Here is a 72,089-nt window from a genome sequence, read left to right on the forward strand (position 1 = left end):
TGAATGTTATTTGACACTTGTCTGCCCAAGCTTGGGTATTGTCCAGGTCTTGCTGTATTGTTGGTAGTGAAACATCTGCATGAATTTCCAAATGTGTAGATGAAATACTCTTCCAGTGGTGTGAAGTCAGAAAGTTGCTTTCTAATATCTCCAAACTGAAAGGCAAGGAGCAGTCATTGATTTCCTTGCAACCTTTATTGTCACTGTCCTTCCACAATCTAAAAGCTTTATAAAACCAACATTGGTGTCATCTAGCTGTTATCTCTTGATTTTTATTCTTCTCTGATCCTTTTCAGAGTTTATAATGTCCTTCACTGTAAGCCTTCTCTCTTATCTCAATTTTTCAGTAAACAGCAAAGAGAATTAAAGAATAAAAATAATATTATTCAGCTGGATGCAATACATTTTACTCAGCAGGCGTTTAATGCCACAAACAAAAGGACTGCTTTTGCCACTTATTTGCACATGTGGATCGGGGTCATATTTAGGACAAACCAACAGTTCTTGTTCTATACAATAGATGAAGAGGAGCCCTACACTTGACCTCTGGAACCCAAATTTGGAATTGAAATCTGGAAGCCAAATTTCTGCAGCTAGACACTCCCCCAGCTACTATTATGAAAGCCAACTATTTGTCAAGTGACTTAGTTATAAATATCCTATTACAGTGCAAGATCCCAACCCACCAATAATGATCTCTGCACACTAGAACCTCTGATTTAGGGAATATCTAAAATTAATAATGGAGATACAGCCAAATAATTTCCCTTTATCACATGCTTTTTATATAACTCTCAAAGCAATGCTTAAAAAGGGCCTCTACTGTATTCTGGTGCATGGCTGAAAAAAACGGTCTATGTGTCTTGAGCTGTTTTTGTTCAACTTCATGAGCAATATTGTAGAAAATGTTCATCTAGAGTGACATGCCTTTGTGACTGGAACATTCCGTTTACAAATTGCATCCGCATGAACAAAACAATCCCCTGCAGCTGTGAATTTCCAAAGAGACTTTATTTTTTGGCGTGGAAATGTTCTCAATTTGACCCCACGTTCCAGAGAACCACAGAAGTTTATAGCATAGAAGGAGCCATTGGGCCATCATGTCAATGTTGGCTTTTTATTTAAAGAAACCCAAAACTAATCCATTGGTTCCACACTCTCCCCATGTTTCTACCTTTCTGTGTATTGAGTTATTATCCAATATTCCCTGTTGAGAAGCAATGTGTTAAGTGACCTGTAAGTTGTTAAAACCTCAACACTGACTCTCCAAACAGAGGAAATAGACTCTGCCTATTCATTCCATCAACATTTTTCATAATTTAAAAAAAACTGTATTAAATCTTCCCCATGTTCTCTGTTCCAGTGAAAATAGTCCCAGTATCTCAAGTCTCTCCTCATGAATACCGTTTCCTTTCCGTCCCTGCCATCATGCTAGTCAGTCTATATTGAATGTTCCCTATGGATTAGAAGTATTTTATGATGCTGTACTCAGACTTTCCGGAATTGTGTATTTGAACCATTAGGTGTCTCTGTTTGTCCACTGTATGAGTATCTTCCTAGTGAGTGTATACACCATTCCTTGTAACATTAATATATTGATAATGCAATAGCCATCCTTTTGCCCTCTTTCAGGACATTGTTGAGTACAATGTTGTTTCTGCTGGTGTTTTCTGTTATTGGGAGTAAACTATAGATTACTAGCAACTTTCCCCTCACCATTCACTCATTGGAAAAAGGAAGTTAACCTCAAACTTCTTAGTAACGCTCTCTCAAAATTGGAGTTCCCTCTCCTCTCATCCTTCACCTATCACAATACCTCTATAGCTGTCGATCTGTTAAACTACTCTGTCACATCGCTTTGAATCTTTTATTCCCACTGAGTCACTCACAACCTCTCATTCATTCTAGTATACAGAAGCTGCATTTTTGCTTCTTTAAGGGAAAAGGCCACAAAAGTAAGTGCAGCTGGCATACCACAGATCTAATCATTCGCTGGATTTGGCTCCAGCATGTCAAACATTTCTGATCCTCCCTCTCCTCAAACAAGTCCTCCCTTGACTCTTAGGGCATCTTGAAGTCAGGGTAATCCATAAGGTCTTTTCCATGATGACTAACCACTTTCTCAAACCCATTACCTTTTTCCTTCCACACTCATCTCCATTATTCATGGGTGTCTTCACCTCTAAGATTAAAACCACTTGTGCAACTACTTCTGGTACTCGCAGCATCAGCGGAGAAGAAAAGAGTTGACGTTTCAAGTCCTCATGACCCTTCAACAGAACTGATTGAATGTTAGAAGAGGGGTGAAATATAAGCTGGCTTAAGGTGGTGGGGGGGGGGAGAGAGAGAAGTGGCAGGGTGGTGGTGTGGTTGTAGGGACAAGCAAGCAGTGATAGGAGCAGATAATCAAAAGATGTCACAGACAGAAGAACAAAGAGGTGTTGAAGGTGGTGATATTATCTAAACGAATGTGCTAATTAAGAATGGATGGCAGGACACTCAAGGTACAGCTCTAATGGGGGTGGGGTGGAAAGACTAGCAGGGCATAAAAGATATAGATTTAAAAATAATGGAAACAGGTGGGAAAAGAAAAATCTATATAAATTATTGGAAAAAACAAAAGGAAGGGGGAAGAAATGGAAAGGGGGTGGGGATGGAGGAGGGAGTTCAAGATCTAAAGTCGTTGAATTCAATATTCAGTCCGGAAGGCTGTAAAGTGCCTAGTCGGAAGAAGAGGTACTGTTCCCCCAGTTTATGTTGGGCTTCACTGGAACAATGCAGCAAGCCAAGGACAGACATGTGGGCAAGAGAGCAGGGTGGAGTGTTAAAATGACAAGCGACAGGGAGGTTTGGGTCTCTGTGTTTAATTGACTGCCACTCCTCTTCAAGAAATGCCTACCTTGAAGAAGTACTGCTCCTCTATCCGACAAGATTTCCGTATCTCTCTTTTGCCTTGTTCACCTTCATTGCTTTCCATCTCTCTCGTGGTGTTTGACAAGGTGTTTACTAAAACCCGCTTTCACAGCCATATCTCCTTTCTCAGTGACTGTCTCCGTCTCCTACTTACCCCACATAGATTTCAACAGAAACTCCATTCCTCTTGTTTCGAACCCACCCATGATTACAGGTATCTCCGGGATATAAAACATTTCTCGGACTGCTTTTCCTGTCGCATTGAGATCCACACTCAGTGCCATGCGCCGCCATATGAACACACTCGACCTCTCCCTCCAGCAGCACCGCCGCACCCTTTTTCAAAGCTGCGCGTGCCCCCAGTTTCATTTTATTCTTCGTCTCATCCGACGCCACAACAAGAAACTTTTTCTCTTTCTCTCAAGTGCTAAGGAATGCAAGCTCCAACAACTCATCGACACCAACACTCATCTAGGACCCTCCACCCCTGCCTGTCCCTCCATCCCCAACCCATCTTCCAATCCCAGCCCTGGTCGTGTATTCACTATACCCCCTGACCTTCCCCTCTCCGACGCTGAACGTTCAGTGCTCAGCAAAGGACTTAGTTTCATACCCTTACATCCTCATCTCAATGAATTTCGGGCTCGGCACGATGCTGAACTATTCTTCCGCCGTCTTCATCTCCGTGCTCACTTCTTTGGGCAGGAGTCCTCTCCCCGTTCAACGGATCCTTTTACCCACCGCCAATATTCTCCCTCCACCTGGACCCCTCCCTCTGGATTCTTACCTTCTCTTGATCTTTTCATTGAGAACTATCGGCGTGATATTAGTCGTCTCAATTTCTCTGCTCCTCTCACCCATTCTAATCTGTCTCTCTCTGAACTTACTGCACTTGCAGACACTTCCTCCTACCTCTCCCTGGACCATGACCCCACCACTGAACATCAAGCCGTTGTTTCCAGGACTGACATTGACCTCATCTCCTCTAGAGATCTTCCTCCCACAGCTTCCAACCTAATAGTCGCCAAACCTCAGACAGCCCACTTCTACCTCCTACCCAAAATCCACAAACAGGACTGTCCCGGCAGACCAATCGTGTCAGCCTGTTCCTGCCCCACGGAACTCATTTCTCGTTATCTTGACTCCCTTCTCTCTCCCCTTGTCCAGTCCCTTCCCACTTACATCCGTGATTCCTCTGACACCTTACGTCACGTCAACAATTTCCAGTTCCCTGGCCCCAACCGCTTCCTCTTCACCATGGACGTCCAATCCCTCTATACCTCCATCCCCCACCAGGATGGTCTGAGGGCCCTTAGCTTCTTCCTCGAACAGAGGCCCGAACAATCCCCATCCACCACTACTCTCCTCCGTCTGGCTGAACTTGTTCTCACACTGAACAATGTCTCCTTTAACTCCTCTCACTTCCTCCAAATAAAAGGTGTAGCTATGGGTACCCGCATGGGCCTCAGCTATGCCTGTCTCTTTATGGGGTATGTGGAACATTTCTTTTTCCAGTCCTACTCCAGTCCCCTGCAACTACTCTTTCTCCGGTACATCGATGATTACTTCGGTGCTTCTTCATGCTCTCATTGGGACCTGGAAAAATGTATTAATTTTGCTTCCAATCTCCAGCCCTCTAATATCTTCACATGGTCCATCTCTGACACTTCCCTTCCCTTCCTTGACCTTTCTGTCTCAATTTCTGGTGAAAGGCTGTCCACCAATATCCATTACAAGCCTACCGACTCCCACAACTACCTTGGCTACAGCTCCTCACACCCCGCTTCCTGTAAGGACTCCATCCCATTCTCTCAGTTCTTTCGCCTCCGTCGCATCTGTTCCAATGATGCTACCTTCAAAAACAGTTCCTCTGACATGTCCTCCTTCTTTTAACCGAGGTTTTCCACGCACGGTCGTTGACAGGGCCCTCAACCGTGTCCAGCTCATCTCCCGCACATCCGCACCTCACGCCTTCTCCTCCCTCCCAGAAAAATGATAGGGTCCCCCTTGTCCTTAATTATCACCCCACCAGCCTCCGCATTCAAAGGATCATCCTCCGCCATTTCCGCCAACTCCAGCATGATGCCACCACCAAATACATCTTCCCTTCAAACCCCTGGCGGCATTCCGTAGGGATCATTCCCTCCGGGACACCCTGGTCCACTCCTCCATCACCCCCTACTCATCAACCCCCACCTATGACACCTCCCCATGCCCACGCAAAAGATGCAACACCTGCCCCTTCACATCCTCTCTCCTCACCGTCCAAGGGCCCAAACACTTTCAAGTGAAGCAGCATTTCACTTGCCTTTCCCCCAACTTAGTCTACTGCATTTGTTGCTCCCAATGCTGTCTCCTCTACATTGGAGAGACCAAACTTAAACTGGGCGACCGCTTTGCAGAACACCTGCGGTCTGTCCGCAAGAAAGACCCAAATCTCTCTGTTCCTTGCCATTTTAACATTCCACCCTGTTCTCTTGCCCACATGTCTGGCCTTGGCTTGCTGCATTGTTCCAGTGAAGCCCAACGCAAACTGGAGGAACAGCATCTCATCTTCCTACTAGGCACTTTACAGCCTTCCGGACTGAATATTGAATTCAACAACTTTAGATCTTGAACTCCCTCCTCCATCCCCACCCCCTTTGTTTCTTTCCCCTTCCTTTTGTTTTTTCCAATAATTTATATAGATTTTTCTTTTCCCACCTATTTCCATTATTTTTAAATCTATATCTTTTATGCCCTGCTAGTCTTTCCACCCCACCCCATTAGAGCTGTACCTTGAGTGTCCTGCCATCCATTCTTAATTAGCACATTCGTTTAGATAATATCACCACCTTCAACACCTCTTTGTTCTTCTGTCTGTGACATCTTTTGATTATCTGCTCCTATCACTGCTTGCTTGTCCCTACAACCACACCCACCCACCCCACTTCTCTCTTCCCACCACCACCCCCCACCTTAAACCAGCTTATATTTCACCCCTCTCCTAATATTCACTCAGTTCTGTTGAAGGGTCATGAGGAGTCGAAACGTCAACTCTTTCTTCTCCGCCGATGCTGCCAGACCTGCTGAGTTTTTCCAGGTAATTCTGTTTTTGTTTTGGATTTCCAGCATCCGCAGTTTTTCGTTTTTACTTCTGCTACTATACTACTTCTCTTGCTACTAGCCGACTCAATCTCCCAAATGTTCCAATTCCAATCACATCACTCTGCAGTTCTCTACTCCCTTGCACCATTCCCTCTTTACAATCATCCCTTCAGTGAAATTCACTTCCTGCTTCCCCAATATCCTCCACACTCCAGTTCTGACCAGTCAACTGGCACTCTTGCCCCAACATGTTAGCTGACGTTTTAATGTCTTCCCTTGCATAAGAATAATTTCTGTTCCTTCCAAAATTGCCTCAAATCCAAGATCCAGATGCTTCCAGTATCGATCCTGAGTATGTCTTGCCCCACTGGCAGGACAGCCCCAATGTAGGTGGCACTATAGCCAGGAGGATATAGCCCTGGGATTGTTCATGATATCAAGTCAAGCAGGGACATAGAAATCTCCTGCTTATTATCATTGCTGCCCTGTCACACCTGATGAATCCAAACTTCTCCATGTTGAACACCACTTCGAAGAAGTATTGAGGGTGACAAGGGCACAGAATGTACTCTGTGTGGGAGAGTATCCCTGACTTTCTAGTTTATTCCACCTGCCCCTCCCCCCTTTTTCAACAGCATTAAACCTATCTCATTTCTATTTCTCTAGAGTTCTGATAAAGAGTCATATTGGACTTGAAATGTTAACTCTCTTTCTCTATCTACAGATGCTGTGAGACCTACTAAGTTTTTGCAGCATTTTCTATTTTTCTTTCAGATTTCTAGCATCTGCAGTATTTTGCTTTATTTATATCAGGGAAAATCTATTTGACCTTATCTCACTAATTCACTGTTACAGATGCATCTGTCCATGATAGTATTGGTAGCAGTGTCCACCACCACAGTCCTGGTGGAGCTGAAGCCCTTTCTTCACACTGAGGATGCCATTCATCGTGCTGAATTGGAGTATATTCAAAACAGATCTATTAGTTCAAAGTTGGGCATCCATGAGGTGCTAGGGTTGCCAACTCTGATTAAATGTATTCCTGGAGGTTTCATCACATGACTTGCCCCCATGTCCCTGCCATTAGTTGGCCAGCACATCAAATTTGTGATTCACTGCTTTCCTATGCCAATTGGAAAGCAAAAAGATTCATTACCCAATTAGATGATGCTTGACTGTCAACCAAACAGCCTTTCCCCCCAATTTTCAATACTTTTATATCTGGTTAAAAATTCAAAGAAAATGAAAAAATATATATTTTTTAATGTTCTGATGACTTTTCATCAGGGTTGCACATAGCAGGGTCCTGGAGATTCTAGATCAATCCTGGGGCATTGGCAACCTTATGAGGCACTACAGCCCATCTACAGCTGCAGCGGAATTATATTCTACCACAGTCTGTAACATCACATTCTTCACTCTACTATTAAGCCAGGAGATCAATCTGGGCTCAATGAGGAGTGTAGATGAACATACCAGGAATAGCACCGGGCATATCTGAAAATGAGTTGCTAATCTCAAGCTACAACACAGGATGACATGCATGCTAAATGGCGGAAATAATGTATTATAGACAGAGTTAAGCAAACCCACAACCAACAGCTCAGATCAAGGTTCTGCAGTCCTGGTGAATGGTGGCAGCTAATTAACAGCTAACCAGAGAAGGAGGATCCATGGACATCCTCATCCTCACTGATCGTTGAGCTTAGCAAATTAGTGCAAAAGACAAGGCTGATGCTTTTGCAATCACCTTCATCTGGAGGTGATGAGCAGATGGTTCATCTCGCCTTCCTCCTTAGATCCCCAGCATCACAGATGCCACTCTTCAGCCAAAAAACTGGCTGAGCATACTAGATACTACATGCCTTGACAACACCCCGGCTATAGCTGCACCCTCAGGCTAAGCTACAACACGGGCTATTTTCCACTTTTTTGGGTAGAGACCAAAGTATGTCCTGATCACAAAAAGCAGGACAAATTCAATCCAACCAATTACCACCTCATCAGTTTACTCTCGATCATCAGCAAAGTGATGGAAGGTATTACCGACAAGCCTACCAAGCGACACAACAATAATCTGCTCAGCAATGCTCAAGTTAGGTTCCATCAGGATCAGTTAGCACCAGACCTCATTGTAGTCTTGGTCCAAACATGGACAAAAGAGTTGAATGTCTGAGGACAGGTAAGAGTGACGGTCCTTGACACTAAAGGAGCATTTGACTCAATGAGGCATCATGGAATTCTTGTAAAATTGAAAACAATGGAAATCAGAAGGAAAACCCTTTGCTGGCTGGAATCATGCCAAGTGCTAAGGAACATAGTTGTGGTTGTTGGAAGCCAATCATCTCAGTCCAGGGCATTGCTGAAGGAGTTCCTCAGGGTAATGGCCTCTGCCCAACCGCCTTCAGCTCCTTCATCAATAACAGCTCCTCTCTCATAAGGTCAGAAGTGGGGATGTTCGCTGATGATTGTGTAGAGTTCAGCACTACTCACAATTCCTTAAAGCAGCCTGGGCCTGCATCCAGCAAGGCTTGGACAACATTCAGGCCTGGGCTGATGTGTGGTGTGAACGTTACTTGCCACTTAAATGCCAGGCAATGACCATCTCCAACAAGAGAAAACCTAACCATCTCCCCATAATGTTCAATGGCATTACCATCACTGAGACCCCACCATCAACATCCTGGGATTAACATTGACCTGAAACTGTACTGGACCAGCCATATAAATACTATAGCTACAATAGTAAGTTGGAGGTTGGGTATTGATCAGCAAGTAACTCACCTCCTGACTCTCCAAAGCCTGTCCACCATCTACAAGGCATAAGTCAGGAATTTAATGGAATACTCTCCACTTGCCTGGACCTGCACAGCTCTAGTGACACTTGAGAAACTCAACATCATCCAGGGCAAAGCAGCTCAATTAATTGGCTACCAATCCACCATATTAAAACATTCACTCCCTCCACCACCAATGCATAGTGGCAGTAGTGTATTCCATCTACAAGGTGCACTGCATCAGCTCACAAAGGCTTCTTCAATGGCACCTCCCAAACCTGCAGTCTCTCGCACCTAGAAGGACAAGGGCAACAGGCACATGGGAACACCATCACCTGCAAGTTCCCCTCCAATTTGTACACCATCCTGACTTGGAAATATATCGCCGTTCCTTTATTATTGCTGAGTCAAAATTCTGGACTCTGTACCTAATAACAGTGAGTGTACCTACACCATATGGATTGTAGTGGCTCAAGAAGGTGATTCACCATTACCTTCTCAAGGGCAATAGGGAACGGGCTATAATGTTTCAGCCCATGAATGAATAAAATACAACAAAACAATCAACCTATCTGCCTTCTCTAACTACTTTGTCTTTAACATCTTTTCACTCTCAACCCTTGAATGTGTTGTCTCCCAACTCTGCACTCATCTTTCTGAACCCCATGGGAAAGATTTTCCTAATCCCTTCCATTCTCTTGCCATTACTTTGGTGATAATCCTGGAGAAATTGTGTAAATGGAAGTTTTTAGCCATTTCTGATGTTTCTACTAAATTTATTACAGAAGGTAGGGAGAACCCCTACAGATGTCCCAGTTGCTTATACAAATTCTTCAGTCCAGCTTCTGGTTTCCTGCAGACTGAAATGGAATGCAACTCTGGCCATCACTGATTCTGGACTTATCTTGATTTGTAAGCTATTTGTGTCTCCCCATCTTCAAAGCTCTTCTTAAAACTTTTCCCATGCCTTTTGTCACTTCTAAATTATGCTACTGCTCAGTTTGTTTTTGTCAATGGACTAAAGGTTTGCTGAATAACAGCAAAGGCAGAGGCCATTCAGCTCATCATTTCTATCAACTGGGGTTGGGAGGGGTGTTTTTGGGGGGGTGGGGCGGGTGGTGGGGGGGTTGGTGGGGTAGGCAGACTTGTCTGCTGCATATAAAAATGAACTGCCAGCACGGCTGAGGATCGTTACCATCTTTGACATTCATCATACGGGATCTATACCATGTGAGCGTGTCCTAAACTACAACACATCTTCATAACACATGTTATGTCATGTTATTGCCTGCTTGATCCTTGCACACCCATTTGTGGGGTGAAATATTGAGGCTGACTATTAATACAAGCATAGCATGTTGTACCTGAAAAGGGGGTATGCCAAGTATATACGGAAACATGATTTTTGGGAACAAAAATTGAATTGTTTTATATGCCAGATTGATTCATATGCCATGATCTATGGTACTGTCTTTTAAAGGTGCAACAACTCCTTCCACAGACCAACCCTTCCTCCGAACCGACACTTCACAGTGATAACTGACCCAGACAAGTATAGTCCAATAATCTGATGAGTGAATAGATTTTCTCTGCAGTTTTAAGCAAGTATTTAAAAATTATGGAGTCATGCAGAATTGTTGACCATATATTTGTTTTATTGCATTCCTTCATCTGCTATTCCCACATTCTTCTTAAGGCAACATTCACATTGGATGTCATAATCCAGTTATAACTTGCTCAAGTGGTCATTCTTTCTGCGTGTATCTGGACATTGAGCATAAAGGTCTTCAACTGGAGATGGACAGCCGGTTAAGCCCCATCCTATCCTCAACCATTGTTCCATATGTGACTTTCAAATTGTTGGTCAAATTGTTCCATCCCTCTCTCAAAGATACCAAAGCAAATTGTAGCACCTCTGCCATCATCCTAGATGAGAACATCGAAAGAATCTGAGACCACAGATCAAACCTTAGACCTTTTTTGCTCTGTATGGATGTGTTTATGCTCCATAGTGCATTTGCCGACTGAGCTATCGTGGGACCAAGGCATGTACTTTTCCAAAAGATTAACTTGTCAACTGTCTGATGTAGCAAGCTGTAAAAATAAAGCTGATGGGGACACTCGACATACATTAGGACATCTTTATACATCATTGGAGATCATATCAGCAGAAGAAATATCAAGACAGCTTGCTCTTAACAAAAATTCAGTTCTGTTGAAATATAAACATTGTCAGCCTTGGTCCTAAATATAATTTCCTCTTCTTGGGTTTATTCTTAAATAGATTATGAGTCGTCTCTTCTACTTATTGGAACTGAGAAGCTTTCAAAACTAAAGTCTAATCTCCATGTATTTATTATTTGAGATGTTTCCACCACGGAATAAGATTTTGATCAACTAATATACATATACACTACTGTTTATAGATAGACTAGACAAAATGCATTCTTTGCAATCCTAAATCAGTAATTAAAGATGTCACAATGTGGAAGAACAAGTTGCAAATCTATGACATTTGCTTACTGGAGTCCCAATGGGCCATGCAATTTTGCTGCTTGATTACATGCTTTTCTTTTACTTTGGTAGCTGATAAATGCATGAAATAAATAATTTTATTTTGGGTAGAGCTTACTGTATAATTTATTACAGATTGGGTGACACCATGTTCAGAATTTTTCCTGACATTCCATACTGGCATTTGTTTTCATTTTGCTGCTTCCATTCCCTGCCCCCAACTTCTTTGTATTTTTTAAAAATTCATTTCTTTCTGTGTGCTGTGTCGTTCAAAAAATATGCTTGAGTGGGCGGTCATGGTGGAATGGAGATCAAGTCTTATTCTATTTAACTTTGAAAATTATTTCATTAAAGAAAGAAAAGTGGAGAGGGAAAAAAAAGACTTGCATCACACTCAACGACTCAAGCAAACCCTGCCAAACATGCAGGAAATTAAAAGTGTCGGGTTCCAAAAATATCGAATGATCTGATTTCAAAACGCTTCACAAAAAAAAGTGCATTACTTGCTTAGGTCACTAAAGGGACACGTTCCTTGAGTTCTTGATTTTATCCTTGTTGCTATGGAAAGGTGTTGAGCACACCCCTTCGCCATGTAGGGGGTTGGGAAATCTGACAAAGAGTTGTTGTTTCCAGCACTTTTACTTCATCCCAACAGCCAGTACAGAGCAAAATTATGAAGTCCTGGGAGCTGGTCAAAAGGAGAAAGAGGAGGGGTTGATCCAATTGCAATGATTTATCTATATTAGTTGTTTGAAATTTTAAATAAGGTATTCAAGACAATATTTATTTTTCAGAAGAGCTTTATTTTAGAATACTTGCAGCATATCCAACCATGGTAAATCACATAAAGGTCAGTGATTTGGCACAGAACAATATCCTACATATGTCTATCGTTAGCACATATAGTATGACTCAATGCCCAATTATTGCAATTTTGCAAAAGTTATGGAACCAGTATAGGTTCCGTTCAAATCTGAGTTAACAAGTTTCTTGCCCTATAAATAACTATAAAGCAGTAATGGTATAAAGTAGTTTCAGAAAATCAAAGATAATATCACCTATGCATCAATGTGGATCATTACATTCTATCATTTAGGGGTAGGTGAGGAAGTTGAAAATATCGCAGTACAGTTTGTAGTACAGTTTGTAGTATTTCTAAGTGTCTCTTTGATCCCAGTGTGTCCGTGAAGTGTTGACAAATGAAAAATATATTGGAAATGTTCACCTGTTTTTCTACCATCTGAAAGAAAAAGGCAGGTTACTATTCTGGGCACGATCCTTCTTCAAAAATGGTGGCAAGGGAAGATGCAAAATATTAATCTGTCTCTTAGATGTTCATTGACCTGTGTATTTCTAGAACTTGTGGTTTTGCCAGTTTATCTCAAAGTTTTTATTTTTATTTCTGCATGGGCATTCAACCATTCTGCTGTTCTAAAACTTATCTGGTGAGGCGCATGGACGATAACTTTGATAAAATCAAATGATTCATTTGTTTGCCAGTAAAGAGAAGATAGCGGTGCTCAGATATGGGGCCTTAGCAACATCTGGGCTAAAGTGAAAACCTTAGTTACTGAGTTGCATATTATGACTTGATATTCACAATTTTCAAAATGAATGATCTTATTGGTATTTCTCAACAGTCTGTGCTGTGCTAAGCTAAATTGTAATATATATTGATCAAAATAAGGTGGTACCAGGGTTTCAATGTGAGTGACAGCAAAATTAGTAAAAAAAATTAAACCCTAGATATTTGGTCTTCCTCACTATTTTTCTGAAAGATCAGAGGTGGGTGAGAATGGGCAACTTTTGAGGGATGCACATTTTTGCACCCTGTTATGATCCTTGACCAGACCCCCAAGTCTTTGGTAAGATTTGGCTAGAGACCAATAATGTTTTGTTTAAATATACAAAGTTTGAAGACCTTTGCTCAGTGAAGAAAGCCACAAGAAACCCTGGGTTTCGAATAAACAAAAATAAACTTTACATTACAATGTCAGAAAGATAAAACAAGTTACAATATTTAATACTCTAATATTTAGGGTTAATATGAAGTACATATGAATTAACAGGCAAACTGTGGTCGAACACACCACACAGCATAATAAATGCCAAATGCAGCCAAAACAGATTCCATGGGTTTCTCAAAAACCCACGCAGATGTCAGTAACAAGTCAACCAATCTCACTGAAACTCATTTCTCTCAAAAGATTTCAGTCTTTACCTTTGAAGATCTCACCTTGGAAACCTCCCTAAAAGTCTCTCTAACCCAGATGACTTCAACAACGGTCCACCTTGCAGGGTTGCAATCTCGGTCTCCCTAGATTCTGTTCAAGCAGACTCGTGCACCAAATCACAAGCACAACTCTAGCTTTTCAGTGGCGCTGAGTAGAACACTATCACTCCAAAGGGGTACCATTGCTCCAATGGCCCGCAACACAAAGTCACCAACTTTTCATTGCCTTCTTCACTTAAAGTCTGCTCCTGCAGCCCTTTTCCTGTTTGGAGTATGTTTTGCTACTCCTCTTTTTTCCCTTAACTGGGATCTGTGTCTGTCTCCTATCACCTTTTGGGACATCTCTCTGCTCCCTCTTCCTTTTTTGGGACCTCTCCCTGTCCCCTGCCTGGGACACTGGTCTTTCATGGCACTCTGCTCCCAGTCACTTGACCTGGGTTTTTGTGTCTTTTTTTTCTCTTTATGTGGAGGCGCACTGGGCCCAAAGAACTTAAAGATGCAGGACTGCACATGTGCAGCCCACTCTTGGCCTGCGCAAGCACAGAAAGTCTAAGGTCTGACAGGAGCTGAAGTTCCTGATCTCTAAGCTTAAAGATGTAAGTATAGTTTTCTTAACAAAGTTTATTAATGTACACTTCTCTCCCATTTTTTGTTGGTGGATGGTGGATGTATTTTAAGCCTAATCAAGTTAAGGAAGTATGTTTGCTGACTATTTGTACCATTTGAATGCTAAACACAAGGAGTGAGGCTTCAGCCTTCTGTCTCGGAGGCAAGAATATTGCCAACTGAGCCACTGCTGACACTTAAAACCACATTGTAACCATGACTTCCATTTTTCTTTTGTTGTCCCATTATCACTTCTTATTCCTTGCATTATCATCAATTTTGCAATTTGATCGCTCTTGGCTTGTATCCTAACACAGACCTTCCCTATTATTCTTTCCCCTTCTCCCTATTTTCCATACATCTGTGCTTGCTTAAAATCTGTTACAACTCTTGTCTTTCTCTTGTTCTGACAGGAGTTCATGTATCTGAAGTAATAACTCTTGTTTCTCTCTCCACTTAAGCTGCTTGATCTGCTGAATATTTCTAGCATTTTCTATTCTTATTTCAGATTTCCAGCATTCCCAAAGGTGAAAACTATGTTGATTGGAGCAAAATACTGCGGATGCTGGAAGTCAGAAACAAAAACAGAAAATGCTGGAAAAACTCAGCAGGTCTGACAGCATCTCTAGAGAGAGAAACAGAGTTGATGTTTCGAGTCCATATGACCCTTCTTCAAGAAGGGTCATATGGATCCTCAGACTTGCTGAGTTTTTCCAGCATTTTCTGTTTTGTCCCATGTCAATTTGGTCCTGATTAACTCATTCTTCGCTATGCACTTAGCAATTTGCATATTATAGACACCACAAAGCCAATTTTTGCCCCAGCCCTTGTACTATAAGGGCTTCAGTGGGATGATGCTCCTGCAGACCCCATGCCTGGACCCTTAAATCATTGTCACATTGTGCCCCAAAGATGCGCTGGGAAATCCCCTTTGGAAGCTTCCAGGTAAGGTTTGCATGGCAATTGGCCAGAAGTTCAAACATCCCATGGGCAATTGCCCTGCACTGGGAACCATCCAAAAATGTGATTTAAATCGCAAACTGATTGAATTACATCAATAGTTACCCAGAAAAATTTAGAAGAATTAAAACCTCTTCTAATTTCTGTGTAACTATTGTACAGACCCATGGGACTACTCCCACACCCCCAACCCCGCCCCCAGAGATCTCCCCCCATCCCCGCTCCCCCTCCCCCACAACCACCCACAAGAGACTGCCTCCCCGATCACTCCCCCATGGGACTCCCCCTACCCGCAAGGCACTCCAACTCCCAACAGGTACTTCCCAACCCACAGGATTCCCCCACCCCCACAGGGGCTCTTCCACCCCCCCACCCCACCCCGCCAGGCCCAACTCGTCCTCACCCAAGAGGCCTGAACCAACACCCTCCTCCCCATGGTCTGACACCCTCCCGAGACCCGACATCACCCCCCCCACCAAGGACCAACCTCCCCTGACCTCTGACCCCCTGAACTGTAACCCTCCTCCACCCCCAAGATCCTAGTCACTTCTCCCTGGCCTGTCAAAGACCTTTAAACTTCAATGGACCTTTAACTTACCTGGTTTACAGCACTAGCAGCCGTAAAAAATAGGGCATGGCCTCCTTCCTTTTGCCTGAGCTACCGTTCAGCACTAGGCCTCGGGGCACTCTGCACTGCCTGGATCTCACCTGGTTGGAGTCGGAGGGCCAGGCTAGAAAGACTAGGAAAAAATTCAGGTAAAAAACTAGGAGCGGAGTGGCAATCCGATGCTGATTGTCACTCTAAGAAAGTTCAGGCCCATTGTGTCAGCTCTCAGCAGGATTTGCACCTGCAAAAGGGCTAAGGGAGCAATATGTTTGCTGCAGGACTTGAGATCCCATTGTATAGTCAGCCATTTCTGGAGCAGTAAGTGCAGGACCTTCACACTTCCTTGCTATTTCTTTCCTCACCTTGATATTATTAATGGTTCTCTCTTGGCCCCTCTGTCCTTGCAAACTTCCATTCCAACTCCAACCTCCCATTCCTCTTGAATGTTGTTATAATGTTGGTAGAGACCGGTAACATTTTTTTTCAAATAATAGAAATACAAAATCCCAGTTACTTACTAAAGGCCTAGAGCCACAAGATTCCATCGTTTAAAACAAAAGAATGTTTACTATTGTTATGCCCAGAAAAGGCATGTCCTATTCATTTAAAAACATGACTGTATTGGAACTGACCACTCCAATCCTTCAACCAATCACCTTAAATCTATGCACTCTTGTGATTGACCCCCTCAGCTTGGGGAAACAGGTCTTTCCTGACTCCCTATCTAGGCCCCTCATAATTTTGTACACCTCAGTTAGGTCACCCTCAGCCTCCTCTGTTTCTAAGGAAAATAACCCTACCTGATCCAATCTTTCCTCATAGCTGCTATTTTCAAGTGTTTCTAGAGCAACTATGTCCTTTCTGTAATGTGGTGACTAGAACTGTACATAAAATCCCAGCTGTGGCCTAGCCAGCATTTTTACCAGTTCCATCATTACATCCCAGCTTTTGTATTCAATACCTCGTCCAATAAAGGAAAGCATTCCATAGGCTTTCTTTACCACCTAATCCGCCTGTCCTGCCATATTCAGGGACCTGTGCACATGCACTCCAAGGTCCCTCACTTCCTCAACCCCTCTCAATATCCTCACGTTTTTTTGGGTATTCCTTTGCCTTGTTTGCCCCTCACCAAATGCATTACACTTTTCTGGATTGAATTCCATTTGCCACTTTTCTAGTCACTCAACCAAACGTTGATATTTTTCTGAATTTAACAACTATCCTCTTCACGATCAACTTCATGGCCAATTTTTGTGTCATCTGCAAATTTCCCAATCATGTCTCCCACATTTAAGTCCAAATCATTAATATATACAACAAACATCAAGAACCCCAACATTGAGCCCTGTGGAACGCCACTGGAAACCGCATTCCATTTGCAAAAACATCCATTGACTATTATCTTTTGTTTCCGGTTGCTGAGCCAATTTTGGATCCAACTTGCCATCTTCCCCTGTACCCCATAGGATCTCATTTTAAACCCATGAAAAACTTGCTGCTGGTTATTCAAATAGTTCACACAGTCAGGGGTTAAGAAACACATACATCTTCCTTTTCAAAATGCATACTGATTATGGAACTGGGAAAGGAACAAGGGTTTTTGTAGTTCTCTCACCCTTTCCATAACTCTATAAAAGAGTCAACAAAGCAAACACTAAATACTGTCTATCCTATGCTCTTCCAGAATTAAACATGAATTAACAGGAAAATTGTGTTTGAATATAAACTATAAATTTCGCAGTAAATGGCAAATACAGCTAAGACAGGTGTTATGAATTGGCTCAGCAGTCCACTCAGATTGTAGTAAACACACTCATTCATAAAGTGCTTCAAACTCTGTCTTCCTCACAAGGAATTTCGGCTCTGCTCCTTCTAGGAGATAATCTGATCTCTAGCCGAGAGCAGGGTGCGACCAACCAAATTCCATGGGTACGGTCTTCACCACAAATGGCATACTTCTGCAGAACCTGCTTGGCTCAATTTGGATGGCCTAGACCCACCAATGCTAGCATCAAGTAACAGAAACAGCTGAAGCAACTTATAATCTTTGCTTATTCTTGGCTTCTAGATCTAGCCTCTTCTTCTTGAGTCTTCTTCAGCTTGTCTACTCTGCTCCGGTGGACTCAACAACTCCTACTGCACAGCTTGGATTGATCTGTGTCCTTTTATATAATCACCAATGTTTAGTTTCAATTTCCCAACCTCAGTTTGCTCCTGATTTCCTTTGATAGTGGGAAGTTCAGCACCATTTTTAGGTTCTTCCTTTTCTGCTTCCCTTTTAGTTTTGTTTTCAGTTCAGTTTCTGGTTTAAGGTGGAGTCTGCCTAAAAGTTTGCAAATTAAATTTCAAAATATAAATTCACAAACAATGTACTGTTGCCTCCCAAAACAGTGCCCAGCTTTTCCGCAAATTCATGTTTGAACCCCTCTGTCGGATTTCTGTCCCTACCACAACAATGACTTATATTTATATAACAACTTTATTTTTAAATATTCCCCAAGGTGCTTCACAGGAGCATTATAAAACAAAATTTGACATCAAGCCACACAAGGCAGCAGAGTTTTGGATAACCTCTCATTTATAGGGGGTAGAATGTGAGAGACCAGTCAGGTGTGTGTTGGAATAGCGAAATCTAGAAGTAACTATGGCATATATGAGGGTTTTAGCAGCAAGTGAGCTGAGGCAGGGGCAGCATCAGGTGGCATTATGGAAGTGGAAATAGGTGGTCTTACCGATGGCTTAGATATATGGTTAGAAGCTCATCTTGTGGTCAAAAATAACACCAAGATTGTTGTACTGAATCCGCCCAAACCAAAGTCAAGAACCCTATGTGACTGTGAGGTAGCAAATTATCCCTCCTCATCTTCTCGACTTGTATCAGTGGCCTTTGACACAGTTGACCGCATTATCCTCCTCCAAACTCCTCCCCTCCAATGTCCATCTGGGTGGGACTGCACTTGCCTGGTTCTATTCTTATCTATGCAGTCAAAGCCAAGAATCACCTGCAATGGCTTCTCTTCCTGTTCTAACACTGTTACCTCTAGAGTCCCCCAAGGATCTAATTGGCCGCCTCCAATTTCTCATTTACATGCTACAACTCAATGACATCGTTACCTCTAGACTTCAGTGTTTCAATGCTCTGCTGGTTGGCCTCTTGCTTTCCATAAACTTGATCTCATTCAAAATTCTGGTGTCTGTATTCTAATGCGCACCAAGTCCTGTTCAGACATCACCCTTGTTGACCTATTTTGGCATCCCATCCGGCAACACCCCAGTTGTAATATTTTCATACTTGTTTTCAAATGCCTTGAGACTTCAGCCCTCCCTTTATCTATAACCTCCTCCAGTCCAACCACCTTCCCAGATCTCTGCCCTCCATTGATGGCCATTGTGGTGTTCTGTGGTTTAATTGTTCTGTGTTCTGTGGTTTAATTGTTCTGTGCACATCTGAACCTGTTCACTGTTGATGCTCACTGGGCTTCATTAGTTAAATCTGGGAGTGCCATTGTGGTGTTCTGTGGTTTAATTGTTCTGTGCACATCTGAACCTGTTCACTGTTGATGCTCACTGGGCTTCATTAGTTAAATCTGGGAGTGCATTCAGAGAAAAGTAGAAGCTATAGAAAGAGCTGGAAGCTAGAGCTGAAGCATGGAGTAGGCATTTTAAAGGGCTGTGAATAAAACCTGCTACACACAAAAACTAGTGTCATCTCTGCATAGCTCAGTAATATAAAATATATGACAACCATGTCTTCAGCCACCTGTGCCTTAAGCTCTGGAATTCCGTCTTTCCTCGTTTTCATCTTTTAAGATACTCCATAAAATCTTCTCCTTGATCAAGATTTTGATCATATGCCCCAATATTTCTTTATGTGCCTTGATGTTGAATTTTGTTTGACAACAGTTACATGAAGTGAAGGATGTTGTACTGTGTTAAAGGTGTTATATATATGCAAGTGATTGTTGTTATTGATGGTCCAAATCCAATCACTGTCTGCCTGTAGACGTTAATAAAGCTGGGGCTATTCCCTGCGGTATGCTTGCTCCTGATGCTCAAATTATCCACAAACTCCCACATCTAACAAGATGTTTGGAAACTGGGCTGCAACTCCCCTCCTTTTGTATTAATAGTAAAATTCCATGAGTGGTTATCAGTGGATATCAGACAAGTGATATTGCAAATTAGGAAAGATGCAAGCATTTCTGTGCAACATTCAAGTATTTTGCTGAGTTGTTTGATTCCTCATGCAGGTAGCAACAAAAACACTTGTAGTGCAACATTTTTCATTGCATGTACAAGAGGAACAGATCAGGCTAAATTTTCACCTGAATGAGAAAAAGGAGCTTTCAAATTTACAATACTAAATAGCATATTTTGACAGAAATTCTGCGTATTTAATTTGTCACACAGGCAATAGCAACAGTAATTTACTGCAATACAGCATTTGTCATTTCAGAATTGGAACAAGTCAGTTGAACTTTTCTTCTTTTACAAGAGGTCTAAAAGTTCCTATAAAATAGGATCTCATTTAATAAAATCTGCACAGATATCAGCAAAAATAGATGTACAGAATTTCTCATCTTGTGTAGTATTTTAAGAGGCAGTCAATTTAAATGTACTTTATTGAGTAGAAATTACCACACCAATTTAACACAATTTAAATGTACTTCATTCATCACAAATAGGCAGAAGCAAAAGCAGTTATTGGGGTACATTATTTTCAGGGGTTGAATTTTATGAGGGGCCAGATTCCCCTTGCTCATCCCCCACCCCTGCCCCAGGCAGATAAGTCAGGGGCTCGCCCACCTGCACTTGGTTGCTTCCCCCAGCAGTTATTTAATGGCCTTGAGGCCTTTCATTTGCTTGAGGTGGGACTTGCACCCTGTCTGAGAAGAAGTTCTGCCTCCAAGAGCTGCTGGCCAATCAAATGGCAGCAGCTCTTTTGTCCCAGTAGGAGCAAGTTTTTCTGCCACTGAGGCATATTATCTGTGGCAAAAGCCCCAGTGGCTTAGCTGACTGCCAAGCAACCAATCAAGCCACTTATTGCCCAATTAAGGAACAATTTCCACCCCCTAGTAGGAGGGCTTACCAATGTATGGGGAGACCACCAGGTAAAATCTGGTGGCCTCACAGTAGTTCCTGGGGGTTTGGTCTCCTTTATGGCTGCTTCATGACTTATAGGAAGGCTCTCCAGTGGCAATGGCTGTCTCCACAGCTATGGCATTGCTGCTTGAAGGTAACATCCCCATCCCACAAATCCCCCTGAATTGCTGCCTGCTTGCCTGGTCCAGCTCTTTAAAACAAACATAACCTGTCTTTGAGAATGTCTCAGCATTGAGGCACTCTCTCCTTCATGCTGCACTCAGCAGTGGCCACCTGAAAATGATGAGGCTGCTGAGCTGCAAAGCTGCTAGCCCTCTATTTGGGCTGGTAGCTCTGGGTGGCAGGCCACCAGTCCCGGTGGTGGCCTGTTAATCGGGCAGGGTCGAGTTCTGTTTTATGAACTGGAAGTGCGGCTTCACAACTTGCAAGAAAATTCAGCCCGTGACGTCATCAACTTTGGACTTAAAAAGAATAGAACAGGGCATTACCTAAATGATGAAAGGCTAGAAACTGTATTCCTTGCAATTTAGATGGTTAAGGAGTGATTTGATTGAAGTTTTCAAGGTATTGAGGAGAACAGGTAGGGTAGATAGAAACCATTTCAGTGGGGTCAGCAGTCTAGGACTAAGGGGCATAGTTTGAAAACTTAAGAGTCAGACCTTTCAGGAATGAAATTAGGTTTGTATCCACTGGAGTTTAGAAGAGTAAGAGCTGACTTGATTGAAACATATAAGAACCTGAGGGGTCTTGGCAGGGCTAATATGGAGAGGACGTTTCCTCGTGGTAGAATCTAGTAATAGGAGCCACTGTTTAAAAATAAGGGGTCACCCATTTATGACAGAGATGAGAATTTTTTTCTCTGAGGGTTGTGAGTCTTTAGGCCTCTCTTCCTCAAAAGGCAGTGGAAGCAGAGCCTTTGAATGATTTTAAAGCAGACGGAGATAGATTCTTGATAAACAAGGGGTGAAAGGTTATTGAGGGTAGGCTGGAATGTTTATTGGAGGTTACAATCAGATCAGCCATGATCTAATCGAATGGCGGCGCAGGATCAGGGGCCAAGTGGCTTACTCCTGCCCCTAATCTGTATGTTCCTATTTCGTATTTAGGGTAAAATGGAAGAATGCAACCTGTTCTGGATTCTGCCTGACAACATGTTTGGGTGGTTTGGCTGTTAAAGGCTACAAAGGGGCCTATGTTGACTAACTGGGGAGGAGGTGCAAAATATTCACACCAGTAAACAATGACCAGAGCAGCATTGCTGGCAGTAGATAGAATGTTAGTCTCCAAGGTCAGAAATTTCATGTCGGCGAGGGGGGGGGGCAGGGCCCACTCGCTCACGTGTAAAATGATGCTTAATGACGTTGGGCGGAACTTCTGACGTGATCCCACATCATTTGCATTTTCAGGTAGGCGGGGGCGCAGCTGACTTGTCAACGTCCTATTGAGGCCATTCAAAAATCAATTAAGCTCATTAGTGGACCTGCCCTTCCAGCCTTAAGGTTGACAGGCAGGTCGGGAACACTGGCGGCCACCTGAAAAAGCATAAAACCTCATCCATGGTGGGGTGAGGTTTCATTACTGAATCAAAAAATTAACAGACACTTTTAATTAACGTTATGTCCATGTCCCAACTCATGTGACATTGTCAGCATTGACAGCAAGTCTCTATACTTCACCACGCAAAATGCTTGGACTGGGCTTGAAAAGACCAAGGTCATGAGAGTTTAAATAAAGCTGGTCAGTTTGCCTAGCTTTGGCTAGAGGGATGGATCTTCAGATCATGAAAGTCCATTCAGGGATTAAAAGTTAATAGGCTGGAAAAGGAAAAGGGGAGCTAAGAATCACTTTGGACTGGTTCCTGGAGAATGACCTGCTTAAGGGACAAAGTGAAGTATAGGCCTGAAGGGAGATTTTTGATGTTTTACGTCTTGAATGGGGATCTTTTCTGCAGTTTAGAATGTAAGTTGCCAACTGAAATAGTGTTTAGTCAATGTTGCTTTTAGTTTGTTTGTTAGAGTAAAAGTTTTAAAACTGGAAATCTTGTGTCATCCTTTTAGCCATTCAGAGGAAGTTCAAATTTCTTTTTAAAGTTATCAGTCTTTACAAGGATCATAAATTGAGGGCTCTTGCGGGGTTTCAAATCCACAGGTGAGATGAGTACACTGGAATTTGCCAGAGTTCAAATGAATGAAATTTCACAGTGACTTTTGCTGTATTAATTGAAAAGTTAATATGACTATGTCAATTGCAGAGGTGTTCCTCGATAAGGAGGACCTGTCTTTGAGTGCCTTGCAACAGTTAACAAAGGTTAATTTGTAGCAGAAAAGTGAGAAATAGATTTAAAAGTAGATGCTAAGAAGGCAGAAATAGTTGAAGTATTAGTTCAACACTTGAACCTTGAGGAAGAAAAGAGTAATCCAGATAAAACATAAATTGAGTTAGCTAGGGTTCAATTGCAAATGAAGCAACTTGAATTGGAAAACAAAATGAAAAATATTGAGTTTGAGAAAGAAAAAGAAATTAAAACGCTTGAACTTGAAAGAGAGGAAAAAGAAAGAGAAATGCAAAAACTTGAATTAGAATTCCCAAGGGAAGAAAAAGAAAAAGACAGAGTTTCAAAGAATAAAAGGCAGAAAGCCTTGAATTGCAAAGAGAGAGGGAAGCCAGAAAATTCGAACTGCACAGGGAACAGTTTCAATTATATGAACAGGGAATGGCAGGGAGACTTGACGATGGGTTAAATTTAAGTCCTGCTTTTGATTTGGCAAAAGATATTCACCTAGCACCTAAATTCATTGAGGAAGGTGTTCAAATGTAATTTGTCTCATTTGAGAAAATTGCTACAAAGTTGCAATGACCTGGAGAAATTTGGACGTTTTTATTACAGGTTGCTTTGGTAGGGAAAGCATAGGAGATTTATTCAATCCTTTCGGATGAACTGTCTGCAGACTATGATAAGGTTACGATTGCTGTGCTTAATGTGCATGAGCTTAGTTTCAGAAGCTTACAGAGAAAAGTTTAGAAATCTGAGGAAGAGACAGAATCAAACTTCTGTGAAATTTTCTAGAGGAAAATAATTGATATTTATAGATGGTCAAGAGCCACAAAGTTTGAGAAAGATTTTGAAAACCTTAGAGATAATGTTAATGGAAGAATTTAAAATTGGCATCCCTTTAGGAATAACATCCCACTTAGAAGACCATAAAGTTTCTAAGGTGAAAGAAGCTGCTGTTATGGTTGATGGTTACAAACTATACTACAAACACATAGGTGGCAGCAAAACTTTGTCTGTAAATTCATAGAGAAGCTGAAGAGATAAGAGACCTGATAATGATTAGAGCACCAATTACCAGGAGGAAGATGGCAGAAATGAAAGGACAGATGTTTCTCAGAATCGTAAAAAAACAGTGTAGGAGATAAATATGATTTGAGGGGGCCAACATGTTACTTTTGCCATAAAACTGAACATATAAAAGCAGATTGCTGGAAATTAAAAGCTAAGCCAGTGGCATTTGTCAGCATGTGTAGTATTTTTCCAGAAAATGCTGTACAATTGAGTGAAGCTTGTGGCAACTTGGAACCATCTAGTGTATTTACAGTGGATATAAATTGGAACGTAAAAGTTTATGGGAGTTTTATATTTGAGGGTACTGTAACTCAATTTTTGTCTGATAAAGGGGCTAAATAGATAATTATTCCTAGAGATACGGGGTCGGCTCAATCCTCATTGGTACCAAAAGATGTGAATTTCTCTCCAGGAAGTTTCCTAACTAAAAGTTTATTAATACGGGACATTGATGGAAATTGTTTACCTGTTCCATTGTGTAGAGTAAATTTAAGTCAGTGGTTCTGTTATTGTGGGAATGGTGTCTAAATTGCCTATTAATGATATTGACCTTATCATAGAAAACAATCCTGCTGGAGACCATGTGCAGTCTCCAGACATTTCCACAAAATTCATTGACATTGTTAATGATAAGGATGCATCAGTGAGATCGATAGACTTAGAAAAACATATACCTATTTCTGAAACTGTTGTAAAGAACAACAGTTTGAATCAAGAGGTACAAACGAGTCAAAAGCTCAGACTTCTAAGATTAAAAAGACACTGAAACCTTAGATTGACAACAAAGAGTTAAAGACAGCTATAAACAAATTGAGCTGTCTGAATTAAGCCTTCCTGCAGACTCTAAGCCACAGGTGTCAAAGTAGAAAACAGGAGTAGCACTCCAGGCTGACGGAGAAACAAAGGAAGACAGTTCTTTAAAACAAATGACTTGGCTATAACTATTATTGATATTGTGGAACTAAAAGGATGAATCTGAGTTTTGGAACATAAGTTAAAACTTCAGAATGATGAAGCAGTTGATTTTGTGAGGGAGGAATTGAGCAAAGTTTATGCTGAATGAGAAAACAAATTTAAAATAATACATGAACTAGCTAGAAAAGAATATCAGGATTTTCCGAATGATCACCAACATGACCTTAATGAGATTCTTAAAGCAGTGAAGTAGAACTGTAATTCTGCATTTAAACAGGAGGAGAATGATTCCGTTGTTTGGTTGACTGATACTTTCTTTCTCAACCTGGATGATAAAAAACCTACAGCCGTGAAAGAGAATGGAGATCCAGAGTTAAGACCTGAGCAAAAATAGTTCACAGAACTGTCAACACTCTGATGAGTGATCTTTCCAACCAGGACATGGAAAAGCTGTAAAAGTCACTTAAAATGAAAAAAGGGATTTGCTAAGCGTGAAATCATCAGTGGCAAAATGAACTTTCATTCAGCAGAAACTTGGAATTCCAAGAATTAATCTAAAATGGACTTTAAATCCTAATTGTCACATGAGATTGAGTTGAAATGGGTTAAGTCTTATCGTATTGCCAAGAGAGGCTTTTAATGGTGAAATGTAGCAACAAGGGAGAGAGAATTACTTGTATGTAGTACATTGTTGATAAGGTATTTATAATGTTATATTTTGATAGTGTTGTTGAAAAATCATGGTGTTTTTGGGCTGTCTCTTTAATTTAGGGCAAAATGGAGAACTGAAAGAAGTCATGTGATCTGTTCTAGATTTGACCTGACAAGAAACTTGAGTTGCTTAGTTGTTAAAGGGCCCAGGATGTCTTACTGGGAAGAAGGTGCAAGATTTTCACACCTGTAAACAATGACCAGAGCAGCTGTGAGTTTTCCAGCTATTTTTGTTTTTGTTTCAGATTTCCAGCATCCACAGTATTTTATCTACTGTTGTGCTGCTTTTGGATAAACTGTTTGCCCTGGATATTCGCTTCCGAGGTGGGTACTCAGGGTTGGGAAAATTCCTGGCTCAGTGCACCTGCCTCAGGAGAACCAGCCCTGAATGGTTGGATTTTTGTTCTGGGGGTGCCGGTGCATGCTGGAGTCAGGCCTACCCCTGGAAGCAGTACAGAGGCAGCCACAGGGGCTGCCAAGTGCTGAGGAGGATGTTTAAAAGGACCACCTTGGTGCTCTAGAACTTCATCCCAATTTCAATAAAATTGGTTAAGCCCTCTAGCCTGTCCCTCACACCCCCTCACTCCCTACACATTCCCATGCTCCATCCATGCCAACTAATGCCCCCACCCACCCCAATTCAAGCCTCAATTCAAAGACAGCTAATCCCTTAATAATCTCTTGGAGCTGTCAATCAAAGTTTGAATTTACCCCCCTCAACTGTGATAATGATCATAACAGGGTGCCTTGAAATTTCTAAGAATGAATATGCCAATTCACTTAACTACTCACGTGCTGATTGCAAAGAACTCAGTTGGACAGGCTGTCTTGAGTTTAAATGAGTAAGGGGTTAGTTTTTATCGTGCTAAAAATACATGTTATGAAATAGAGTAGATTAACTTTTGGCCAAATTAAGATTAAATAATAAAAGGCAAGGATATAAAGAGTTCACTGATCATGAGTCTTTCTCACTGTTGTTCATGGCTGAGGCAGTTCTTGGTTTTTTTTCCTGGAAACGCTGCTTTGGAATTTGAAGCTTTCTTTAGGATTTCTTTGTCTACTATTCACAGTAAGATATAAGCAGCCAGGGTTCACTTTAGTTCAGAAAGAGAGGCAAGAAGCCTTTTTGCTGCGTTCAGATGTTCCTTCTCCAGACTGCCACAAAGCTGGCAAAGTTTTTTTATAAAAAGCTTTGAAAAATCAACAAGTTTTTCGTCATGTGATGACTGGCCATTGGTACGCAATGGAAAATAATCAATAGCCTATTCATGTTAACAAAGGAGTTTCCACTTCCCGTGTTCAAAAACATGGACATACAATAGAGACAGATGTGGGTCCTTAGCACTTTTTTTGTTAGTTATCCTTTTTTACCTGGTAGTCTTGGAGACAGAAAGTCTGAAGCCTTATGTGTCCTTGCTGTTTTTGGCTAAGTCCTGGCAAAGGTAGGTGTGACATTCCACAAGGATGTAGTCTAGGCATATTCATTGTAATCTACCTTTTTAGTAGTTTCCAGAAGCCTGGGCACCTTGCAGTCCCAAACATCAGGTGACCTGTGGCAGCCATCTTAAGTCAGTCTTTGTTTTTAACAGTTGAAACTGTCTTTGTGAAAAAGATCCATATGTGAGTCCAGCAGGTAAAATTGAAATTTAATATTTCCACACCGCTGTAACACTAACAATCTATGCATCATTGCCTAATTCCTATTCTTTGGTTCAACCTATTGCCCCTATTGCAGATGACTGACTGCTGGATTTTCTCTGACAGCTGTTGCTAAAACTTTGCTGGTTCATCCTGCTTTTGGATCTGGTTCCCAACTCTGGCTGAATGTATTCCTGGAGATTTTAATCACATGATCTCACACCTCTCCCACCACTGGTCACTCAAATGTCCTCCCTTGTAACATACAGCCTTTGGCATACCAAGTGTAAATTTTTTCTAAAAATCTCTTTGTTACTTGATTGGTTGATTCTTGACTGTAGTCACATGGACAATTTTCCCGTCTTCAATTTTTTTCAACTAATAAATAAAAGGGCTGAATGAAAATGAGAACCATTTATTTTAATGCCTGTGATTTTTCTTTTGGTTCGTCACGGCAGTGTCCTGGAGCTTAATCTTTAATTCCTAGAGACTCCAGCTGAAGTGACTAGTCTTATCTCCAATTCGGCACAACTGCTCAAAAATCAGCATGGTCTTTCCAGGAGATTTTCCCTGGGCACCCCAAATTCGAACATTAATTGAAGGTTTGTAGGCCAGGTGAAACCTTTTCTGGGCCAATCCTTCAGGCTGTTCGTATGACACTCCTTAGCTAAATGTTCCAAAGGGCTTTCCCCATCTCAGTAATCTTTATAAACTTTTAATAACTAGTTGCATTTATGTTAGCCTTTGGCATGCAGTGTAGTTCTCATGAAGTTGATGGTCACATTAAAATAAAATCAGCTTCTTTTAAAACTGGTGACAAAGGAGTTTTTTTATGTTGTTGTTTGTCTTTCTGACTGCCACCAGCCTTCAGTAATTATTATAAAAGCAAAAAACTGCGGACGCTGGAAATCCAAAACAAAAATAAAAATACCTGGAAAAACTCAGCAGGTCTGGCAGCATCTGCAGAGAGGAACACAGTTAACTTTTCGAGTCCTTATGACTCTTCAACAGAACTTCTGTGAAGAGTCATACGGACTCAAAACGTTAACTGTGTTCCTCTCTGCAGATGCTGCCAGACCTGCTGAGTATTTTTTTCCAGGTATTTTTATTTTTGTTTCAGTAGTAATTGTGTTGTGTTGATGGCAGTGTCATGCTTTGTGCATTAGTGAGAATGTAATGGTCAGTGTGACACTTGTGTATTACATAGGGCTGGATTTTACATGCCCCTGCCAGGTGTGTTTTTGGCAGTGGGGTGGTGGGTGGGGGGATGGGGTTGGTGGTGCATGTAAAATAGGTTGGGTTGCTAACCCACCACCTTCTTGGCCACTTGGAACTGACTCCCATAATACACTGGGGTGGGCAAGCGCTGAAATCTGCAGCCCCCATGCCATATGTAAATAAATAATTAAAGGTCTGTTAGGCTTATGAGCAAAGCTCTTTACCTGGATAAAATACTGTCCACATCAAAATATGGCTGGCGTGGGCTGGCAGACAAGAGTGGGCAGGCTGTTTTGTATGGCTTACATGATAAAAGTCAGGAAGGAAAGGGGAAGCACCTCATTCTGGGGGTGCCCTCTTTGCATTGGGGGCAACCTCCCGAGCTGTCAACCCCCTTCCTTCTCTGCTGCCTGCTCTCCAGGAGTCTTCCCGCAGGAGCCTCCCCCTACAACACCCACTGTAAAATGCAGCCCATAGAATTACATGAGCCACTGCACAGGCATAGGCCACTCGGTCCAAATAGTCTATGCCGGTGTTTATGCTCTACACGAATCTCCTCCCATCCCTCTTTGTATAACCCAACCAGCATCTTCTATTCTTTTCTCTCACACTAATCTACCTTGCCCTTAAATGTATCTATAGTATTCCCCTTAATTATTTATTGTGGCAGCAGATTTCACTTTCTTACCACTCTTCGGCCAAAGGTGCTTCTCCTGAATTCTACATTGGATTTATTAGTGACTATCATGTTTATGACCACTAGTTTTGATCTCCCCTACTAGTTGAAACATCTCTTTTTATCCTTATAAAATCTGCCAATCTTAAAGACACCACCAGCTCTCTGCTTAGCCTTCGATATTTGAGAGAAACAATCCCCAACTTGTTCAGCCTTTCTTGACAACTGTATCCTTTCAGTTCTTGCATCATCTTTGTAAATCCTTTTGCATTTTTTCCAGTGTCTCTATCTTCCTTTTATAATAAAGAGAACCAGAACTGTGTAGTGTTCTCCCAAGTGCAGTCATGGTTCAATACAAATTTAACATAATTCCTCTGATTTTCAATTCTAGTCCTCTATCAGTAAACCTTAGTGCTTGATTTGCCTTTTTTATGGCCTTATTGATCTGCGTTGTTAGCGTTAGTAACTTGTGTACCTATATCCCTAGATTCCTTTGGTCCTCTTGCCCAGTTAGATTCTTATTACCCAAGCAGCACATGGCCTCCTTATTCTTCCTGCCTAAATTTAATACCTCATACTTATCTGTATTGAAATTAATTTGTCATTACACTCCCATTCTGCAAGTTTTCAAACTATTGCTGGTTTCTACAAACATAATCTCACTTTGCAGCTGTATAGTTGTCCTGCCAAAGACCCAGGCTGCAATCTAAAAGCACCTAAAGACTTCAGGTGGTGGGGTCTAGTGTTCCCAATTGCCAACTTTTCACCCAAATCTAGGCACTGTAAACTCAAGTAACCCTACTAGATGAACCATACTTTAAATTAGCTGTTTCTATAGATGTGTTAAGACCCTTGTTAGTGGCATTGGTTCAACTGATGCAAGGAACTCATCCAGTCAGCTGCAACCTGAAGCTTTACTTGGTCCTGCTAGCTACCAACAGTAATAAATCCCAGTAAGTTTACCCTCGGATTGCTCTGTGCATGAGAGACTTCTGCATTGGAGGCAGGGTCACTAGAATGGCACAATATAAAAGCAGCTATTCTGTAAGTACAGATAAAATGCACAGAAAAAATATATCAAATAGGAAATTAAAATAAGCTCGTTCCAAATTAGTTCCTAGAATGTTCTCCCAAATCTCTCTTGTGGCTTTGTACATTTTACCCTATCCATAGCCAAAGAGTCAAATCGGAGAAATGCAACTGTCCAGTTGCAAGCGTACCTACTTGTGATAAGGCACACAAGGAAAGCCCAGGATGACTGGTACAATAGAGAGAGCTGCACCCCTTTCACCTAGTGGCTCACTGGTACAGCATGAGCAAGATTGAATTGTGCCTCACAACATTATACTTGGTGTAAAACATTGGACATACATCCATGTTAATGGCTGGTTAAACTATATTTTATATTAACCTTAGTAATAAGTAGAAATATAGTGCAAAACCTCTTAAAACAGACAGATCCGACCTGATTTATTCAATGTTTGTATAACTAAGGTTGGATTGGCAACAACCACCTAAAGACAGCTGGTCTGAATTTTTTAAGTATCCTATAAAAATCACACTTAAAGATGATAATTTTTTCACCATCATTTAACTGCATATAACTTCTGATGTTTAATGTTTGTTCATAAACTGTGAAAGGCCAAGATGCAGAACCACATATTATTGTCCTAATTTGGATTCAAATTCTGGAAAAAAGAACACGCATTGCTTTATTAACACCATAGGGAGCAACATGATTCCAGATAATTTACTTAAATTGACTGCAATTGCAGAAAAATACTAGTGAGTGAATTCTTGAGATTCTCACTCACAGTAACCAGGGAGAGATATGCTGTTGTTTTTGTTTGGGGAAAGCTGTTTTTGTCTGGGTTTCCAAAATACTTCAATCAAACATCGTATTACAAATAATAAATTAAGATTTATTGCCTGGGGTTTCCATGAGGAGTGCGGGGGGTGGAATTCTCTAGTGGACGGTTCGTGGGACAACAGTGAAATGGCTAAAATAGCTATAATGCCATATCAGTGGACAATCCACCAATCTCCCACCAAAGTCACGACAAATGGTTGGGGCAGCTCTTAAGGAAATTCGGGCCATAGATATTATTTGCAGAACAGTATATTAAAGCCAAATTGACTTTGAGGAATTCAAGCTGACAAGGTTGCATCATATTTTGGCAAGCAGCAAGAGGCTTCACCACAAGATGATGAGAATAATATAAATAGGAGTTACGAGAAGGGATTTGGCTGTTCAAAGCATCTTGCAGTAACCACCAGTGGTTTAATGTTCCTGTTGCTCTCACAGTGAAGATGAAAAAATGAGATGGGGATATACTAAGTGGGACAGTGAATATCTTTATCTATAGAATATCTTTGTTTCTGTGATGTGGACTTGAATCCTTAAATTGGTGAAATGTGATTTTCTCTCTCTGTTGGTAGTTTCAGCGCAGTTCCTAGTGAATGCAGAGCACAAAACGAAAATGTGACTGTTAGGGCTGATTTGACAATCCAGCACTGCTGGGGGGAAGTGGCGCTCACAACAAATGCATCACAGTAAACTAATGGAATGGAAAATCGCAGGCTCTGTGCCAGTTATTTGCTCCTTCCTGGAAATGAATCTCAGAATCTGCTTAATTCTGTTCCTGTCCTTGAATGACCAGACTCTTGATGCCTTTATGCAATAGGAACAAACCCAGAATAAAAGCTATCCACTTTGTGTAACCACTTTCCTCTGCTGTACCAATGCTCTGTACGGATTTCACTGTTATATAGTTCTTTGGACTGGAATGTATTGGGACAATTTGATGCTCAAATATTTTGGCTTACAGAATAACATCTTGATTGTATTAGCTATCATTGAAATAAAATGTCAATGATGAACTGAACTTCTCAAAGTAAACAACCTGACAAAATAAAAATTTAATTTTTTCTAATGACTCCCATTAGAATAAGGTTATATTTAACATAAGTTATGTAAGGAGTTTGACTTCTCTGAATAATTAAGGACAGTGTGCAACACATATGCTTTCTCTCTCTCAGAATTAAGAGCTATTGCAGCTCCAGCATGTTAAAAAATAAAATGCCAAATTGTCACAAGTTCACCCTGCTAGCAGCAATTCAGTTTGGAGCACGTTCTTCAACGTAATGCCCATTTTCCCATTTCAGCTTGGGATTCAATTATTCTCAGTACCGGGTTCAGCTTCAGACTTGTCTGCATGAACTATTTCCATCACTGCCTTTCTCAACAATGAATTTGTATTTAATTTAATCTTGAACAGAGTAATATGACATATCAAATTTCTCACTACCTATTTCCTCTGCAAATATTGAAGAAGCAGTCAAACTGAATGCCTCATTGTATTTCCAATCATTTTGCTGATCAGAAAGGTTAAAAGGGGCAGTCATCCACAGAATGTAAAAATATGTGACTTAGAATGGGGCTGAATATTCTGTATCATTTGCAGAAACTTTCACGTATTTTAGAAATCGAGTTTTACTCTGATGTAGTGATAGTTGGTTATAGGTTTTTGACTTCAGTTTCACACGAGGTGAATTTTAGCTGTGTCATCTTCTGGAAGAATAAATGGAAGTGAGTGGAGTCCCTCCAGGGTGCACTCTCATACATTGCCAGGGTCAGATTTACAATGGAATTTGAGACTTAGGCCCAGGAAGAAATCATTGGCCCAAATCTTCCGATCAGCGTCAGAACCACTTTGTCTGATGCTGATCAGGCAGAAAACTACCTATTTACCTGAATCCAAATTGCCTGGCCAAACATCTGATCTATGATGCAGAAGAACTCCCTCAGTGCAGCAATCTACAGAGAGAGCACAAAAACCACACCTTTTTACAGCACTAGCTGCGATATTCTGGTAAGTGTTTAAAGGTTCCAAAGATTTTCAGTGTGTTGGTGAATGAGTTGTATGAATGAATGAGTGAGTGCCTAAGTGAGTGAGGTGGCTGAGGTAAGTGGGTAAGTAGGAAGGATGGCGGGTGGGTGGGTATGTGAGTTGTGGGTGGTTAGATGGTGGGAGCTAGTGGGCTAATCGGGTGGTGGGGGATAGTCACCCAGGAGGTCGGGAGGGGTAGTTGTGTCAGGTCAGGTCAGGGGAGGGTGGGGAGTAAGGAGTTCAGGGGGTAGTCGGGGGTCAAGGGGGGAGTTGGAGGGTTCAATGTGAGTGGTTGAGAGGGTCAGTTGTATAGTTACTCAGGAGTTAGACTAGGTTTCTTTTGTCTAACATTTCCTGTGTAACTATCCAGGTAAGTAAATCTGAACTGTCTGAAGCCTCTGACTATAACTCAGAGTTGGAGACCTTATCGGAGGGTCCTAGAGAGCAGGGGAATTGCCCATTGGAAGTTCACAAGTTCATAGAATGCTTTGAGATAGTTTCTTAGATCAGCATCTTCTGGAACCAACCAGAGGGCTGGTTATATTAGACTTGGTATTGTGTAATGTGACAGAATTAATTAATGACTGTAGAGTAAATGCACCCCTAGGCAGCAGTGACCACAGTATGATTGAATTTTACATCCAGTTTGAAAGGGAGAAGAGTGGGTCCAAGACTAGCATTTTAAACTTAAATAAGGGCAACTATGTTGACATGAAAACTGAGTGAGCTGAAGTAAACTGGGATACTAGGCTAGGGGATAGATCAATAAAGAAGCAGTGGCAGACATTCAAGGGGATATTTCAGAATACTCAGAATAAGTATATTCCTACTATAAAGAAAAATTCTAAGGGGAGGACCCACCATCCGTGGTTAACTAAAGAAGTTAAGGAAAACATCAAACTTAAGGAAAAAGCATATAACTACGCAAAGTAGAGTGGCAGGTCAGATGATTAGTCAGAATATAAAGAACAGCAGAGGATGATGAAAATGTTAATCAAGAGAAAGAAATTAGAGTATGACAGGAAGCTAGCCAGAAATGTGAAAATGGATAACAAGAGTTTCTACAGATATTTTAAAAGGAAAAGAGTAAGTAAGGTGAGTGTTTGTCCCCTAGAGAGTGAGACTGGGGAGTTCATAGTAGATAATAAGGAAATGGCTGATGAAATTAACAAATATTTTACTTCTGTCTTCACTATAGAGGATACAAAAAAATTTCAGTAATAGCAGCAAACCTGGAGGCGGAAGGGAGAGGGGATGGTGAAATTACAATCACTAGGGAAGTGGTGCTGAGCAAACTGATGGAGCTGGCAAGTCTCTGGGTCCTGATGGACTTCATCCGAGGGTCTTAAAAGAGGTGGCTAATGAGGTAGTTGGTGTTAATTTTCCAAAATTTGCTGGATTCTGGAAAGGTTCCAGCAGACTGGAAAGTAACAAATATAACCCCTCTATTCAAGAAGGGAGGGTGGCAGAAAACAGGAAACTATAGGCCAGTTAGCTTGACATCTGTCATGGGGAATGTGTTAGAATTGATCATTAAAGAGGCTATAGCTGGGCACTTAGAAAAACGCAAGCTAATTGGGAATAGCATAGTTTTGTGAAGGGGAAATCATGTTTAGCCAGTTTATTAGAGTTCTTTGAAGGTGTAACATGCGCTGTGATGTATTACTGAAACAGAGAATGGCTGCAGAAATCCGAGGTGCGAGGGATCTAGGTATTCTAGCGCATGAGTCACAAAAAGTTAGTATGTACATACAGCAAGTAATTAAGAATGCTAATGAATGCTATCCTTTAATATGAGAGGAATTGAACATAAAAGTAAGGATGTTATTCTTCAGTTATATAGACCATTGGTGAAACCACATTTTGAATACTGTGTACAATTTCGGTCACCTTATTTAAGGAAGGATTGGGAGGTGGTTCAGAGGAAGTTTACTAGATTGATACCTGGAATGAGCGAGTTGTCTTGAGGATAGGTTGGACAGACTGGGCTAGTTTCCACTGGAGTTTAGAAGAATGATGGGGACTTCATTGAAGTGTATAAGATCCTAAATGGTCTTGACAAGATGGATGTGGAAAGGATGTTTCCTCTTGTGGGTGAGTCCAGAACTAGGGGACACTGTTTTCAAATTAGCAGTTGCCCTCTTAGGATACAGATTAGGGGAATTTTTTTCTCTGAGGATTGTGCAACTTTGGAATTCTCTACCTCAGAAGGCTGAATATTTTTAAGTTGGAGATAGATAGATAGATAGATTCTTGTCTGACAAGGGAATGAATGGTTATTGGGGGTAGATGAGAATGTGGAATTCAAAACACAAACATGATCTTCTTCAATGGCAGAGCAGTTTTGAGGGGCTGAATGGCCTACTTCTGCTCCTATTTCGTATGTTCATATGTTCAATTTCCAGGCAACTCCCAAAGAGTCATTGTGTTGGGACCTCCAAGGCCTTGATCTTATGTTGTATATCTGATTTCCAATGCCCTGGCGACCAAAAGATCTGGACCACTTTCTTTCTCTGTTGGCCAGCTTTGTCATAAAAACATAGAAACATAGACAATAAAAGCAGGAGCAGACCATTCAGCCCCTTGAGCCTGCTCCGCCATTCAATATGATCATGAGTGATCCTGTACCTCAGCGCCATACATCCACTCTCTCCCATACTCCTTGACATCGCTAGAGTCCAGAAGTCTATTTATTTCCTTCTTAAATATATTTAGTGACTTGGACTCCACAGCCTTCTGTGGTAGAGAATTCCGCAGGTTCACCAACCTCTGAGTGACAAAGTTTCTCCTCATCTCAGTCCTAAATGGCTTACCGCGTATCCCGAGATTGTGACCCTTTGTTGTGGATGCCCCCAGCCAGAGGAAACATCAGCCCTGCATCCAGTCTGTCCTGTCCTGTCAGAATTTTAAATATTTCAATGAGATCCCCTCTTGTTCTTCTAAATTCCAATGAATAATGGCCTAGCTGACCCAATCTCTCCTCATACAATAATTTTGCCATCCCAGGAATCAGTCTAGTGAGCCTTCGCTGCACTCCCTCTATGTTAAGTACATCCTTTCTTAGGTAAGGAGACCAAAACTGCACACAATACTCCAGGAGCAAAATATTACGCTTGGCGTGCGCCTGATACACCTGAGTGTAAAATGATATGCGATGACATAAGGCATGTGTCCCGATGTCATTGTGCAGTCTCGCAATATTCGTTCGGCAGGTGCGCACCGGAGTCAGCTGTGCACCTGCCGATAATTAAAAGGCCTATTAAGGCCATTAACAATCTAATGAAATGCAGATTTACACAGTCCGTTCAACCTAATGTTGACAGGCAGGCAAAAAGGCAAGCAGCCTTTATATTTTTAGGAAACCTCATCCACGAACGGGATGAGGTTTCCTAAAGCAAGTAAACATTAAATAAAAGCTTTATTTTTGAATTAAAAACATGTTCCAGCTCAACTGACAGAGTCACATAAGGGGACATGTTTTATCAAATTTTTAGCTTTTCATTTTTTTTACACAGCGCTTCCATCTCCCTGAGGCAGCTCCGTGCCTCGGGGAGATTGAAGCACTTTCACATGCATGCGCGAACTGCGTGCGAGGCCTGGCTCTCCTGCCTCCGCAGGCAGCGCTCAGCACTGCTGCTCGCGATCCATGCAGGGAGGGCCTTAATTGGCTCACCCGTGTGAAATTGTGCTGCGGTGTCAATCGCAGGTGATGGTTGGCTTCCCGCCCACCCCCGCCAAGGGCAAAATCCTGCCCCAGGCTCTGTGCAGCTGTAACTCTTTCGAGTACAAACCCGTTTCCATCTGTTTCAGATGAAGTTACATTGTTTCATAGTTTGCCATTGTGAGATTTGAACTCTTGATCTTGAGGTTACAAATCCTGTACCATAACCACATGGCTATTTAGGCCAAGCTTCAGTAAAACATCCTTGCTCTTGTACTCAAGTCCTCTCATTATGAAGGCCAACATACCATTTGCCTTCTTAATTGCTTAGTGCACCTGCATGTTTGCTTTCAGTGATTGGTGCACAAGGACACCCAGGTCCCTTTGTATATCAACATTTCCCAATTTATTACCATTTAACTAATACTCTGCCATTCTGTTTTTCCTACTGAAATGGATAACTTTACACCTATCCACATTATACTGCATCTGCCATGTATTTGCCCACTCAATCAACTTCCCTAAATTGCCTTGAAGCCTCTTAACATCCTCCTAACTGCTCACATTCCCACCAAGTTTTGTGTCATCAGCAAACTTGGAAATATTAAATTTCGGTGCCCTCATCTAACCCCAATCCCATGGGCTTTAATTTTGCACACTAACCTCTTATGTGGGACATTATCAAAAGCTTTTGGAAAATCCAAATACACCATATGCACTGGTTCTACCTTATCTATTCTGCTAGTTATGTTACCAAAAAACTCCAGTAGGTTTGTCAAACATGATTTTCCTTTCATAAATCCATGTCGACTTTGTCTAATCCCATTGATATTTTCTAAGTGTCCTGTTATCACATCCTTTATAATAGACTCTACAGAACTTTGGAAGATGATAACCAATGCATCCACTATTTCCAAGGCCCGTCCTTTAGTACCCTGGGATATAGATTATTGGGCCTTGGAGGTTTATCGGCTTTCAGTCCCATTAATTTCTCCAGCACTTTTTTTTAGTGATACTAATTTTCTTCAATTCCTCCTTCTCACTAGACCCCAGCATTTCTGGGAAGTTATTTGTGTCTTCCTCTGTGAAGACAGAACTAAAGTAATTGTTTGATTGCTCTGCCATTTCTTTGTTCTCTATTTTAAATTCTCCCATTTCAGACTGTAAGGGACCTACATTTGTCTTCAATAATCTTTTTCTTTTTACATACTCATAGAAGCTTTTGCAGTCCACTATTATGTTCCTTGCAACTCTCATACTCTATTTCTCCCCTCTTAATCAATCTCTTGGTCCTTCTTTGCTGAATTCTAAACTGCTCCCAATCCACAGGCTTGCTATTTTTTCTAGCAACTTGAAATGACTCCTCTTTGGATCTAATACTATTTTTAATTTGCTTTGTTAGCTGTGGTTAGGCTGCTTTTCCTGTTGCGTTTTTGTGCCAGAAAGGAATGTATAACTGTTGCAATGCATACATTCATTCCTTAAACATTAGCCATTGCCTATCCACTGTAATGCCTTTTAATGAAGTTCCCCAATCTATCTTAGCCAACTCACACCTCATACCTTCATAGTTTCCTTTGTTAAGATTTAGGACTCTAGTTTCAGATCAAACTACTTCACTTTCCATCCTAATGAAGAATTCTATCATGTTATGGTCACTGTTCCCTAAAGGACCCTGTACACAAGATTATCAATTAACCCTTTCACATTGCACAAAACCAAATCTGGGAAGCCTGTCCCCTAGTTGGTTCCTCGCCGTACTGGTCTAAAAACCATCTCATACACACTCCAGGAATTCATCGCCACAGTATCATTGCTAATTTGGTTTGCCCAGTCTACATATAGATTAAAGTCACCCATGATTACTGTAGCACCCTTGTTACATGCATCTCTAATTTCCTGTTTAATGCCATCACCTATCTTACCACATCTGTTTGGAGGCTTATTGACAACTCCCACTAATGTGTTCTGCCATTTATTGCTTCTTGGCTCCAACCAGACTGATTCTACATCTAGATTTTCTGAGCCAATATCCTCTCACTATCGCACTGATTTCATCCTTAACTAACAACGCCAAATCACCTCCTTTTCCTTTTTGCCTGTCCTTCCTAAATATCGTGTTCCCATGGATATTCAGTTCCCAGCCTTGGTTACCCTGCAGCTATGGCTCCGTAATCACAATCATATACCCATTTACATCTGTTTTCGCTGTTAATTTGTCTACCTTATTGCAAATGCTTCATGCATTCAGATACAGTGCCTTTAGACTTGTCTTTTTAACATTTTTGCACATCTTTTTTTGTACCATGGCCCTATTTGCTGCTAGCCCTTGTTTCCTCTGCCTTCCACTTTTGCTTCCTACTTTCCTGTCTTTCACTCCTATCTTTGTTTCCCTCTCTTGTCTCTCCCCGCTCAGGTTCCCATCTCCCTGCCACTCTAGCTTAAATCCCTCCACCCCCACAGTACTAGCGAGCATCGCTGCGTGGATATTGGTCCAGGTCCTGCTGGGGTGCAACCTGTTCAACTTGTACAAATCCCATCTTCCACAGAATTGGTCCCAATGCCTTAGGAATCTAAATCCCTACCTGCTACACCATCTCCCCAACCATGTAGTCATCTGGTCTGTTCTCTTTTTCCTGATTTAGTTAGCAAGTGGCGCTGGGAATAATCCTGAGATTACTGCCTTTGATGTCCTGCTTTTTAATTTATTTCATAGATCCCTTTAATCTGCTTTTAGGAACTCATCCCTCTTTTTACCCATGTCGTTGGTACCGAAATGGAACACAACCTCTGGCTGTTCACCCTCCCCCTTCAGAATGCCCTGCAGCTGTCAGTTACATGGCTTGCCTTGACCCTGGCATATGGTGCAGATAGTCCAATGAGATGGGAGAAGTAAGAGCTGGCTTTAGAAACGTACATTTGATTATAATTTACATGAAAATGTCCTTTTCCCATAAAAACTGCTGACAACGTTTACAAGCAAGAGTTCCTTACAAGTTATAAAATTATTACAGTAATTGCTTTAACAGTGACAAAAATAATTTGTTTAAAAAGTGTTTTAATAGTAATTTATCACAATTATATGTCTGACCTAATGCCTCTGCAGCTGAGAGGATAGGTGAGTACCTATCTCCTGATCCCAACCCCTGGATCTCACTGCCAGAGGTGCCTTTCCCCTTTTATTCCTTTTTTTTCTTACTGAGAGATGTCACAGCCTCCATTCAGGAATAAGCACATGAATCCTATGGCATCAAGTGTTAGCAAACTAACCCCAGACCACCATACTGACAAAAAAATGGCTCATTCTTGTAGAGGGGAAATCCTGTTATAAAAGTTGCCAAAATGCGTAAGTTCCAAATGTTTGGGTAAATACCCCAAACGTATACCGATGACCAGAGAATTGAAAATTTAAATTAGTGCTCATTCATTGTGCCATGCAGTTTCTACAAGACAAAAACAAAAAAAGAACTGGAAATGTATAGCTGGCTATTGAAAAGCTGAACTAAAATACAGATCAAGTTTCAGGTAGGGTAGTTCACAGGCAAATGTTCTTCACCACTGCTTAGCTGCCTGTCCAATTTTACTGTATTCACTCCGCTCAAGTTATGGTTATAACTCCATTGTTAAAAAAAATCTGCCCTATTTATTTGGTATGAACATTTTTTTGGAACAGCCACATTTTTCTTTATATTTCTCGTATCCAAAGGAAAAAAATCTTCAAAATAAAAAGTACAAGGGTATGGTTTAATGGAAAAATCAGCTTTTTCAAAATGTTAATATTTTCCACTATAATATCATCCAGATATTTTTTTGACCTTTTTTTCGTTTCCAACACAAGCAAACACTTGACTGGAAGCCTAGGTTTTTATTCAGATACAAATGTTTCTTAAATAGACTCTTTATTTAGTTGATAATTCTTAATACCTGTCAACATGGGTGTAGCTGGCACAACACTCAAGAAGCTTGACACCGGTCAGGAAAAGCAGCCCACTTCATTGGCACCCCCATCCACGAATATTCACTCCCTCCACCACTGACACACTGTAGCAGCAGTGGGTACCATCTACAAGATGCACTGCAGGAATTCACCAAGGCTCCTTCGACAGCACCTTCCAAACCCATGACCACTACCATCTAGAAGGACTAGGGCAGCAGATAGATGGGAATACCACCACCTGGAAGGTCCCCTCCAAGTCACTCACCATCCTGACTTGGAAATATATCGCTGTTCCTTCACTGTCGCTGCGTCAAAATCCTGGAACTCCCTTCCTAACAGCATGGTGGGTGTGCCTACACCACATGGACTGCAGCTGTTCAAGAAGGCAGCTCACTACCTTCTTCTCAAGGGCAACTATGGATGGGCAATAAATGCTGTCCAGCCAGCAAAGTCCACGTCTCGTGAATGAATTTAAAAAAGATTAAATCATAGGATCTTGCAACACATTCAGCCCATCAAGCCCTTGCTGACTTATTGAAAAATCTATCCAATCTACTTGTTTTCCTATAATCTTGTTAATGTTATTTTCCGAAATATTTAGTCAGTTCCCTTTTGAAAGAACATACTTGGGCACAATGCTGATGCATGCCGCCATGCATAAATGCTCTATACACCCACACTAGGGATGCATTCACTTCCCATGTCTGTACACTAATTAAACACCTCGTGAAAATATTCATATGCTAATGTTATGAAGATGTGCTTATACCAAATACTGATTTTTAATTCATTGGCTAGAAACAGGAATTGGACTTTTAAAAAGACATTTTTTTTAAACAGGCTAAAGTGATTCCAATTTGCACCAAGATTTATATTAGTATATATTTCACATTCTAATTCTATAGAGTGGAGATAGCAAGTCTGCAAAACTCGCCAAGGACAATGACAACCCCCACCCATCCCTTGGTATCTTACAGGAATTTTGTTACAAATACTTAGGCATATTTTATGAGGCAATTATAGCAGCATGAATAAAAATTTGAACAGAAAATAATGGGTTAAGGTATTGCTCTGATTGAAGAATTGGAAGGGGTGCATCCCAGGAGTTAAGAGAAAATTTGGACTGGCTCGCAGGGATCATGATTGAAATTTGCTGATACCACGTGTTGGGTTTGGGGTCTATTTGGGGTTCCCTTAGCATTTGCCTGTTATCTCAAGAATGCTACCATAGATTATTATTCATGAAAAACATTTTTGTTTATTTACAGATCTATATATACATCTCAGCACTCTACAGGAGGTTGCACTTCTGCTTCCACCAGATCTGTCTCATAGTCATGTGACATTGCACCACAGTTACATCAGTATTAGGTGCTCCTTATTAGTAACCCTTTAAATTTGCCCCCAAGTCTTAATCTAAATGCATCCTCCTTCATCTTCCATCAAAGTCTCAGACTTCACAGGGTTAGTCTCTGTAGGGCCTTGACCAATCTCCCTGATCTAGTCATGATTTTGTTTTGAGGTTGAGGACAAACTGCAGTCTCTAATCGTTCTGTAGGAGTCTCTTCCACCTTGGTGGTTGTAGAGTCTCTACTTGTTTCTCATTTCTTGTCTTCATCCAAATCTACATAGTATGTCCAAAGTTCCATTGGTTTCCTTCCCAATGATATCAAGGCTCTTTGGTTCCTTCTGATATTTCCCTGGTCCAACTCAATTCCATAAGGTCTCGGTTGTGGAGCCCTTTCTATTATAATGCCTTCTTTCTGTTGATCTCATATCCACACTCTGTCCCCGGGATGTAGCACTTTCAAGTCTCGTGCTCCGTGCCTGAAGTTGAAATAATGAGCTTGACTGTCTTTTTGTTGCTCCTCATGCTTCCCAACTCCCTCAATGTCCTCTGAGATAATGTTAGGTTGTAGTTTTTGTAGTAGAGCTGGAAGTTTGGCGCATCTGTCTTCCTATTAATACTTCTGATGGCAAGAGTCTATTTTTTAGCAATGAGGTTCTGTAGTTAAGAACAACTAAAGTTAATATCTTCTTTCTTTTTCATCAATTCCTTGAGTGTTCAAACTCCTCTTTCTGCTTTTTTCTTTGACTGATGATATCTATATGAACTCATCACATTCATAAAACCATATTTTTGTGCAAAGTTATGAAACAATTCATTAGCAAATTGAGGTCCATTTTGATGCATTCGTTAAGATGCTGCTGTTTTTTTGCTGAATTTCTTGCAATCTCTTCTCAATGGCCGGTAAGCATTTGATGATAAGAAAAGTATGTGCTTCCACTTCCTCAATAAAATTTAAGTCTTCCAGCTTGACTCCTTCCACTGCTATTCTTGATAACGCATTTGCTGTTGTCTAGAACTTCCCTTGAATGTACTCAGTAAATGAACCATATCTCATGAGTCTCAGTCTAAAACATTGAATTCTAGGGTGGCATTTTGCAATTTCCTTTAGGTTCTGAAGACTGACCAATGGTTTGTGGTCAGTTTCAATTTTAAGCCTTAATCTCATTACATAATCAGGAAATTTCTCACAGGCCCATGTGGCTGCTAATGCTTCTTTCTCAATGGTTATATGCCTCTTCTCTGTGTCCATGAGAGGTCTTGAGGCATGATAAATTGGTCTTCTTTGTCCATTTTTTGAACTTGAAGCAACACTGCGTCCAATCCTCTAGATCAGGCTCGTCCGACCTTTTCGCCTGGGGGGAGCGGGGTGGTGGTTGGGGGCACATTTCAACATTTTTCTCACTCAAGGAGCTGGTGAGCAAATTTCAGAAGCATAAACATCGGCACAGCAATAAACATGAATTTGAAAACAAAACTGAGGTATGAAAGGAAATACCTCGCTGACTAAAAAAAACAATGTGTAATAATAGGGTGAGTGTGCGTATGTGTCCGGCTCACTCCCAGTCTCAGGATACTTGCTTACTCACCCTCACCCACTGTAAGGGTGGATGAGAGTGCATGATGGTGTATATGAATGAGGGTGAATGAGAACCCTGATATTGGGAGTGAGACAAACTTAAGGACACGCTCTGCGCCTACAAACACATACCATTCACATTCTTTCCCTCCCCCTCACACTCCCCCTTCACACTCTCTTTCTCAACCCGCACCTCACTCTCTCGCTCTCAACCCGCACCACACACTCTCTCGCTCTCAACCCGCACCTCACACTCTCTCTCTCTTTCTCTCAACCCGCACCTCACACTCTCTCTCTCACTCTCTCTCTTTCAAACCTGCACCTCACACTCTCTCTCTCTCTCTCTTTCTCAACCCGCACCTCACACTCTCTCTCTCAACCCGCACTTCACACTCTCTCTCTCTCTTTCTCAACCCGCACCTCACACTCTCTCTCTCTCTCTTTCTCAACCCGCACCTCACACTCTCTATCTCTCTTTCTCAACCCGCGCCTCACACTCTCTCTCAACCCGCACTTCACACTCTCTCTCTCTCTTTCTCAACCCGCACCTCACACACTCTCTCTCTCTCTTTCTCAACCCGCACCTCACACTCTCTCTCTCAACCCGCACTTCACACTCTCTCTCTCTCTCAACCCACACCTCACACTCTCTCTCTCTCTCAACCCACACCTCACATTCTTTCTCTCAACCCGCACCTCACACACTCTCTCTCTCTCTCTCAACCCGCACCTCACACTCTCTCTCTCTCTCAACCCACACCTCACATTCTTTCTCTCAACCCGCACCTCACACACTCTCTCTCTCTCTCAACCCGCACCTCACACTCTCTCTCTCTCTCAACCCGCACCTCACAAACTCTCTCTCTCTCTCAACCCGCACCTCACACTCTCTTTCTCTCTTTCTCAACCCGCACCTCACACTCTCTCTCTCAACCCGCACTTCACACTCACTCTCTCTCAACCCACACCTCACACTCTCTCTCTCAACCCGCACCTCACACTCTCTCTCTCTCTCAACCCGCACCTCACACTCTCTCTCTCACTATCAACCCGCACCTCACACTCTCTCTCTCACTATCAACCCGCACCTCACTCTCTCTCTCTCTCTCTCTCAACCCGCACCTCACACTCTCTCTCTCTCTCTCTCTCAACCCGCACCTCACACTCTCTCTCTCTCTCAACCCGCACCTCACACACTCCCTCTGTCTCTCTCAACCCGCACCTCACACTCTCTCTCTCTCTCAACCCGCACCTCACACTCTCTCTCTCTCTCTCAACCCGCACCTCACACTCTCTCTCTCTCAACCCGCACCTCACTCTCTCTCTCTCTCTCTCTCTCTCAACCCGCACCTCACTCTCTCTCTCTCTCTCTCAACCCGCAACTCACACTGTCTCTCTCTCTCTCAACCCGCACCTCACACTCTCTCTCTCTCTCAACCCGCACCTCACACTCTCTCTCTCTCTCTCTCAACCCGCACCTCACACTCTCTCTCTCTCAACCCGCACCTCACTCTCTCTCTCTCTCTCTCAACCCGCACCTCACTCTCTCTCTCTCTCTCAACCCGCACCTCACAATCTCTCTCTCTCTCAACCCGCACCTCACACTCTCTCTCTCTCAACCCGCACCTCACACTCTCTCTCTCTCAACCCGCACCTCACACTCTCTCTCTCTCTCTCTCAACCCTCACCTCACACTCTCTCTCTCTCTCTCTCTCAACCCGCACCTCACTCTCTCTCTCTCAACCCGCACCTCACACTGTCTCTCTATCAACCCGCACCTCACTCTCTCTCTCTCTCTCTCTCAACCCGCACCTCACACTCTCTCTCTCTCTCTCTCAACCCGCACCTCACACTCTCTCTCTCTCTCTCTTAACCCGCACCTCACACTCTCTCTCTCTCTCAACCCGCACCTCACACTCTCTCTCTCTCTCTCTATCAACCTGCACCTCACTCTCTCTCTCTCTCTCTCTCTCAACCCGCACCTCACTCTCTCTCTCTCTCTCTCTCTCTCAACCCGCGCCTCACAATCTCTCTCTCTCTCAACCCACCACTCACACTCTCTCTCTCTCAACCCGCACCTCACACTCTCTCTCTCTCAACCCGCACCTCACTCTCTCTCTCTCTCTCTCTCTCAACCCGCACCTCACTCTCTCTCTCTCTCTCTCAACCCGCACCTCACACTCTCTCTCTCTCAACCCGCACCTCACTCTCTCTCTCTCTCTCTCTCTCAACCCGCACCTCACTCTCTCTCTCTCTCTCTCAACCCGCACCTCACTCTCTCTTTCTCTCTCTCAACCCGCACCTCACACTGTCTCTCTCTCTCTCAACCCGCACCTCACACTCTCTCTCTCTCTCTCAACCCACACCTCACACTCTCTCTCTCTCAACCCGCACCTCACTCTCTCTCTCTCTCTCTCTCAACCCGCACCTCACTCTCTCACTCTCTCTCTCAACCCGCACCTCACACTCTCTCTCTCTCAACCCGCACCTCACTCTCTCTCTCTCTCTCTCTCAACCCGCACCTCACTCTCTCTCTCTCTCTCTCTCAACCCGCACCTCACTCTCTCTCTCTCTCTCTCTATCAACCCGCACCTCACAATCTCTCTGTCTCTCAAACCACCACTCACACTCTCTCTCTCTCAACCCGCACCTCACACTCTCTCTCTCTCTCTCAACCCGCACCTCACACTCTCTCTCTCTCTCTCTCAACCCTCACCTCACACTCTCTCTCTCTCTCTCTCTCAACCCGCACCTCACTCTCTCTCTCTCAACCCGCACCTCACACTGTCTCTCTATCAACCCGCACCTCACTCTCTCTCTCTCTCTCTCTCAACCCGCACCTCACACTCTCTCTCTCTCTCTCTTAACCCGCACCTCACACTCTCTCTCTCTCTCTCAACCCGCACCTCACACTCTCTCTCTCTCTCTATCAACCTGCACCTCACTCTCTCTCTCTCTCTCTCTCAACCCGCACGTCACACTCTCTCTCTCTCTCTCAACCCGCACCTCACACTCTCTCTCTCTCTCAACCCGCACCTCACACTCTCTCTCTCTACCCGCACCTCACACTGTCTCTCTCTCTGTCAACCCGCACCTCACACTCTCTCTCTCTCTCTCAACCCGCACCTCACACTCTCTCTCTCTCTCAACCCACACCTCACACTCTCTCTCTCTCAACCCACACCTCACATTCTTTCTCTCAACCCGCACCTCACACTCTCTCTCTCTCTCTCAACCCGCACCTCACACTCTCTCCCTCTCTCAACCCGCACCTCACACACTCTCTCTCTCTCTCAACCCGCACCTCACACTCTCTCTCTCTCAACCCGCACCTCACACTCTCTCTCTCTCAACCCGCATCTCACACTCTCTCTCTCTCAACCCGCACCTCACACTCTCTCTCTCTCAACCCGCACCTCACACTCTCTCTCTCTCAACCCGCACCTCACACTCTCTCTCTCAACCCGCACCTCACACTCTCTCTCTCACTCTCTCTCAACCCGCACCTCAAACTCTCTCTCTCCCCGCACCTCACACTCTCTCTCTCTCTCTCTCTCAACCCGCGCCTCACAATCTCTCTCTCTCTCTCAACCCGCACCTCACACTCTCTCTCTCTCTCTCAACCCGCACCTCACACTCTCTCTCTCTCTCTCTCAACACGCACATCACTCTCTCTCTCTCTCTCTCAACCCGCACCTCACTCTCTCTCTCTCTCTCTCAACCCGCACCTCACAATCTCTCTCTCTCAACCCGCACCTTACAATCTCTCTCTCTCTCTCTCTCTCACAACCCGCACCTCACAATCTCTCTCTCTCTCAACCCGCACCTCATACTCTCTCTCTCTCAACCCGCACCTCACACTCTCTCTCTCTCAACCCGCACCTCACACTCTCTCTCTCTCAACCCGCACCTCACACTCTCTCTCTCTCAACCCGCACCTTACAATCTCTCTCTCTCTCTCTCTCTCACAACCCGCACCTCACAATCTCTCTCTCTCTCAACCCGCACCTCATACTCTCTCTCTCTCAACCCGCACCTCACACTCTCTCTCTCTCAACCCGCACCTCACACTCTCTCTCTCTCAACCAGCACCTCACACTCTCTCTCTCTCAACCCGCACCTCACACTCTCTCTCTCTCAACCCGCACCTCACACTCTCTCTCTCTCAACCCGCACCTCACACTCTCTCTCTCTCAACCCGCACCTCACACTCTCTCTCTCTCAACCCGCACCTCACACTGTCTCTCTCTCAACCCGCACCTCACACTCTCTCTCTCAACCCGCACCTCACACTCTCTCTCTCAACCCGCACCTCACAATCTCTCTGTCTCTCAAACCACCACTCACACTCTCTCTCTCTCAACCCGCACCTCACACTCTCTCTCTCTCTCTCAACCCGCACCTCACTCTCTCTCTCTCTCTCTCTCAACCCTCACCTCACACTCTCTCTCTCTCTCTCTCTCAACCCGCACCTCACTCTCTCTCTCTCAACCCGCACCTCACACTGTCTCTCTATCAACCAGCACCTCACTCTCTCTCTCTCTCTCAACCCGCACCTCACACTCTCTCTCTCTCTCTCTTAACCCGCACCTCACACTCTCTCTCTCTCTCTCAACCCGCACCTCACACTCTCTCTCTCTCTCTATCAACCTGCACCTCACTCTCTCTCTCTCTCTCTCTCAACCCGCACGTCACACTCTCTCTCTCTCTCAACCCGCACCTCACACTCTCTCTCTCTCTCAACCCGCACCTCACACTCTCTCTCTCTACCCGCACCTCACACTGTCTCTCTCTCTGTCAACCCGCACCTCACATTGTCTCTCTCTCTCTCAACCCGCACCTCACACTCTCTCTCTCTCTCAACCCACACCTCACACTCTCTCTCTCTCAACCCACACCTCACATTCTTTCTCTCAACCCGCACCTCACACTCTCTCTCTCTCTCTCAACCCGCACCTCACACTCTCTCTCACTCTCAACCCGCACCTCACACACTCTCTCTCTCTCAACCCGCACCTCACACTCTCTCTCTCTCAACCCGCACCTCACACTCTCTCTCTCTCAACCCGCATCTCACACTCTCTCTCTCTCAACCCGCACCTCACACTCTCTCTCTCTCAACCCGCACCTCACACTCTCTCTCTCTCAACCCGCACCTCACACTCTCTCTCTCAACCCGCACCTCACACTCTCTCTCTCACTCTCTCTCAACCCGCACCTCAAACTCTCTCTCTCCCCGCACCTCACACTCTCTCTCTCTCTCTCTCTCAACCCGCACCTCACTCACTCTCTCTCTCTCTCAACCCGCACCTCACACTCTCTCTCTCTCTCTCAACCCGCACCTCACACTCTCTCTCTCTCTCTCTCAACACGCACATCACTCTCTCTCTCTCTCTCTCAACCCGCACCTCACTCTCTCTCTCTCTCTCTCAACCCGCACCTCACAATCTCTCTCTCTCAACCCGCACCTTACAATCTCTCTCTCTCTCTCTCTCTCACAACCCGCACCTCACAATCTCTCTCTCTCTCAACCCGCACCTCACACTCTCTCTCTCTCAACCCGCACCTCACACTCTCTCTCTCTCAACCCGCACCTCACACTCTCTCTCTCTCAACCCGCACCTCACTCTCTCTCTCTCTCAACCCGCACCTCACACTCTCTCTCTCTCAACCCGCACCTCACACTCTCTCTCTCTCAACCCGCACCTCACACTCTCTCTCTCACTATCAACCCGCACCTCACACTCTCTCTCTCACTATCAACCCGCACCTCACTCTCTCTCTCTCTCTCTCTCAACCCGCACCTCACACTCTCTCTCTCTCTCTCTCTCTCAACCCGCACCTCACACTCTCTCTCTCTCTCAACCCGCACCTCACACACTCCCTCTGTCTCTCTCAACCCGCACCTCACACTCTCTCTCTCTCTCAACCCGCACCTCACACTCTCTCTCTCTCTCTCAACCCGCACCTCACACTCTCTCTCTCTCAACCCGCACCTCACTCTCTCTCTCTCTCTCTCTCTCTCTCAACCCGCACCTCACTCTCTCTCTCTCTCTCTCAACCCGCAACTCACACTGTCTCTCTCTCTCTCAACCCGCACCTCACACTCTCTCTCTCTCTCAACCCGCACCTCACACTCTCTCTCTCTCTCTCTCAACCCGCACCTCACACTCTCTCTCTCTCAACCCGCACCTCACTCTCTCTCTCTCTCTCAACCCGCACCTCACTCTCTCTCTCTCTCTCTCAACCCGCACCTCACAATCTCTCTCTCTCTCAACCCACCACTCACACTCTCTCTCTCTCAACCCGCACCTCACACTCTCTCTCTCTCAACCCGCACCTCACACTCTCTCTCTCTCTCTCTCAACCCTCACCTCACACTCTCTCTCTCTCTCTCTCTCAACCCGCACCTCACTCTCTCTCTCTCAACCCGCACCTCACACTGTCTCTCTATCAACCCGCACCTCACTCTCTCTCTCTCTCTCTCTCAACCCGCACCTCACACTCTCTCTCTCTCTCTCTCTCAACCCGCACCTCACTCACTCTCTCTCTCTCTCAACCCGCACCTCACACTCTCTCTCTCTCTCTCAACCCGCACCTCACACTCTCTCTCTCTCTCTCTCAACACGCACATCACTCTCTCTCTCTCTCTCTCAACCCGCACCTCACTCTCTCTCTCTCTCTCTCAACCCGCACCTCACAATCTCTCTCTCTCAACCCGCACCTTACAATCTCTCTCTCTCTCTCTCTCTCACAACCCGCACCTCACAATCTCTCTCTCTCTCAACCCGCACCTCATACTCTCTCTCTCTCAACCCGCACCTCACACTCTCTCTCTCTCAACCCGCACCTCACACTCTCTCTCTCTCAACCCGCACCTCACACTCTCTCTCTCTCAACCCGCACCTCACACTCTCTCTCTCTCAACCCGCACCTCACACTCTCTCTCTCTCAACCCGCACCTCACACTCTCTCTCTCTCTATCAACCCGCACCTCACACTCTCTCTCTCTCTATCAACCCGCACCTCACTCTCTCTCTCTCTCTCTCTCAACCCGCACCTCACTCTCTCTCTCTCAACCCGCACCTCACACTCTCTCTCTCTCTCAACCCGCACCTCACACACTCCCTCTGTCTCTCTCAACCCGCACCTCACACTCTCTCTCTCTCTCAACCCGCACCTCACACTCTCTCTCTCTCTCAACCCGCACCTCACACTCTCTCTCTCTCAACCCGCACCTCACTCTCTCTCTCTCTCTCTCTCTCTCTCAACCCGCACCTCACTCTCTCTCTCTCTCTCTCAACCCGCAACTCACACTGTCTCTCTCTCTCTCAACCCGCACCTCACACTCTCTCTCTCTCTCAACCCGCACCTCACACTCTCTCTCTCTCTCTCTCAACCCGCACCTCACACTCTCTCTCTCTCAACCCGCACCTCACTCTCTCTCTCTCTCTCAACCCGCACCTCACTCTCTCTCTCTCTCTCTCAACCCGCACCTCACAATCTCTCTCTCTCTCAACCCACCACTCACACTCTCTCTCTCTCAACCCGCACCTCACACTCTCTCTCTCTCAACCCGCACCTCACACTCTCTCTCTCTCTCTCTCAACCCTCACCTCACACTCTCTCTCTCTCTCTCTCTCAACCCGCACCTCACTCTCTCTCTCTCTCTCTCAACCCGCAACTCACACTGTCTCTCTCTCTCTCAACCCGCACCTCACACTCTCTCTCTCTCTCAACCCGCACCTCACACTCTCTCTCTCTCTCTCTCAACCCGCACCTCACACTCTCTCTCTCTCAACCCGCACCTCACTCTCTCTCTCTCTCTCTCAACCCGCACCTCACTCTCTCTCTCTCTCTCTCAACCCGCACCTCACAATCTCTCTCTCTCTCAACCCACCACTCACACTCTCTCTCTCTCAACCCGCACCTCACACTCTCTCTCTCTCAACCCGCACCTCACACTCTATCTCTCTCTCTCTCAACCCTCACCTCACACTGTCTCTCTATCAACCCGCACCTCACTCTCTCTCTCTCAACCCGCACCTCACACTGTCTCTCTATCAACCCGCACCTCACTCTCTCTCTCTCTCTCTCTCAACCCGCACCTCACACTCTCTCTCTCTCTCTCTCAACCCGCACCTCACACTCTCTCTCTCTCTCTCTCAACCCGCACCTCACACTCTCTCTCTCTCTCAACCCGCACCTCACACTCTCTCTCTCTCTCTCTATCAACCCACACCTCACTCTCTCTCTCTCTCTCTCTCAACCCGCACCTCACTCTCTCTCTCTCTCTCTCTCTCTCTCAACCCGCGCCTCACAATCTCTCTCTCTCTCAACCCACCACTCACACTCTCTCTCTCTCAACCCGCACCTCACACTCTCTCTCTCTCAACCCGCACCTCACTCTCTCTCTCTCTCTCTCTCTCAACCCGCACCTCACTCTCTCTCTCTCTCTCTCAACCCGCACCTCACACTCTCTCTCTCTCAACCCGCACCTCACTCTCTCTCTCTCTCTCTCTCAACCCGCACCTCACTCTCTCTCTCTCTCTCTCAACCCGCACCTCACTCTCTCTTTCTCTCTCTCAACCCGCACCTCACACTGTCTCTCTCTCTCTCAACCCGCACCTCACACTCTCTCTCTCTCTCTCAACCCGCACCTCACACTCTCTCTCTCTCAACCCGCACCTCACTCTCTCTCTCTCTCTCTCTCAACCCGCACCTCACTCTCTCACTCTCTCTCTCAACCCGCACCTCACACTCTCTCTCTCTCAACCCGCACCTCACTCTCTCTCTCTCTCTCTCTCAACCCGCACCTCACTCTCTCTCTCTCTCTCTCTCAACCCGCACCTCACTCTCTCTCTCTCTCTCTCTATCAACCCGCACCTCACAATCTCTCTGTCTCTCAAACCACCACTCACACTCTCTCTCTCTCAACCCGCACCTCACACTCTCTCTCTCTCTCTCAACCCGCACCTCACACTCTCTCTCTCTCTCTCTCAACCCTCACCTCACACTCTCTCTCTCTCTCTCTCTCAACCCGCACCTCACTCTCTCTCTCTCAACCCGCACCTCACACTGTCTCTCTATCAACCCGCACCTCACTCTCTCTCTCTCTCTCTCTCAACCCGCACCTCACACTCTCTCTCTCTCTCTCTTAACCCGCACCTCACACTCTCTCTCTCTCTCTCAACCCGCACCTCACACTCTCTCTCTCTCTCTATCAACCTGCACCTCACTCTCTCTCTCTCTCTCTCAACCCGCACGTCACACTCTCTCTCTCTCTCTCAACCCGCACCTCACACTCTCTCTCTCTCTCAACCCGCACCTCACACTCTCTCTCTCTACCCGCACCTCACACTGTCTCTCTCTCTGTCAACCCGCACCTCACACTCTCTCTCTCTCAACCCGCACCTCACACTCTCTCTCTCAACCCGCACCTCACACTCTCTCTCTCACTCTCTCTCAACCCGCACCTCAAACTCTCTCTCTCCCCGCACCTCACACTCTCTCTCTCTCTCTCTCTCAACCCGCGCCTCACAATCTCTCTCTCTCTCTCAACCCGCACCTCACACTCTCTCTCTCTCTCTCAACCCGCACCTCACACTCTCTCTCTCTCTCTCTCAACACGCACATCACTCTCTCTCTCTCTCTCTCAACCCGCACCTCACTCTCTCTCTCTCTCTCTCAACCCGCACCTCACAATCTCTCTCTCTCAACCCGCACCTTACAATCTCTCTCTCTCTCTCTCTCTCACAACCCGCACCTCACAATCTCTCTCTCTCTCAACCCGCACCTCATACTCTCTCTCTCTCAACCCGCACCTCACACTCTCTCTCTCTCAACCCGCACCTCACACTCTCTCTCTCTCAACCCGCACCTCACACTCTCTCTCTCTCAACCCGCACCTTACAATCTCTCTCTCTCTCTCTCTCTCACAACCCGCACCTCACAATCTCTCTCTCTCTCAACCCGCACCTCATACTCTCTCTCTCTCAACCCGCACCTCACACTCTCTCTCTCTCAACCCGCACCTCACACTCTCTCTCTCTCAACCAGCACCTCACACTCTCTCTCTCTCAACCCGCACCTCACACTCTCTCTCTCTCAACCCGCACCTCACACTCTCTTTCTCTCAACCCGCACCTCACACTCTCTCTCTCTCAACCCGCACCTCACACTCTCTCTCTCTCAACCCGCACCTCACACTCTCTCTCTCTCAACCCGCACCTCACACTCTCTCTCTCAACCCGCACCTCACACTCTCTCTCTCAACCCGCACCTCACAATCTCTCTGTCTCTCAAACCACCACTCACACTCTCTCTCTCTCAACCCGCACCTCACACTCTCTCTCTCTCTCTCAACCCGCACCTCACACTCTCTCTCTCTCTCTCTCAACCCTCACCTCACACTCTCTCTCTCTCTCTCTCTCAACCCGCACCTCACTCTCTCTCTCTCAACCCGCACCTCACACTGTCTCTCTATCAACCCGCACCTCACTCTCTCTCTCTCTCTCAACCCGCACCTCACACTCTCTCTCTCTCTCTCTTAACCCGCACCTCACACTCTCTCTCTCTCTCTCAACCCGCACCTCACACTCTCTCTCTCTCTCTATCAACCTGCACCTCACTCTCTCTCTCTCTCTCTCAACCCGCACGTCACACTCTCTCTCTCTCTCAACCCGCACCTCACACTCTCTCTCTCTCTCAACCCGCACCTCACACTCTCTCTCTCTACCCGCACCTCACACTGTCTCTCTCTCTGTCAACCCGCACCTCACATTGTCTCTCTCTCTCTCAACCCGCACCTCACACTCTCTCTCTCTCTCAACCCACACCTCACACTCTCTCTCTCTCAACCCACACCTCACATTCTTTCTCTCAACCCGCACCTCACACTCTCTCTCTCTCTCTCAACCCGCACCTCACACTCTCTCCCTCTCTCAACCCGCACCTCACACACTCTCTCTCTCTCTCAACCCGCACCTCACACTCTCTCTCTCTCAACCCGCACCTCACACTCTCTCTCTCTCAACCCGCATCTCACACTCTCTCTCTCTCAACCCGCACCTCACACTCTCTCTCTCTCAACCCGCACCTCACACTCTCTCTCTCTCAACCCGCACCTCACACTCTCTCTCTCAACCCGCACCTCACACTCTCTCTCTCACTCTCTCTCAACCCGCACCTCAAACTCTCTCTCTCCCCGCACCTCACACTCTCTCTCTCTCTCTCTCTCAACCCGCACCTCACTCACTCTCTCTCTCTCTCAACCCGCACCTCACACTCTCTCTCTCTCTCTCAACCCGCACCTCACACTCTCTCTCTCTCTCTCTCAACACGCACATCACTCTCTCTCTCTCTCTCTCAACCCGCACCTCACTCTCTCTCTCTCTCTCTCAACCCGCACCTCACAATCTCTCTCTCTCAACCCGCACCTTACAATCTCTCTCTCTCTCTCTCTCTCACAACCCGCACCTCACAATCTCTCTCTCTCTCAACCCGCACCTCATACTCTCTCTCTCTCAACCCGCACCTCACACTCTCTCTCTCTCAACCCGCACCTCACACTCTCTCTCTCTCAACCCGCACCTCACACTCTCTCTCTCTCAACCCGCACCTCACACTCTCTCTCTCTCAACCCGCACCTCACACTCTCTCTCTCTCAACCCGCACCTCACACTCTCTCTCTCACTATCAACCCGCACCTCACACTCTCTCTCTCACTATCAACCCGCACCTCACTCTCTCTCTCTCTCTCTCTCAACCCGCACCTCACACTCTCTCTCTCTCTCTCTCTCAACCCGCACCTCACACTCTCTCTCTCTCTCAACCCGCACCTCACACACTCCCTCTGTCTCTCTCAACCCGCACCTCACACTCTCTCTCTCTCTCAACCCGCACCTCACACTCTCTCTCTCTCTCTCAACCCGCACCTCACACTCTCTCTCTCTCAACCCGCACCTCACTCTCTCTCTCTCTCTCTCTCTCTCTCAACCCGCACCTCACTCTCTCTCTCTCTCTCTCAACCCGCAACTCACACTGTCTCTCTCTCTCTCAACCCGCACCTCACACTCTCTCTCTCTCTCAACCCGCACCTCACACTCTCTCTCTCTCTCTCTCAACCCGCACCTCACACTCTCTCTCTCTCAACCCGCACCTCACTCTCTCTCTCTCTCTCAACCCGCACCTCACTCTCTCTCTCTCTCTCTCAACCCGCACCTCACAATCTCTCTCTCTCTCAACCCACCACTCACACTCTCTCTCTCTCAACCCGCACCTCACACTCTCTCTCTCTCAACCCGCACCTCACACTCTCTCTCTCTCTCTCTCAACCCTCACCTCACACTCTCTCTCTCTCTCTCTCTCAACCCGCACCTCACTCTCTCTCTCTCAACCCGCACCTCACACTGTCTCTCTATCAACCCGCACCTCACTCTCTCTCTCTCTCTCTCTCAACCCGCACCTCACACTCTCTCTCTCTCTCTCTCAACCCGCACCTCACACTCTCTCTCTCTCTCTCTTAACCCGCACCTCACACTCTCTCTCTCTCTCAACCCGCACCTCACACTCTCTCTCTCTCTCTCTATCAACCTGCACCTCACTCTCTCTCTCTCTCTCTCTCTCAACCCGCACCTCACTCTCTCTCTCTCTCTCTCTCTCAACCCGCGCCTCACAATCTCTCTCTCTCTCAACCCACCACTCACACTCTCTCTCTCTCAACCCGCACCTCACACTCTCTCTCTCTCAACCCGCACCTCACACTCTCTCTCTCAACCCGCACCTCACACTCTCTCTCTCAACCCGCACCTCACAATCTCTCTGTCTCTCAAACCACCACTCACACTCTCTCTCTCTCAACCCGCACCTCACACTCTCTCTCTCTCTCTCTCAACCCTCACCTCACACTCTCTCTCTCTCTCTCTCTCAACCCGCACCTCACTCTCTCTCTCTCAACCCGCACCTCACACTGTCTCTCTATCAACCCGCACCTCACTCTCTCTCTCTCTCTCAACCCACACCTCACACTCTCTCTCTCTCTCTCTTAACCCGCACCTCACACTCTCTCTCTCTCTCTCAACCCGCACCTCACACTCTCTCTCTCTCTCTATCAACCTGCACCTCACTCTCTCTCTCTCTCTCTCTCAACCCGCACGTCACACTCTCTCTCTCTCTCAACCCGCACCTCACACTCTCTCTCTCTCTCAACCCGCACCTCACACTCTCTCTCTCTACCCGCACCTCACACTGTCTCTCTCTCTGTCAACCCGCACCTCACATTGTCTCTCTCTCTCTCAACCCGCACCTCACACTCTCTCTCTCTCTCAACCCACACCTCACACTCTCTCTCTCTCAACCCACACCTCACATTCTTTCTCTCAACCCGCACCTCACACTCTCTCTCTCTCTCTCAACCCGCACCTCACACTCTCTCCCTCTCTCAACCCGCACCTCACACACTCTCTCTCTCTCTCAACCCGCACCTCACACTCTCTCTCTCTCAACCCGCACCTCACACTCTCTCTCTCTCAACCCGCATCTCACACTCTCTCTCTCTCAACCCGCACCTCACACTCTCTCTCTCTCAACCCGCACCTCACACTCTCTCTCTCTCAACCCGCACCTCACACTCTCTCTCTCAACCCGCACCTCACACTCTCTCTCTCAACCCGCACCTCACACTCTCTCTCTCACTCTCTCTCAACCCGCACCTCAAACTCTCTCTCTCCCCGCACCTCACACTCTCTCTCTCTCTCTCTCTCAACCCGCACCTCACTCACTCTCTCTCTCTCTCAACCCGCACCTCACACTCTCTCTCTCTCTCTCAACCCGCACCTCACACTCTCTCTCTCTCTCTCTCAACCCGCACCTCACTCTCTCTCTCTCTCTCTCAACCCGCACCTCACTCTCTCTCTCTCTCTCAACCCGCACCTCACAATCTCTCTCTCTCAACCCGCACCTTACAATCTCTCTCTCTCTCTCTCTCTCACAACCCGCACCTCACAATCTCTCTCTCTCTCAACCCGCACCTCATACTCTCTCTCTCTCAACCCGCACCTCACACTCTCTCTCTCTCAACCCGCACCTCACTCTCTCTCTCTCTCAACCCGCACCTCACTATCTCTCTCTCTCAACCCGCACCTCACAATCTCTCTCTCTCAACCCGCACCTCACTCTCTCTCTCTCTCAACCCGCACCTCACACTCTCTCTCTCTCTATCAACCCGCACCTCACACTCTCTCTCTCTCTATCAACCCGCACCTCACTCTCTCTCTCTCTCTCTCTCAACCCGCACCTCACACTCTCTCTCTCTCTCTCTCTCAACCCGCACCTCACACTCTCTCTCTCTCTCAACCCGCACCTCACACACTCCCTCTGTCTCTCTCAACCCGCACCTCACACTCTCTCTCTCTCTCAACCCGCACCTCACACTCTCTCTCTCTCTCTCAACCCGCACCTCACACTCTCTCTCTCTCAACCCGCACCTCACTCTCTCTCTCTCTCTCTCTCTCAACCCGCACCTCACTCTCTCTCTCTCTCTCTCAACCCGCAACTCACACTGTCTCTCTCTCTCTCAACCCGCACCTCACACTCTCTCTCTCTCTCAACCCGCACCTCACACTCTCTCTCTCTCTCTCTCAACCCGCACCTCACACTCTCTCTCTCTCAACCCGCACCTCACACTCTCTCTCTCTCTCTCTTAACCCGCACCTCACACTCTCTCTCTCTCTCAACCCGCACCTCACACTCTCTCTCTCTCTCTCTATCAACCTGCACCTCACTCTCTCTCTCTCTCTCTCTCTCAACCCGCACCTCACTCTCTCTCTCTCTCTCTCTCTCTCAACCCGCGCCTCACAATCTCTCTCTCTCTCAACCCACCACTCACACTCTCTCTCTCTCAACCCGCACCTCACACTCTCTCTCTCTCAACCCGCACCTCACTCTCTCTCTCTCTCTCTCTCTCAACCCGCACCTCACTCTCTCTCTCTCTCTCTCAACCCGCACCTCACACTCTCTCTCTCTCAACCCGCACCTCACTCTCTCTCTCTCTCTCTCTCTCAACCCGCACCTCACTCTCTCTCTCTCTCTCTCAACCCGCACCTCACTCTCTCTTTCTCTCTCTCAACCCGCACCTCACACTGTCTCTCTCTCTCTCAACCCGCACCTCACACTCTCTCTCTCTCTCTCAACCCGCACCTCACACTCTCTCTCTCTCAACCCGCACCTCACTCTCTCTCTCTCTCTCTCTCAACCCGCACCTCACTCTCTCACTCTCTCTCTCAACCCGCACCTCACACTCTCTCTCTCTCAACCCGCACCTCACTCTCTCTCTCTCTCTCTCAACCCGCACCTCACTCTCTCTCTCTCTCTCTCTCAACCCGCACCTCACTCTCTCTCTCTCTCTCTCTATCAACCCGCACCTCACAATCTCTCTGTCTCTCAAACCACCACTCACACTCTCTCTCTCTCAACCCGCACCTCACACTCTCTCTCTCTCTCTCAACCCGCACCTCACACTCTCTCTCTCTCTCTCTCAACCCTCACCTCACACTCTCTCTCTCTCTCTCTCTCAACCCGCACCTCACTCTCTCTCTCTCAACCCGCACCTCACACTGTCTCTCTATCAACCCGCACCTCACTCTCTCTCTCTCTCTCTCTCAACCCGCACCTCACACTCTCTCTCTCTCTCTCTTAACCCGCACCTCACACTCTCTCTCTCTCTCTCAACCCGCACCTCACACTCTCTCTCTCTCTCTATCAACCTGCACCTCACTCTCTCTCTCTCTCTCTCTCAACCCGCACGTCACACTCTCTCTCTCTCTCTCAACCCGCACCTCACACTCTCTCTCTCTCTCAACCCGCACCTCACACTCTCTCTCTCTACCCGCACCTCACACTGTCTCTCTCTCTGTCAACCCGCACCTCACACTGTCTCTCTCTCTCTCAACCCGCACCTCACACTCTCTCTCTCTCTCAACCCACACCTCACACTCTCTCTCTCTCAACCCACACCTCACATTCTTTCTCTCAACCCGCACCTCACACTCTCTCTCTCTCTCTCAACCCGCACCTCACACTCTCTCCCTCTCTCAACCCGCACCTCACACACTCTCTCTCTCTCTCAACCCGCACCTCACACTCTCTCTCTCTCAACCCGCACCTCACACTCTCTCTCTCTCAACCCGCATCTCACACTCTCTCTCTCTCAACCCGCACCTCACACTCTCTCTCTCTCAACCCGCACCTCACACTCTCTCTCTCTCAACCCGCACCTCACACTCTCTCTCTCAACCCGCACCTCACACTCTCCCTCTCACTCTCTCTCAACCCGCACCTCAAACTCTCTCTCTCCCCGCACCTCACACTCTCTCTCTCTCTCTCTCTCAACCCGCACCTCACTCACTCTCTCTCTCTCTCAACCCGCACCTCACACTCTCTCTCTCTCTCTCAACCCGCACCTCACACTCTCTCTCTCTCTCTCAACACGCACATCACTCTCTCTCTCTCTCTCTCAACCCGCACCTCACTCTCTCTCTCTCTCTCTCAACCCGCACCTCACAATCTCTCTCTCTCAACCCGCACCTTACAATCTCTCTCTCTCTCTCTCTCTCACAACCCGCACCTCACAATCTCTCTCTCTCTCAACCCGCACCTCATACTCTCTCTCTCTCAACCCGCACCTCACACTCTCTCTCTCTCAACCCGCACCTCACACTCTCTCTCTCTCAACCCGCACCTCACACTCTCTCTCTCTCAACCCGCACCTCACACTCTCTCTCTCTCAACCCGCACCTCACACTCTCTCTCTCTCAACCCGCACCTCACACTCTCTCTCTCTCAACCCGCACCTCACACTCTCTCTCTCTCAACCCGCACCTCACACTCTCTCTCTCAACCCGCACCTCACACTCTCTCTCTCAACCCGCACCTCACAATCTCTCTGTCTCTCAAACCACCACTCACACTCTCTCTCTCTCAACCCGCACCTCACACTCTCTCTCTCTCTCTCAACCCGCACCTCACACTCTCTCTCTCTCTCTCTCAACCCTCACCTCACACTCTCTCTCTCTCTCTCTCTCAACCCGCACCTCACTCTCTCTCTCTCAACCCGCACCTCACACTGTCTCTCTATCAACCCGCACCTCACTCTCTCTCTCTCTCTCAACCCGCACCTCACACTCTCTCTCTCTCTCTCTTAACCCGCACCTCACACTCTCTCTCTCTCTCTCAACCCGCACCTCACACTCTCTCTCTCTCTCTATCAACCTGCACCTCACTCTCTCTCTCTCTCTCTCTCAACCCGCACGTCACACTCTCTCTCTCTCTCTCAACCCGCACCTCACACTCTCTCTCTCTCTCAACCCGCACCTCACACTCTCTCTCTCTACCCGCACCTCACACTGTCTCTCTCTCTGTCAACCCGCACCTCACATTGTCTCTCTCTCTGTCAACCCGCACCTCACACTCTCTCTCTCTCTCAACCCACACCTCACACTCTCTCTCTCTCAACCCACACCTCACATTCTTTCTCTCAACCCGCACCTCACACTCTCTCTCTCTCTCTCAACCCGCACCTCACACTCTCTCCCTCTCTCAACCCGCACCTCACACACTCTCTCTCTCTCTCAACCCGCACCTCACACTCTCTCTCTCTCAACCCGCACCTCACACTCTCTCTCTCTCAACCCGCATCTCACACTCTCTCTCTCTCAACCCGCACCTCACACTCTCTCTCTCTCAACCCGCACCTCACACTCTCTCTCTCTCAACCCGCACCTCACACTCTCTCTCTCAACCCGCACCTCACACTCTCTCTCTCACTCTCTCTCAACCCGCACCTCAAACTCTCTCTCTCCCCGCACCTCACACTCTCTCTCTCTCTCTCTCTCAACCCGCACCTCACTCACTCTCTCTCTCTCTCAACCCGCACCTCACACTCTCTCTCTCTCTCTCAACCCGCACCTCACACTCTCTCTCTCTCTCTCTCAACACGCACATCACTCTCTCTCTCTCTCTCTCAACCCGCACCTCACTCTCTCTCTCTCTCTCTCAACCCGCACCTCACAATCTCTCTCTCTCAACCCGCACCTTACAATCTCTCTCTCTCTCTCTCTCTCACAACCCGCACCTCACAATCTCTCTCTCTCTCAACCCGCACCTCATACTCTCTCTCTCTCAACCCGCACCTCACACTCTCTCTCTCTCAACCCGCACCTCACACTCTCTCTCTCTCAACCCGCACCTCACACTCTCTCTCTCTCAACCCGCACCTCACACTCTCTCTCTCTCAACCCGCACCTCACACTCTCTCTCTCTCAACCCGCACCTCACACTCTCTCTCTCTCAACCCGCACCTCACACTCTCTCTCTCAACCCGCACCTCACACTCTCTCTCTCAACCCGCACCTCACACTCTCTCTCTCAACCCGCACCTCACACTCTCTCTCACACTCTCTCTCAACCCGCACCTCACACTCTCTCTCTCAACCCGCACCTCACACTCTCTCTCTCTCTCTCTCTCTCTCAACCCGCACCTCACACACTCTCTCTCAACCCGCACCTCACACTCTCTCTCTCAACCCGCACCTCACACTCTCTCTCTCAACCCGCACCTCACACACTCTCTCTCAACCCGCACCTCACACTCTCTCTCTCTCTCTCTATCTCAACCCGCACCTCACACTCTCTCTCAACCCGCACCTCACACTCTCTCTCAACCCGCACCTCACACTCTCTCTCTCTCTCTCTCTCAACCCGTACCTCACACTCTCTCTCTCAACCCGCACTTCACTCTCTCTCTCTCTCTCTCAACCCGCACCTCACTCTCTCTCTCTCTCTGAACCCGCACCTCACACTCTCTCTCAACCCGCACCTCACACTCTCTCTCTCTCTCTCTCAACCCGCACCTCACTCTCTCTCTCTCTCTCTCAACCCGCACCTCACTCTCTCTCTCTCTCTCTCAACTCGCACCTCACAATCTCTCTCTCTCAACCTGCACCTTACAATCTCTCTCTCTCTCTCTCTCACAACCCGCACCTCACAATCTCTCTCTCTCTCAACCCGCACCTCACACTCTCTCTCTCTCAACCCGCACCTCACACTCTCTCTCTCTCAACCCGCACCTCACACTCTCTCTCTCTCAACCCGCACCTCACACTCTCTCTCTCTCAACCCGAACCTCACACTCTCTCTCTCTCAACCCGCACCTCACACTCTCTCTCTCTCAACCCGCACCTCACACTCTCTCTCTCTCAACCCACACCTCACACTCTCTCTCTCTCAACCCGCACCTCACACTCTCTCTCATCCCGCACCTCACACTCTCTCTCTCTCAACCCGCACCTCACACTCTCTCTCTCTCAACCCGCACCTCACACTCTCTCTCTCAACCCGCACCTCAAACTCTCTCTCTCCCCGCACCTCACACTCTCTCTCTCTCTCTCTCTCAACCCGCACCTCACTCACTCTCTCTCTCTCTCAACCCGCACCTCACACTCTCTCTCTCTCTCTCAACCCGCACCTCACACTCTCTCTCTCTCTCTCTCAACACGCACATCACTCTCTCTCTCAACCCGCACCTCACTCTCTCTCTCTCTCTCTCAACCCGCACCTCACAATCTCTCTCTCTCAACCCGCACCTTACAATCTCTCTCTCTCTCTCTCTCTCACAACCCGCACCTCACAATCTCTCTCTCTCTCAACCCGCACCTCATACTCTCTCTCTCTCAACCCGCACCTCACACTCTCTCTCTCTCAACCCGCACCTCACACTCTCTCTCTCTCAACCCGCACCTCAACCTCTCTCTCTCTCAACCCGCACCTCACACTCTCTCTCTCTCAACCCGCACCTCACACTCTCTCTCTCTCAACCCGCACCACACACTCTCTCTCTCTCAACCCGCACCTCACACTCTCTCTCTCAACCCGCACCTCACACTCTCTCTCTCAACCCGCACCTCACACTCTCTCTCTCAACCCGCACCTCACACTCTCTCTCACACTCTCTCTCAACCCGCACCTCAAACTCTCTCTCTCAACCCGCACCTCACACTCTCTCTCTCAACCCGCACCTCACACTCTCTCTCTCTCTCTCTCTCTCAACCCGCACCTCACACACTCTCTCTCAACCCGCACCTCACACTCTCTCTCAACCCGCACCTCACACTCTCTCTCTCAACCCGCACCTCACACTCTCTCTCTCAACCCGCACCTCACACTCTCTCTCTCTCTCTCTCTCTCAACCCGCACCTCACACTCTCTCTCAACCCGCACCTCACACTCTCTCTCAACCCGCACCTCACACTCTCTCTCTCTCTCTCTCTCAACCCGTACCTCACACTCTCTCTCTCAACCCGCACTTCACTCTCTCTCTCTCTCTCTCAACCCGCACCTCACTCTCTCTCTCTCTCTCAACCCGCACCTCACACTCTCTCTGAACCCGCACCTCACACTCTCTCTCTCTCTCTCTCAACCCGCACCTCACTCTCTCTCTCTCTCTCAACCCGCACCTCACTCTCTCTCTCTCTCTCTCAACTCGCACCTCACAATCTCTCTCTCTCAACCTGCACCTTACAATCTCTCTCTCTCTCTCTCTCACAACCCGCACCTCACAATCTCTCTCTCTCTCAACCCGCACCTCACACTCTCTCTCTCTCACCCCCCACCTCACACTCTCTCTCTCTCACCCCCCACCTCACACTCTCTCTCTCTCAACCCGCACCTCACACTCTCTCTCTCTCAACCCGAACCTCACACTCTCTCTCTCTCAACCCGCACCTCACACTCTCTCTCTCTCAACCCGCACCTCACACTCTCTCTCTCTCAACCCACACCTCACACTCTCTCTCTCTCAACCCGCACCTCACACTCTCTCTCATCCCGCACCTCACACTCTCTCTCTCTCAACCCGCACCTCACACTCTCTCTCTCTCAACCCGCACCTCACACTCTCTCTCTCAACCCGCACCTCAAACTCTCTCTCTCCCCGCACCTCACACTCTCTCTCTCTCTCTCTCTCAACCCGCACCTCACTCACTCTCTCTCTCTCTCAACCCGCACCTCACACTCTCTCTCTCTCTCTCAACCCGCACCTCACACTCTCTCTCTCTCTCTCTCAACACGCACATCACTCTCTCTCTCTCTCTCTCAACCCGCACCTCACTCTCTCTCTCTCTCTCTCAACCCGCACCTCACAATCTCTCTCTCTCAACCCGCACCTTACAATCTCTCTCTCTCTCTCTCTCTCACAACCCGCACCTCACAATCTCTCTCTCTCTCAACCCGCACCTCATACTCTCTCTCTCTCAACCCGCACCTCACACTCTCTCTCTCTCAACCCGCACCTCACACTCTCTCTCTCTCAACCCGCACCTCAACCTCTCTCTCTCTCAACCCGCACCTCACACTCTCTCTCTCTCAACCCGCACCTCACACTCTCTCTCTCTCAACCCGCACCTCACACTCTCTCTCTCTCAACCCGCACCTCACACTCTCTCTCTCAACCCGCACCTCACACTCTCTCTCTCAACCCGCACCTCACACTCTCTCTCTCAACCCGCACCTCACACTCTCTCTCACACTCTCTCTCAACCCGCACCTCAAACTCTCTCTCTCAACCCGCACCTCACACTCTCTCTCTCAACCCGCACCTCACACTCTCTCTCTCTCTCTCTCTCTCTCAACCCGCACCTCACACACTCTCTCTCAACCCGCACCTCACACTCTCTCTCTCAACCCGCACCTCACACTCTCTCTCTCAACCCGCACCTCACACACTCTCTCTCAACCCGCACCTCACACTCTCTCTCTCTCTCTCTATCTCAACCCGCACCTCACACTCTCTCTCAACCCGCACCTCACACTCTCTCTCAACCCGCACCTCACACTCTCTCTCTCTCTCTCTCTCAACCCGTACCTCACACTCTCTCTCTCAACCCGCACTTCACTCTCTCTCTCTCTCTCTCAACCCGCACCTCACTCTCTCTCTCTCTCTCAACCCGCACCTCACACTCTCTCTCAACCCGCACCTCACACTCTCTCTCTCTCTCTCTCAACCCGCACCTCACTCTCTCTCTCTCTCTCTCAACCCGCACCTCACTCTCTCTCTCTCTCTCTCAACCCGCACCTCACAATCTCTCTCTCTCAACCTGCACCTTACAATCTCTCTCTCTCTCTCTCTCACAACCCGCACCTCACAATCTCTCTCTCTCTCAACCCGCACCTCACACTCTCTCTCTCTCAACCCGCACCTCACACTCTCTCTCTCTCAACCCGCACCTCACACTCTCTCTCTCTCAACCCGAACCTCACACTCTCTCTCTCTCAACCCGCACCTCACACTCTCTCTCTCTCAACCCGCACCTCACACTCTCTCTCTCTCAACCCACACCTCACACTCTCTCTCTCTCAACCCGCACCTCACACTCTCTCTCATCCCGCACCTCACACTCTCTCTCTCTCAACCCGCACCTCACACTCTCTCTCTCTCAACCCGCACCTCACACTCTCTCTCTCAACCCGCACCTCACACTCTCTCTCTCACTCTCTCTCAACCCGCACCTCAAACTCTCTCTCTCACTCTCTCTCAACCCGCACCTCACACTCTCTCTCTCTCTCTCTCTCTCTCAACCCGCACCTCACTCACTCTCTCTCTCTCTCAACCCGCACCTCACACTCTCTCTCTCTCTCTCAACCCGCACCTCACAATCTCTCTCTCTCTCTCTCAACCCGCACCTCACTCTCTCTCTCTCTCTCTCAACCCGCACCTCACAATCTCTCTCTCTCAACCCGCACCTTACAATCTCTCTCTCTCTCTCTATCACAACCCGCACCTCACAATCTCTCTCTCTCTCTCAACCCGCACCTCAAACTCTCTCTCTCTCTCAACCCGCACCTCACACTCTCTCTCTCTCAACCCGCACCTCACACTCTCTCTCTCTCAACCCGCACCTCACACTCTCTCTCTCAACCTGCACCTCACACTCTCTCTCTCACTCTCTCTCAACCCGCACCTCAAACTCTCTCTCTCACTCTCTCTCAACCCGCACCTCACACTCTCTCTCTCTCTCGCTCAACCCGCACCTCACACTCTCTCTCTCAACCCGCACCTCACACTCTCTCTCTCAACCCGCACCTCACACTCTCTCTCTCAACCCGCACCTCACACTCTCTCTCTCTCTCTCTCTCTCAACCCGCACCTCACACTCTCTCTCAACCCGCACCTCACACTCTCTCTCTCTCTCTCTCTCAACCCGCACCTCACACTCTCTCTCTCTATCTCTCTCGCTCAACCCGCACCTCACACTCTCTCTCAACCCGCACCTCACACACTCTCTCAACCCGCACCTCACACTTTCTCTCTCAACCCGCACCTCACACTTTCTCTCTCAACCCGCACTTCACTCTCTCTCTCCCTCTCAACCCGCACCTCACTCTCTCTCTCTCTCTCAACCCGCACCTCACACTCTCTCTCAACCCGCACCTCACACTCTCTCTCTCAACCCGCACTTCACACTCTCTCTCTCTCAACCCACACCTCACACTCTCTCTCTCAACCGGCACCTCACACTCTATCTCTCTCTCTCAACCCGCACCTCACACTCTCTCTCTCTCTCAACCCTCACCTCACACTCTCTCTCTATCAACCCGCACCTCACTCTCTCTCTCTCTCTCAACCCGCACCTCACACTCTCTCTCTCTCTCAACCCGAAACCTCACACTCTCTCTCTCTCTCGCTCAAACCGCACCTCACACTCTCCCTCAGTCTCTCTCAACCCGCACCTCACATTCTCTCTCTCTCTCAACCCGCACCTCACACTGTCTCTCTCTCTCAACGCGCACCTCACACTCTCTCTCTCTCTCTCAACCCGCACCTCACACTCTCTCTCTCTCAACCCGCACCTCACTCTCTCTCTCTCTCAACCCGCACCTCACTCTCTCTCTCTCTCTCTCTCTCTCAACCCGCACCTCACTCTCTCTCTCTCTCTCTCAACCCGCACCTCACACTCTCTCTCTCTCTCTCAACCCGCACCTCACACTCTCTCTCTCTCAACCCGCACCTCACACTCTCTCTCTCTCTCTCAACCCGCACCTCACTCTCTCCCTCTCTCTCTCTCTCAACCTGCACCTCACAATCTCTCTCTCTCTCAACCCACACCTCACACTCTCTCTCTCTCAACCCGCACCTCACACTCTCTCTCTCTCTCTCAACCCGCACCTCACTCTCTCCCTCTCTCTCTCTCTCAACCCGCACCTCACACTCTTTCTCTCTCTCAACCCGCACCTCACACTCTCTCTCTCTCCCTCTCAACCTGCACCTCACACTCTCTCTCTCTCAACCGCACCTCACACTCTCTCTCTCTCTCTCAACCCGCACCTCACTCTCTCTCTCTCTCACAACCCGCACCTCACAATCTCTCTCTCTCTCAACCCGCACCTCACACTCTCTATCTCTCTCTATCAATCCGCACCTCACACTCTCTCTCTCTCTATCAAACCGCACCTCACTCTCTCTCTCTCTCTCTCTCAACCCACACCTCACACTCTCTCTCTCTCTCTCTTAACCCGCACCTCACACTCTCCTCTGTCTCTCTCAACCCGCACCTCACACTCTCTCTCTCTCTCAACCCGCACCTCACACTCTCTCTCTCTCTCAACCTGCACCTCACACTCTCTATCTCTCTCTCTCAACCCGCACCTCACACTCTCTCTCTCTCTCTCTCTCTCTCTCAACCCTCACCTCACACTCTCTCTCTCTCTCTCTCTCAACCCGCACCTCACTCTCTCTCTCTCTCAACCCGCACCTCACACACTCTCTCTCAACCCGCACCTCACACTCTCTCTCTCTCTCTCTCAACCCGCACCTCACACACTCTCTCTCAACCCGCACCTCACACTCTCTCTCTCTCTCTCTCTCTCAACCCGCACCTCACACTCCCTCTCTCTCTCTCTCTCGCTCAACCCGCACCTCACACTCTCTCTCAACCCGCACCTCACACTTTCTCTATCAACCCGCACTTCACTCTCTCTCTCTCTCTCAACCCGCACCTCACACTCTCTCTCAACCCGCACCTCACACTCTCTCTCTCTCTCTTTCTCAAACCGCACCTCACACTCTCTCTCTCAACCGGCACCTCACACTCTCTCTCTCTCTCTCAACCCGCACCTCACACTCTCTCTCTCTCTCAACCCGCACCTCACACTCTCTCTCTCTCTCAACCCGCACCTCACACTCTCTCTCTATCAACCCGCACCTCACTCTCTCTCTCTCTCTCAACCCGCACCTCACACTCTCTCTCTCTCTCTCTCAACCCGCACCTCACACTCTCTCTCTCTCTCTCCACCCGCACCTCACACTCTCCCTCTGTCTCTCTCAACCCGCACCTCACACTCTCTCTCTCTCTCAACCCGCACCTCACACTGTCTCTCTCTCTCTCAACCCGCACCTCACACTCTCTCTCTCTCTCTCAACCCGCACCTCACACTCTCTCTCTCTCTCTCAACCCGCACCTCACACTCTCTCTCTCTCTCTCTCTCAACCCGCACCTCACACTCTCTCTCTCTCAACCCGCACCTCACACTCTCTCTCTCTCAACCCGCACCTCACACTCTCTCTCTCTCAACCCGCACCTCACTCTCTCTCTCTCTCTCTCTCAACCCGCACCTCACTCTCTCTCTCTCTCTCTCAACCCGCACCTCACACTCTCTCTCTCTCAACCCGCACCTCACTCTCTCCCTCTCTCTCTCTCTCAACCCGCACCTCACAATCTCTCTCTCTCTCAACCCACACCTCACACTCTCTCTCTCTCTCAACCCGCACCTCACAATCTCTCTCTCTCTCAACCCGCACCTCACACTCTCTCTCTCTCTCAACCCGCACCTCACACTCTCTCTCTCTCCCTCTCAACCTGCACCTCACACTCTCTCTCTCTCAACCGCACCTCACACTCTCTCTCTCTCTCAACCCGCACCTCACACTCTCTCTCTCTCAACCGCACCTCACACTCTCTCTCTCTCTCAACCCGCACCTCACACTCTCTCTCTCTCTCTCTCTCAACCCTCACCTCACAGTCTCTCTCTCTCTCTCAACCCGCACCTCACTCTCTCTCTCTCTCACAACCCGCACCTCACACTCTCTCTCTCTCTCTCTTAACCCACACCTCACACTCTCCTCTGTCTCTCTCAACCCGCACCTCACACTCTCTCTCTCTCTCTCAACCCGCACCTCACACTCTCTCTCTCTCTCTCAACCCGCACCTCACACTCTCCTCTGTCTCTCTCAACCCGCACCTCACACTCTCTCTCTCTCTCTCAACCCGCACCTCACACTCTCTCTCTCTCTCAACCTGCACCTCACACTCTCTCTCTCTCTCTCTCACAACCCACACCTCACACTCTCTCTCTCTCAACCCGCACCTCACACTCTCTCTCTCTCTCTCAACCCGCACCTCATACTCTCTCTCTCTCTCAACCCGCACCTCACACTCTCTCTCTCTGTTTCTCAACCCGCACCTCACCCTCTCTCTCTCAACCCGCGCTTCACACTCTCTCTCTCTTAACCCACACCTCACACTCTCTCTCTCAACGCGCACCTCACACTCTCTCTCTCTCTCTCAACCCGCACCTCACACTCTCTCTCTCTCTCAACCCGCACCTCAAACTCTCTCTCTATCAACCCGCACCTCACTCTCTCTCTCTCTCTCAACCCGCACCTCACACTCTCTCTCTCTCTCTCTCAACCCGCACCTCACACTCTCTCTCCCTCGCGCTCAACCCGCACCTCACAGTCTCCCTCTGTCTCTCTCAACCCGCACCTCACATTCTCTCTCTCTCTCAACCCGCACCTCACACTGTCTCTCTCTCTCAACCCGCACCTCACACTCTCTCTCTCTCTCTCAACCCGCACCTCACACTCTCTCTCTCTCTCTCAACCCGCACCTCACACTCTCTCTCTCAACCCGCACCTCACACCCTCTCTCTCTCAACCCGCACCTCACTCTCTCTCTCACTCAACCCGCACCTCACTCTCTCTCTCTCTCTCTCTCAACCCGCACCTCACTCTCTCTCTCTCTCTCTCAACCCGCACCTCACACTCTCTCTCTCTCTCTCAACCCGCACCTCACACTCTCTCTCTCAACCCGCACCTCACACTCTCTCTCTCAACCCGCACCTCACACTCTCTCTCTCTCAACCCGCACCTCACTCTCTCTCTCTCTCAACCCGCACCTCACTCTCTCTCTCTCTCTCAACCCGCACCTCACACTCTCTCTCTCCCTCTCAACCTGCACCTCACACTGTCTCTCTCTCAACCGCACCTCACACTCTCTCTCTCTCTCAACCCGCACCTCACACTCTCTCTCTCTCTCTCTCAACCCTCACCTCACACTCTCTCTCTCTCTCTCTCAACCCGCACCTCACTCTCTCTCTCTCTCTCACAACCCGCACCTCACAATCTCTCTCTCTCTCAACCCGCACCTCACACTCTCTATCTCTCTCTATCAATCCGCACCTCACACTCTCTCTCTCTCTATCAAACCGCACCTCACTCTCTCTCTCTCTCTCTCTCAACCCACACCTCACACTCTCTCTCTCTCTCTCTTAACCCGCACCTCACACTCTCCTCTGTCTCTCTCAACCCGCACCTCACACTCTCTCTCTCTCTCAACCCGCACCTCACACTCTCTCTCGCTCTCAACCTGCACCTCACACTCTCTATCTCTCTCTCTCAACCCGCACCTCACACTCTCTCTCTCTCTCTCTCTCTCTCTCAACCCTCACCTCACACTCTCTCTCTCTCTCTCTCTCAACCCGCACCTCACTCTCTCTCTCTCTCAACCCGCACCTCACACACTCTCTCTCAACCCGCACCTCACACTCTCTCTCTCTCTCTCTCAACCCGCACCTCACACACTCTCTCTCAACCCGCACCTCACACTCTCTCTCTCTCTCTCTCTCTCAACCCGCACCTCACACTCCCTCTCTCTCTCTCTCTCGCTCAACCCGCACCTCACACTCTCTCTCAACCCGCACCTCACACTTTCTCTATCAACCCGCACTTCACTCTCTCTCTCTCTCTCAACCCGCACCTCACACTCTCTCTCTCTCTCTCTCAACCCGCACCTCACACTCTCTCTCTCTCTCTTTCTCAAACCGCACCTCACACTCTCTCTCTCAACCCGCACTTCACACTCTCTCTCTCTCAACCCACACCACACACTCTCTCTCTCAACCGGCACCTCACACTCTCTCTCTCTCTCTCAACCCGCACCTCACACTCTCTCTCTCTCTCAACCCGCACCTCACACTCTCTCTCTCTCTCAACCCGCACCTCACACTCTCTCTCTATCAACCCGCACCTCACTCTCTCTCTC

This window comes from Carcharodon carcharias, chromosome 10 (assembly GCF_017639515.1).
Source record: "Carcharodon carcharias isolate sCarCar2 chromosome 10, sCarCar2.pri, whole genome shotgun sequence".
NCBI classification, from domain to species: Eukaryota; Metazoa; Chordata; class Chondrichthyes; order Lamniformes; family Lamnidae; genus Carcharodon; species Carcharodon carcharias.